Source organism: Cnephaeus nilssonii (assembly GCF_951640355.1).
Source record: "Cnephaeus nilssonii genome assembly, chromosome: 6".
Classification (NCBI taxonomy): domain Eukaryota; kingdom Metazoa; phylum Chordata; class Mammalia; order Chiroptera; family Vespertilionidae; genus Cnephaeus; species Cnephaeus nilssonii.
In genome coordinates this window covers 22363258-22434885 of record NC_137077.1, presented here as the reverse complement: position 1 = coordinate 22434885, position 71628 = coordinate 22363258, and the positions used below count along the sequence as shown (strand labels likewise).

The window sequence follows — 71628 nt, the reverse complement described above, 5'->3', positions numbered from 1 at the left end:
CTTCGCCAAAAAACTGAGCATAACTCGGGTAGTGTGTCACTTTGAGGAAAAAACATTATTTCGCAAATGTTTCATCCTCAGGAGCAGCAAATGTTTCATCCTCGGCATGCGGCCGCCTCAGCGGCCACGTGTCATCAGAAACGGCTACGTGTGTCAGTGCTGACACGCGTGTCATAGGTTCGCCATCACTGTAATCTATGCCCTCCTTGTTTCACTCTCCTGAGTATGTTTTTGCTGCAGTCAATAAATGCTTGCTTGCTTTTCTACACTTTGTCTCTTGATTGAAACCTTTCCCTCAAGAAGACAAGAACCGAGGTCTCATTGTCCCCCTGCTAACACTTTGACCACAGTGAAGGTCCAGGCATTTAGTTTGCAACTAGACCTGGGCTTGAATCTAATTATGTAGAGCTCAATATTGGCTGTTTCATCTCGAAAAAATTAACCGTTCTTTTCCCTACTTAGCAGCCAAATTGGATCAAAATATTCGCTATGGGTTTTATTGTCCAAGATTCGGTGAGACATTAAGAACCTAGCACAATGATTTATATACATAATGGGCCAATGAAGGTTTGTTGTCTGTCCTGCCCTTTGACACTGCTTTCATTCACTTTCTTGCTCCCTTGTGGGTAATTAAGAAGAGTGGGTCCTTGAGGGATCTGTCATTCGGGGATTAGAAAGTTGACTAAAAGAAGGCAAAGGGAGAAGAGGCCTAACTTGCCACCAGAACCAGTCGTCCCCAGCACTGGGCTGCCCACTTCCGGCCACAGAGCTGTTTGGGCTGCAGAGGCCTGAGCCCAGCGTGTCCTCTTTGGAAGGCAGTTGTACACACTTCATTCTCCTCCGGGGGGTACAAATGGAGGGGAGTTGTATTTGTTAATGTGTGGAGAGCACAGCTTTTGACACAGGGTCTCTAATGTGTGTTTTGTTGTTGTTGTTTTTTTCTTTTAAAACGTATATCAAAATAGCTGAGAAAAACAAGCTCTGCAGCCTGAGTCATTCACGTGATACTATGCCCCCAGCTGTGTTGACCAAATAGCCCTGTCACTGTGAAGCCAGGGAAACACAGTGGTGGGTGGGGAGTTGGGCTGCAGGCAAGCTCTCTCAGTGATAACACGGACTCAGGGCCACTCAAGGACGAAATGGGCCGGTTCCTGAAAATAATTGGTGGCTTCATGCAGCACAAACAAAACAAAACAAATAAGGATGAATGCTTGGAGCTCGTTCAAATCTCTGAGTAAAATTACATCCGAAGGAAAACACAGCTAGAAGTAGTGGATCACAAGTCTTCTTGGTTTCAGCCAGAGTCAAAACTGGCTGAAACTGATTTTGTCAACTAGTTTATTTTCCAGAAATGACTGCATTTATTTTAACAGTTAACTTGGTGCTATATCCATGGGCAAGTGGAGAGCATGCCTCAGCCCACACACAAAACCTCAAATGAATACCATTTGGTGGTTAATGACACAAATACCACAAATAATGATGTGCTTACCGACGGTAACATGTCCACAGCAACTGGTACACTGACAGTATTGTAACCAAAGGGGGACTGCGACAGCCAGAGGCCGGTGCACATGCCGGGAACACCTTCCACACTGCACAACCGTGTGCTGCCCCTGGAGCTCTGCCAGGCAGGGCACCTGTCTGCCTAGTCACCTTCTTCATGAGTTAACCACCATTTGCTTTGCTCTTTTGCAATCTTGACCTCTGATTTCACAACACAGTCTATGAACTTTTTTAAATGCAGAGCTTTATAGGAAATCACTTCTACATTGGGGAAAACACGGCAAGCAGTCTGCTATTCAAGAGTGGCTTTCTTTTTATCATTTCCACCCACAGCGCTAACAGTTGTGGGGCAGGATGTATCTAGATGGCAGACATTCTCTCTCTCTCTCTCACCCCCTCTCCATGGTGGTAATAAGCTTCCATTTTATACTAAACTAGAGGCCCGGTGCACGAATTTGTGCATGGGTGGGGGCCCATCGGACCAGGCTAGTGGGGGGAGGGGCCACTGATGGTTGGCCAGCTGGCCCCACCCCCAAACTGGGTGTTGGGGGATGATCGGGGGCCAGGCCAGCTGGTGGGGGTAGGGGGGTTGGCCAATTGGGGCCCAGATCAGGCTGGTTGGCTGCTGCAGTGTGCGTCATAGCCACAGGTCGTTCCAGTCGTTCTGCCATTCTGGTCATTGGGCTTTTATATATATAGATAGATATGAGAGTGAGCTTCTATGTTTGCCCATTGGAAAACTTGTGACAGTGAAATAAGCATAAATAAACCAATCAGGACAATAGGAATAAGTCAAGATGCTCCTTGCAAAACTAGATGTACGCTCACCCTTCAGAGATATGAGATCTATCAAAATATCTGATAAAAGCTAAAAACTCACTCATCTCAGATAGTGACTTCAGACTGTATTCTAAGGGGCAAATTGGACTATTTGACACATCATTCACTCTTGATTCCCCGGATAGTGAAGACATTCCTTAAGCTGCTTTTACTCTGAGACTTAAATTACACAATGGCCAGAGGGCACTGAGAGGCTTTAGAGCTGGACCAGCAGGAAGCATGGGAGTGGCTCTGAGATACTACTGTTTGGGAAGGAGCATCCGAATCGGAGCCCTCAAACACCCAGCCTGCCTTTGCCCCTGAACTAAGTTATTTAACTTTAGGGATTTATAATAGTAGAGGGCTGGTCTAAAGCAGTATGCAATATCCCATCCAAGTACCAATTCTCTCCAACAGAAAGACCCAGAGATAGGTCAGACTGAACTAAGCAAAGGTCTCCCAGGGAGACAGAGGTTCTCAATTCAAAGTACCTCTTGGATTTAGTGACGGGCCGCTGTCCCGTGCACTCCAGGGACTGCTCCCCATGTGTAGGGAACTGGGATCTGCCATGTATTTGTTTTTATTTTTACCTTTTTTGGCTAATCCTCACCCAAGGATACTTTTCTATTGATTTTTTAGAGAGTGGGAGGGAGGGACAGGAGTGGGGTAGAAACATCCATTGGTTGCCTCCTTCATGCACCCTGACCTCAGAACCCTGACCAGGGCCAAGGGATTCGAACCTGCAACTCAGCTACATGCCCTTGACTAGGAATCGAACCTGTGATCCTTAGTGCACAAGCCGACACTCTAACCACTGAGCAAAACCAGCCTGGGTTGTTTGTTTTAAACATTTATCCCATCTCATTCTTAGGCAGTGACTAAGTCCATTACCTTAAAAATGTAACTCATATCTTAATTCAAATATTAGCTTCCATTTGGCTTTATCAGAAACACCTAAATATTTTTCTGCCAATAGTGACAGGTGTCTATTCCCAGTGCTTTGATGTCAACATCAAAATTCCTTATCGCTTTTCTTAATTTTCTTCATGTGGTGCTTGCTGGGCTTGGGCTCCCTCCTTCCCTCAATCCGGGCTGAACTTTCTCAGTCAGTACACTGGGCGTGGTTTGGTGGTGGGTGGAGTCCTGCCATGGATCTTTCATAACCACCAAAACTGCAGAGGTAGACATTACTTGGGGATACAGATGCAAGATTAGAGTATCAGAGACAGGTTCTGAAGTTCTTTAAGGAAGCATGGTCTACTAATCTTTTTTTCATTGTCTCCTAACTCACACTCCAACTGCTCACTCATGTATCAGTCCAACAGAGTGGACTCAAATGGTCAGAAGACCAGGAGCCTTACCTATGTGCCTTTTCTGCTTTAGCCTCCAACCAAGATGTGGAGAGAATATGTTTAGTTGGGACTTAAGAGCAAAACCAGGTATATGGAGCAACACCTCTCCAACTTCCGTGCACAGCAGAATCATGGGATTAAAAATTCAGGTGCCTACGCAGAGATCCTGAGTGGGTAAAATCTGGAACAAGGCTTAGGCATTGCACATCCCCAATTCCACCCCCTATATTCTGATGTAGGCGGTCTTCCCCCTTCAGTTTAGAAAATCACATAAAACAGTGACAAAGCATTTACCAACGCACACACCACCACTGCACCACACTGCCCCACCTCCACTCACATTTAGACGGTAACTCCTGGTCAGCAAACTTGTACACGTCTGACTACATGTGAGCAAATACTGCCAACAGTCACCCACTCAGATGTTCTGCTCAGAGACTCCACCTGCCATCCACTGTAATGCATACTAAGCAAAGGCAACAGTTGTGAACTCACGGCGAGTTGAAGGGATACAATGACTTTATTTCCTTGGCCTGACAGCATAAACATTACACAAGAACCTGCAGCTGACAGAATCAACACCCAGATTCCCCCACACAGGAAGAACCCTTTTCATGAGCAGAGATGAGCTGAAATGTCATGTCTGAGTGCTCCCCACCCCCACCCAGAAGAACCCCTAAAGTGAAAATAATCAGAATCAACAGAAGGCCCACGAATTACTAAAAGTCACCCTCTCCAACTTTCCTAACTAGCAGCTGCAGTAAATGAAAACCCCGGGAGGGAAGCAGCTGGCCATCACTTAGCATTTCTGTGCCTGTGAGACAGAAGGGACAGCAGGGAGGGAGGACATCCGCTGAGTCTGTCATTGGAAATGGCGGAGGCTCATTAAAGTCCAAGGTAGGGGTGGGATGAGGGGCACCAGAGAGAGAGCAGGTTAGGCAGAGATGTTCAATACTTCAACAATTCCAGTTAATGCTATCAAAACTACCTTCATGGTCACGTCCTTCACGCCTGGCTCTTATTTTCCTAAAGTGAGCTCCATCTAAATTTCTGTCTGACATCTATCCCCATCACTGGGGTGGTGCTTGATGTCTGTGAGATTATGACTGGGATGGGGGAGATGTGGTGAGGAGGAGGAGGAAGAGGAGGGGGAGGGGGAGGAGGAGGAGGAGGAGGAGGAGGAGGAGGAGGAGGGGAGATAGGAGAGATGGGGCACAATGTTTGAATTACAATGTGTCTCTCTTGGTCCCCAGGAATGGTCCACTACCAGTAGTCCTAAAACATTCCCATCCCCTCCCTTCTCCCCTCTCTAGCTGTCTTGTGCAAATGTCAAAGAGAATCTCTGCTCGAAGAGAAGGGAGAGTTGAAAGGTGATGCTGGTCCACAATCATCTCTGGCCCCAACTTGCCCACCTCCTGACTCTTCTAAAAAAAAAAAAAAGAAAAAAAAGAAAAGAAATCACACAAAAATTAATTCGCAGTAATGCTATGAAATTATATCCTCTCCATTCCTCGAGCAAGGCTAATCCAACAGCTCTGTCCTGACATGCTTTCTCCCTGGGCCGAGGAAGCAGCAAAAAAATATCAATTGAGCAGGTGAAAATATGACGACGGTGTGTACGGTGTAGTGTTTCCAGATGTCTTCACCTTCTGTCTCCTCCGTGGTGGGAGCTAACGATCTCTTCCCCACATCCACACATATCCCTCCCCCTACCCCGAGTCCAGGTGCTCCCATCTGCTGGGCTGCCACCACTCACTTCCCATACACACTCTCATCACTGTAGGCCACATACAGGAAGTAGTCTTCCTCATGGTTGTCCTAGGGGAAGAGATGAGGACAGGTTAGAAAACATCATCCCATTCATTATCTCCCCGACAAGGAGGGCATAATCCTTATCTTTAAAAGCTCATTCTTTCTAGCAAGGAAAACACAGATACAACAAAACATGCACATTGAGATATCTACTAATAGGGAATATATGCTATGGGATAACAATTAGAAGTATTCGAAGTTTATTTAACTCACTAAAGGGGCACAGAAGGAGGCAACATCTTGTGTGAAATCCTTTCAGGAGTAACAGTTACACTCTTAGGTGATACAGCAAGACAAAGACCTACTGTTGGATTCTGACCGTTTACCAGGGAAACCAAATAAAATCACATACATTGGTCTGGCCAGCATGGCTCAGTGGCTGAGCAACGACCTATGAACCAGGAGGTCGTGGTTTGATTCCCAGTCGGGGCACATGCCCAGGTTGGGGTTTCGATCCCCACTGTGGGGTTTGCAGGAGGCAGCCGATCAATGATTCTCTCTCATCACTGATGTTTCTCTCTCTCTCTCCCTCTCCCTTCCTCCCTGAAATCAATAAAAATAGGTATTTTTAAAAAAATTACATTCATTATTCTCTCCAGCTGAGTTTACCTGTTAAAACAATTTAAAGATTTTGTCTTAATTATAAATTTGTTTATTTGAAATTTTCACAATCAAAAGCCATTTCCTACTGTTTCAATAATGATAATCCTATGTTAAAATACTCTAGGCAAGGCTAGCTGGCTCTGTAGTTGGGTGTCGACCTATGAACTGGGAGGTCACAGTTCAATTCACGGTCAGGGCACACGCTCAATGCTTCTCTCTCATCATTAATGTTTCTGTCTCTCTCTCCCTCTCTACAATCAATAAAAATGTATTTAAAAAAAATAATATGCCAGGCAAGGCAAGACTGAAAGAAGAATGAAAAGGGATTGAATTCAGTAGCTGCTCTATTCCTAAAGGACAGTGCTATCTAATCTCACAGAGCCTCACAGTGCCTGCCCTGAGTAAGAGGATCCTGATAGACAACACCTCCTGTTCCACTTCCCAGGTGTGTTATCAAAATGCACGAGAACAAAGGCTGGAGAACACCAGACCTGTCCGCACTGCTGTAACCAGGACCATTACCTCATACAGCTGGCCCATGGTAGCGCTAGTGGGAGGGATAGTGTTGTTGACAAAGAAGAATAAGGCGTCCTCAGGTCTCAGGTGGATCCTCTTCCGGATTAAGAAGTAGAACTGGCCAACTGGATGAAGGAAGAAGGTTTTATAAAAGAAAGGCAAGAGGAGAGAACACAAGGGACTAGGAGAATTCTGCTATACCTGCTCCCTTTAAAGTCCCACCTTTCATACCATCTGAACAGAGCCCATTACTGTCCCATAGCGATAGAAATGAAGTGAAACTCAAAGACTTGTACTCCCTTGTACTTGTAATATGCCACTGAGCAGTTTATTCCTCAGAAAATAGGAACTTACTTTCATTTATTCAAATTTAGACCCGATGCTAGCATATCCATGCTAAGCCCGAGGAAAGCTTGGAGGGAACACTCTATATCCAGATTATAATAAACCCCTCATTGTCTAAATCTGATTTGAAACACACTTCCATCCTAAGATAAAGTAGTCATGGGAAGAAGTCTTCTCGACTCCAGTAATCTCAGCACCACCCCTCATCCCAATGCTGGGACAATGAATGGAGTTCAACGCTTTCCCTTTTACTGAGCACACTGAAGACCTTCTAGAAGGCTGATATTTAAATCTAAGAACTCTAGAGCAAACATATCTAAAAATCTTCCCAGTGTCTCCTGGATGCAGTGATAATTCCACTAAGGACCAAGGTGAAGAATGAATATTATATCCTCTGCAATTCCAAACGTTAACCAAAGCATCTGTAAAATGTTAACCAAAAAAATGGAGTTTGGGGAGACAAAGATATCATTTGAGAATCTCTAAAATGTGATTCTCACAAGAAACTAGTCTGGTTTTCCTCTTGGAATAAAGTGACATCATAGTAACAAAGATGATGTTAAATGCTTTAACTAACAGACATCTGATCTCTTTCAATGTCTTATACTTTGCTGTGCCTGCATCAAACGAGGCACTAGGATGCGAAATGCTTAAGGGAGTGATGATGGGGAAGAATCATGTCACCATTTTTGAATAACCTAACTTTCTGAAGAATCCTACTTTCTTCAACCTACTTCCTCAGTCTCACAATCTCATGCATGCAGGAAGGACTGGGAACGCTTGGCTATGGGAGGAAAGGTCAGGGAAGGAAGAGCATTACCAGTGAGGTCAGAGGGCACTAGGTACTTCCTCTTGTCCAGATCAGGCACCCTGGCTTTAGGAGCCTTCTCCACGATCACCTGGCAGGAGAGGCAAAGAGTGGGGAATGAAAACTATGGAAACCAACCTAGTATTTTTCCTTCCACATCCTACAGTTTCCCCATTTGAAGTGAGTTGGACTAGTCCCAGTAACATTTTTCCGTTACTTAGTCTCTCTTACAAATATACGGGGAAATGGGCTTTCTGAGAAAGGTTGTAGTTTTATTACTGCAATAACAAGAGGACGGCCAGGCCATGTGATGAAAAGTAAAACGAATCTTGATTTTAAGTAATTACAAGTTACCCGTCAGGTATACTATAGGATAGATGCCTTCTGGTATTTAATTAGAGCATTAAGGTTGTCTGGGTCTTCTCAAATGGTCCAGAGCAGTGGTCGGCAAACTCATCAGTCAACAGAGCCAAATATCAACAGTACAACGATTGAAATTTCTTTTGAGAGCCAAATTTTTTAAACTTAAACTGCTTCTAACGCCACTTCTTCAAAATAGACTCGCCCAGGCCGTGGTATTTTGTGGAAGAGCCACACTCAAGGGGCCAAAGAGCCGCATGTGGCTCACGAGCCGCAGTTTGCTGACCACGGGTCCAGCGTACCTGTTAGTTTTCTTTCTTATAAATGCCATTTATTAAAGCTGTAGATGACATGGTTTAAATTTTATACTTTTTCAAATTTTTTGAGAATGACCACACAAAAAAAGTTTAAGACACTATTTTATTAAGCAAAAGAGTAAGTAGTAAAATAGTTCTTACAGTGTAATATTCTGTGCTATCTCAGTACAATAACCTATTTATCAATATTATGTTAGAATTTCAAGGGATTTTTCAATGTCTATAAGTATTTCTATAATATTTGAAAGTTTAGAAAAACCATAGATTTCTGTACAGGAAAGAAAAAAAATTAAGCTATGTAAAAATTAAAGACTTGCCCTGGCCAGTGTGGCTCAGTTGGTTGGGCATCATCCTGTGCACCAAAAGGTTGCTAGTTCCATTCCTGGTCAGAGCATATGCCCAGGTCTCGGGCTCGTGCAGAAGGCAGCCATTCGATAGATTGATGTTACATTCACTCTGACATGATGTTTCTCTCTCTCTCCCTCTCCCTTCCTCTCTCTCTAAAACAATCAATTAAAAATATATTTAAGAAAATTAGAGACTTTTTATTCATGTAAATTTATAAAATAGAAGACTTATAAATATTTAACATTTTAAATATTTAAATAATATATTTAAATTACATACTGCAAAAGTATATTTAGTATTTATAGATTTATAATTCATGCATATTATATTATATATTTAAATTTTAAATATTTGAAATCTATTATAAAGCCATGAGATTTAGACTTTTAACTTTTAGTTTAGAAAATATCATTACCTTAGATAGAGGATTTGGAAAGTATAGGAAAATTATAGAAGCAGAAATAAACACTGGTCAAGTATCCCTAGTAGCTGTTCGATCTTCAACAGGTCACTTAACCTCTCTGAGCTTCAGCATTCCAATGAGTAAAGGGAAGATAACTTTCCAACAGCTCCTTTACAAAGTTATGGTACTGATATGGTGGAATTGAGTTACCCCTAAAATTTTATGTGAAAATGCTTTGTAAATTATACAAAAGTATCTAAACACAAGGATTGGCTTAGAGGAAGGTGTCAAAGTTTTTAAATTTAAGGAGACCAATTAAAATAGTGAAAAACTGTCCTGAGCAGTGTGGCTCAAATGGTTGGGCATCATCTCATGCATCAAAAGGTTGCCGGTTCAAGTCCCCCACATGCCCAGGCTGGGGGTTCGATCTCCAGAAGGGGGTCTGCAGGAGGCAGCTGATGGATGGTTCTCTCTAATGTTTCTCTCTTTCCCCCTTCCTCTCTCTCTAAAATTAAAAAACAAAAAACAGTAGTGAAAAACTTATTTTATGTATACAGAGAAAAATAATCCTATACCATTAAGACCAAAAGAGTATAACACTTAAAAATAAAAACTGGAGTAGCCCAGCTGATGTGGCTTGGTGGTTGAATGTCAACCTATGAACCAGGAGGTGACAGGTTTTGGGCTCAATCCCCAGTGGTGGTGGTGTTGGGGGGGGGGCATGCAGGAGGCAGCTGACTGATGGTTCTCTCTCGTCATTGATGTTTCTATCTCTTTCTTCTTCTTTGAAATCAATTTTTTTAAAAAATAAAAGAAGAAAACCACAACAAGGGAGTAGAAAAAAAGCAACTGCGGGGGGGGGGGGGGTGGGGGGGGAGGGGGAAGGGGGAAGGACTTGGAGAGGAAAAGGAAGGGGAGCAGGAAAGCACTGCTTTACCAGAAATGTTTAGGTTTCCAAGAATCCCAACTCTGCTACTCTCTTACAGGGAGCTCTGGGCCAGAGGCTTTGCTCATCTGTTTTTCTCATCTGTGAAATGGAATGTGGCTAATACTCCTTGGGCTGTTCATGAATTTAAAAAATAGACAACCTGTGCCTAACAGTTCCCTGCAATGTCACAGGTTTTCAACACACTGTAGCTATTAAGATCATTTTAAGAACCCATGAAACCCTTCCCTCCCAAGGCACAGTCACACCTGTTCAGGTGTGGCAGCTCTAGAGATTGTGCTGGGGCTAAGCTAGAGTCATGTGAGCAGTCAGGGTACGTGGCTGCTTTAACACCACCCATCAAGGGTGCAGCTGAAAGGGGGTTTGGACATAATTTACTCTAACCCTCTATTTGGTAAACAGAACACTTTAACAAGATTCAGGGTTCGACCCAAAACGGGAATCAAACCTCAGAGCTCAGCAAAGCTCTTCTTCCTGCGTCACAGCCAGAAAGAAGGTCACAGGCTGAGTTCCTAAGGAGCAGTTGGGAGGCTTTTAACTGGTTAAAACTTTAACTGGAGGGACATGAGGTCTGAGTGCTGGTCCAAATAGTTCACAAATTGTACAATTTTGTAAAAATTTAATACCAAACTCAGCAGGAAGGGAATAGGGAGAATCAGCTGAAACATTCTGGGTGAATGCATGTACATGGAAATGGGATGGATCTCAATTTTAAGGAAACATAGGAAATTTAACTAGACTTAGGAACAGGTACAGTTCAGCGTTTGTAACTTACATAGAGCTACTGAGAACAGAGCTTCATGCTGCTCTGGACACTTGATGGAAGCAACAGTTTACTTCTCTATTTCCAATACCAAACAGTGTGAGGTACACAGTGCACACTTAATTCTCAATAGAATTGTATGAAGGATCCAAAGCAGGGCTGCAACCCAAGGTCTGCAACAGACCAGCTGTGTGAAACCTTTAGGCAGTTACTTCATTTATCTGTGCTTCAGAGTCCTCCTCTGTAGAATGGGGATTATAACGGTGGGCGGACCATTAAGACAGAGTGAATGACTATGGGCAGAATGTGCTCAGGTACAACTATCAATAAAGTTAACTGTCACTTCTAAATGTTATTATAGGACAGTGGAATATCACCAGATTTGGGAGAAACTTCTGAAGCAGTCATCCAAAAGCAATAAGTGAAGGATCCTTTTTGTGTGCAATGTCCAGAGAATGGTACAGCCCTCGCGTCTCCTCTTCCTTACAGGAAAAGGACTGTCCTGATAGGAAAAGGATTGTTCTGGGTTTCTACCAGATTGCTCTGGTCGCTGTGCGATCAGGACACTTAGACAAGGATTGGAGAGGAGGCCTAAGTGTACCTGCTGGGTCAGGAAAGCACATCAGATCACCGAAATTCCTTCAGCTGTAAATGGTGTGTAACATGTATCTTAATGTCCCTGCCTGAAGATAATAAAGGTTACAATCTAAAGTTTCTGCTCCTTCATCTCCAAAATAGAAAGGTTGTTGCTCTCTCTAGCACAAAGTCTTCTGCTTTCCAATCCGGCTGTGTAGCCCACAGGAGAGAAAAACCAGGCAAGGGACGGGGGTGGGGGGTGGTGATGGGAAAAGCGCCCGGATGCAGAAAGATACTCTCGCTGTTCCTCCTCAGTTACATGAACCAGGGTCCACAAACCGAGAGAACAACGCCCGGGCCTTCCTGCCTGTGTCTAATTACAATCTGATCGGAGTAAGTAGCGGAGGAAGGCGGCCTGCCCCCCCGCACCGCCCGGGGAGCCAAGAATGAGGCAGCCCCGCTGTTGCGCAGGGAACGTGACCTTGTTTTCCCGGCCAGGCCGGTCTTGTGGCACGTCCCCCGCCACCTGCCCGCCCCCCCCTCCCAACCCTAACAGAATGGAAAAAAAGAGAAAAAAAAAAAGACCCACTGGCTTCCGAACCTTTGCCTCCCAAACCCAAAGCTATGAGGACCAAAGCCAACTTGATTAAGGGAGCACCAGCTAAGGCAGAAATCGATGGGAGCAAAACCCAGAGATTTCCCCCCAATCAGTGTCCCTGCGACCTTAAAGGAAGCAAATATACGGCCCCGACCTAGCCGATCTCGCACAAAAGGGCCACATTTTGAGCGCCTCCCAACCTACATACACAGCCTCCCAATTCTGCTGAGTCATTCAAACGCAGACTCGGCTGGAAGGATGCGGTCAGCTCCGGAGACGGGCACGGGCCCCGGGAACACGGGTTTTTCAAAGACCCGCAGTCCGCGCACCCATCCCGCCAGCCCTCCTGGCAGGGAAGGGCGTTCAGGGTGAAGTAACGTTAGGGGCCAGCGCTCTGCTGTGCCTGAGGGCAGCCATCACGAACCACCCCCCCCCACCCCCGCCTTCCTTATCCCCCTTCCCCCTTCCCACTCCCCCGCAACTCACGGGGACCCTGTCCGGATATTTCTTCCGGATCTTTTCTCCTTCCTTTTTCCGATACTCGAAGGGATGGTCCTCCTTATACTGGAACTTCATGATGAACCGCAGGGTTTCTAAGATCCCCGGGCGGGGGCCTGCCTCCAGGGCTGGTGACTGCGTGGCCCTCGTCTGGCTTCCTTCGGCCAAATCTCAAGACGCAGCAGAATCGCTTCGGAAAAGGCAGCTCCGGGTCGCCGCGCAGCGAAGGCCGGGCTCTCGGGAGGGATCTCGGCTCCTCTGGTCCGCAGGTGGAGGAAGGCCAGGTGAAAAGAAGCGGCGCTGGCTTTCCCCGAAAGCTGGGAACACAAAAACAACACGGCGGCGCGGTGGCATTGTGACGTCGCGGCGCCCCGCCCCTCGGCCCGCCCCCCGGCGTCCCGGACCCCCGCGGGAGGGGGGTGGACAGACACGTGGTTGGCTTCAGGGTGCTCTCTTCCTACCTAACCTTCTCCTGAATATAATTCACTGCCAACGGAAACGGGTTTTGAACTTCTTATTCCATGGAGAGTGTGACATGAAAAGCGGTTTTAAAGCCAAAAACACATGTTCTATAGATGTCTTCTTCCCTCTTCCTCGCTGTTTTTTTTTTTTTGGTTGGGTCCAAACACACACACACTGGGAGAAAAACCAGCCTTTTCCAGCTGGCTGGAGCTGGAATCTGGGGAAACCGGGGACCAGGGGACACGGGGTTCCTTTGGCCGGTGCAGGAATGCCCTGCGCTTGCATGTTGCTGCCCTTTGCTTCTTCAGCTGCACCCGCCGGGCACCTTGGGAGCCAGGCTGGCTTCCTTAGCCGGTGACCCCTCCTTCGCCTCGTTGGCGTCATTTTGTTTGTGTTCCTGCCGCAGTTTGCTCCTGGAGCAGGAACATAAACAAATCGTGACTCAGGAATTCGGAGAGACATATTAGGTGAAGGGCATGAAGTGTAAGCAAGGTCCCGAGAGGGCTGTCAGTCAGGACTCCAAGGGCTGCATGCATGCTCAAATATAGAAATGATTCACTTTCTCCTGTTAACTCAGGAGATGCGAAAAGAAAATAGCAAGATTGGAGTGATTAACTCAGTAGTTCTTCTCAGTCTTTTTCCTTATACAAACATTTACCTGGAGGATAGATAGCACTACTGCTGAAGTGTCCCCAATGTGAATAGAAAGTGCCACCAGAAAGGGTGCTGGGCCCTCCCCTTACCTCACCAAGAATCAAAGGGACTGGGGCTTTTCCACCCTCTATCCATGGCAGGGACCTATTGGGGAAGAGCAGCAGAAATTATAAGAAGTGTGAGGAAGGGCTGCTGTACGCAGAACAAGCTCCAGAAGTTCTGGAAACTGTTTGAGACAGCCCAGCCAGTGTGGCTCAGTTGCTGAGCGTGGACCTATGAACCAGGAGGTCAGGGTTCCATTTCTGGTCAGGGCACATGCCTGGGTTGTGAGCTCAACCCCCAGTAGGGGGCGTGCAGGAGGCAGCTGATCAATGATTCTCTCTCATAGTTGATGTTTCGCTCTCCCTCTCCCTTCCTCTCTGAAATCAATAGAAATATATATTTTTAAAAACTGAATGAGACAAAGGGCAGTCCCTTTCACCTACATTGTATCAAGTTCCCAGGGTCTCTGATTTAAAAAAAATAAAGCCACAAAATAAAAGAAACTAAGCTGTACTGTTAAAACAGGAAAGTAAATTGTATAGCCCTGCTTCTTGATGTTAATTATTTTTCACCATGGCATCTTTCAATCATTTTTATGGGTGAAAATCCACCCCAGAGATGGGAGGCATGTTAAAGAATTTGTGAACATGTTTTAAAACTACCACTATTACGCAAATCCATTCCTAATTAGTCTTTAAGTTTTGTATTTATCATTTCTAGGGGCGAGAGAGAGAGAGCTCACTAAAGCCAGAATAAATATAATAAAGCCATATTGTTACAGAGTAGTAAGAAGCTAGAAAAAATTTCAGGACAAGCGGAATAGGGAAACTAAGTTAAACAGCAGTTTGCAGCCACCTAGTAAATATTATCTTCCATAAACCAAGGATACTTAAGAGTAAATGGTTTGTACTTCACCTCCCCAACCACAGGGTAAATAAACATACATCACTCTACTCAGGGAGACAGATATCAGAAACCCAATTATTGCCATTTGCCAACCACACCCAAGGACAGACAAATTAAGAGGATAAATCTCATTTTGGTACATCAGCATAAAGATGATGAATATTCTATTGATTCTCCCCTAAGACCTCCCCTAAGCACCAGCCATTTAAAACCCCTGAAAACGAAGGTCTCAGTTCTCTCTCCCTCTAGAGAGCATGCCTGTGCCGTTCTCTCCCCCCTCTCCTTCCCCCACAGGCACTTATCTCCTAAACTTCAAGAGACCTCAGGAGACTTGCAACCAGGGGAGCAATAGGCAGTGGCAGGTTGGTCGTCCAAGGCTAACCCCTTGAACCTGTCTCCGGTGAGCCTTTTCTCTGACTTCCCAGTGGGCCTGGGCTCTCCTGTTGCTTCTATGCCCTGCCTAGTTCCACTGTCCTAAGTGTTTTTGCTGTCCTCCATAAATTCTCGCTTGCTTTTCTACACTCTGTCTCTTGATTGAAATCTTTCCTTCAAGAAGACAAGAATCGAGGTCTCATCATCTCGTCTCTAACACTATTTCAATGTGTCATTTCTTTTTCTTAATATCGTTCCACGGTTATGGAGTCTCTTTAGTCCTTGGGGAAAAATTCAATAGAAACATTAGAATCAAGTTGAGGGAATTTCCTAGAAGGTAAAACAGTAAGACAAAGATGGAAAGAGGGCAAAGGGATGTAAATTCGAGTTTCCACGTTCAAATACTAGGGGTCTCAGAGAGAATTCAGAAAAATGGGGAAGGGGAGTTAGATTTTATTTATAACAGCTAGATATGCCTTAAAAATCCTAAGGGAATTTCGTGACAAGGTAAATTATCATTTAAAGTATAAGAGTAATACATGGCATTCCTTAAACATGGAAACCAGAATTTCATTGCTTGTGTATCTGTTTTCAGGAAGCACCTGCAAAACGAGTAAGTAAACCAAGAAAGGAAAAGATATGGGATACGGGAAACAGGATTTGACACGCGAGAGCGATGACGATAATCTCCAAGGTAGTAAAAGTGGTTAATAGTTACTAATGTTTTAAAGTACAAGCTTTATGTATAGTATGTGTATATTAACACATAGTCCTCACATAATAATGTAATATACTCATTTTATCCCAGTTTTACAGCAAGAAATTGAACTATAGAACTATTAAGCAACTACACCATGATCGATTGGACAAGGAGTAAGGGAAAGAACCAAAATTTTAACCCATAAAGCCTGCTTCCCATTAAACTCATATAATCAAAATCTCTACTATAAAAATCCGTGGCCATGACGCCGTCACTCCGTAACGACCCAACGCCAAAAGGCACCTGCTGAATATCATATGATTTCTTCATGCAAACAAGTAAGTGTTGCTCTGTTCAATTCTCATCTTCCAGCGAAGGTCAATTTAAGTGCTCCTGAGAAGGAAAGGTTAGGGCAGGAAACTACTCTTATCTCCGTCCACAACTGTCCTCAAGGTGGGCACGTGTGGGTGGGTGGGGACTTGATGCTGGGTCCCGCAGCACTCGTGGTCTGGGTCTCGCGCGATTTCGCGTGGTGGGCCTCTAGTTGTGATATAACTATATTTAGAAGATAGGAGGGCGCAAGAAATGTTCAGATGTGATATGGTAGTGTGGGGTTCCGGAACGAGCCACCCCAAGATGTGCTTCAGGAAGGCAGATTACTTTGAGATTTTAGATTAGTCTCAAGAGAAACTTCTACCCCTCTTCCCCTTGACTATCTGGAGGAGTTTGAATTAGAGACCTTGCCCATAAGAGATTATCAGAGATAACTGTTTTTGACCTATCAATGTATAGGTCAAGGCAAATTACCAATATTGAATGTCTGCTCTTCTTATCATCCTGCAATGACCTTTGGAAGCCCCAAGGCACTTTACCTCACCATTAGCTCAGAATGTCTTGTAGACCTCAATCCCTTTCTATCTCTGAACCTCTCATGTATGCAGGGTCTCGGACTCTCTCATGTGGGTGGGGTTCCTGAGCACAGATTAACTTTGATTTTCTCTTGTCAATCTGCCTCCTGTTATTTTGATTATTCCAGCCAGCCAAAAAGAACCAGAGGGGTGAGAGGAATTTTTCCCCTTCCCCATAGTAGCAAAGATAGGGATCATGGTAATAATAAAATGGCTAAATTTTCATCTTCTACAATGCAACATATGCATAGTATTTGGAGAAATGTAGAATTTGCAGAATCAGCTAAAAAGTAGGATGTTTTCGTATATGTATGTGTGTGATGGGAAGGTGCTACTTTCCTTCACAAGCATTGTCGAGCTCTTGGACGTTTAAATCTCTATTAATGTATACATTTGATGAAAGGAAATAAAAATTAAATTTAAAAATAAGAGCAAAAGGTTTCTCAGGTTGTTGTTTAAAGTCTTAGGAAGTTGAGTGTAAAACCAGCTCAGACACTCTGCTCCCTGCAAATTACATCACTGCTCTGCAATTTAGCCTCCAACACACGGAGTTTGGAGAGCCAAATGGTGCCCTGTGGGCATTCACATGGTAATGTGTACTTGCCAGTTATTCGACTTTTAATAACTGTTGTCCCCTTTGAATTGAATTTGCATTTATCTGCTTTGGTATTTACTGAGTTTGAATTTATAAACACGTTTAAGAGAGGGAAAGGGTAGTTAGTACTCAGCTTTACCACCTATGATAATTAGTATTAACACCGCAGGGGAGAGCAAATTCTAAATCTAGTGCAAGAGGGGAGTAAGAGAAATCCTGTACAGGCAAGTTAGATATGCAAACTGATTCTCAAGAGAGGTCTAGATACTTGGAATAACTACTGAAAGGAATGGAAAAATTACTAAAGAAAACCTAGCAGAAATGGTAAATGGTTCAGGTGTGTTGGAGATCATTAATATCACTTGTCCAACAAGGACTGTAATCACCAAAGGGTAACGTGAACAATTAAAGCATGAGTACAGTAAAGCTGAAATAAAGAGGTGTTAAATGTAGCCCTCCTTATTTTATAACTTTGCCTATTAAGCTTTTATGAAAAAAGTTGAAAAAGTAGTGTCTGTGAGGTAGATAGTTCAAGAGCCATAATAGTCTCCCTGTCTTCTACATCTCACATCTCTTCTCTCCTGACACCCAAAGCATCTTACAAGCCACATGATCTCTCTCCCCCTTCAAAAACTTAACAATGTTTTCCAGAGCATGCAGGATAAAGATCAAACTGCTTAAGCTCCTATGCAATGCCTTCCATAAAAATGCCAACCTATCTTTCCAGATTCATTCTTATTATATCTCTTAGCATTTTGAACACTCTCCATGATTCACATTCTCATTATTTCTATCTTTGCTCATCGGCAGAACATGCTCATATACTATATGTCTAGTGTTTAGAATTCTAATTTGTCAGGTTTCAGCTCAAACACGACCACTTTCATTTCAAACTCTTAAAATCATGAGGTGATTTTCCAAGGTGGGAAAGTATAATTCTGGCTTCACCAAGGTGAAGGTGCCACCAGCAGGACCTTGGCCAACATTACTCAGAGACAAACATGCACAATATTTCCCACAGTGGAACTCTCAGTATATCTTGGCCAATCCATAAATCACTCAAATTGTTTTCCCAGACAGCCTTCTCAAGGGCAGATTTCCCATTATGGCCTCTTGATTGCCTTCCAGACAATCTGCTTATCCAAGGAAAAGAAAACACAGCTTGCTGTTCCCAGACTTTGTAATTTTTCTCCCCGTCTCTTAAATTGGTTACATAAACCCCATTTTTGCTTTATTCCCATATACCCATATATAAGTAAACTCTTTTTTTTAAAAAAAAAGTTTTTTATTTATTTCAGAGAGAGGAAGGGAGAGGAAGAGAGAGATAAAAGCACCAATGATGAGAGAGAATCATTGATCAGCTGCCTCCTGCACGCCCCCTACTGGGGATTGAGCCCACAACCCCAGGCATGTGCCCTGACTAAAAATCGAACCCTGACCTCCTGGTTCATAGGTTGATGCTCAACCACTGAGCCATGCCAGCAGGGCAAGGGTCTCATCACTTTTAACTAGGACTTTTACAATAGGCTCCCAGGTGGAAATAAGACCGGACTTCTTCACACTTCAGCTAAGATCTCAGACTTTCACCAGAATATCTTTCTAAAACACTGATCACATTATGAAACTCTCCTGCTAAAAATACATTAAGTAGCTCATCATCTTCTAGTACAGTGCCTGAATTATTTAGTACAGGCTTAACAATGGGCACTTTTTTTTCTCAGCTCTATACTCTCTTTCCATTTTATAATACAAAATTCATATAAAACTTTTGTATTGTACTAGTAAAGGGAAGAAGCTAGTAGAAAATGAACAATTAAAGAATAAGCAAGAGGAAGAAGAAGGAAGATGGGAAGTTGATTATCTCGTTCGTAACCACATACAAGCTTTATCTTAAATTAAGTTGGCTTATATTTTACCAAGTTTATGAAATGCCTTTTCCCCATTTTAGAAATCACTGTCTCAAATTCACCCCTAAATCTGGTCTTCTCCAGTCTTTCCCATCATAATAAACACTAATACCTTCCATGTATTGGCTCAGCTCAGTGATCTAGGAGTCATTTTTTACTCATTTCCCTTTCCAACCTATCAGCAAATCCTGATGATGGTATCCCAATATATTTTTCAAATCCTTACAGTTATCACTACTTTCATCTCTAATATCACCATGGTAGTCCCATCCATAAGAATCTCTTATCTACTCTTCTTCAGTAGCCTCTCATCTGGTCTTCATGCTTTCATTCACTACTCCAGTCCCTTCTCCTGTAGCATTCACTCACTGTTAAAATTCAAATTGCATAAGTGACTTACTGTTTAAAATCATTCAAGGACTTCTTGATGCATGTAAAATATAGTCTATACTCCTTGCCCCCAAGGCCCCTTGCTTCTCTCAGACTCCATTTTTGCAGCTCCCTCCTAAGCTCACTAAATCAGCTACTCTAGTCTTTTTTCAGTTTCTCAAATTTACCAAACAGTATCACATCTTTGAAAATGCTCTTTCATCACTCTGCCTTTCCCAATGGTTCTTTGCACTCTTTATGATATATATATATATATCTCAAATACACACACACACACACACACACACACACACACACACACACACACTAGAGGCCCGGTGCATGAAATTTGTGCACAGGTAGGATCCCTAGGCCTGGTGGGTGATCAGGGTCGATCAGGGCCTTCCGGCTGCCAGCCAGGGTCTCTGTTCCCTGGCTGCTGGTGGGGCCTCCTTTCCCTGGCTGCTGGCTGCCAGCCAGGGCCTTCCTTCATTCCGCGCTGCCCCCTGGTGGTCAGTGCACATCATAGCAAGTGATTGGTCTCCAGTTGAACTCCCATGGGGACAATTTGCATATTAGGCTTTTATATTTAGAGATTTGCTTTTTCTTAAGCTCTGTGAGGACTAAGAGTCAGAGACACTGTGTTTCTTGCACACTTTTATACCTCCAGTTGCCTCAGCACTATTCTTGGCACATAATTTCCGTTGAATCAAATGTAATACAACACACAACTAGAAATATTATTATTGGGAAGCAGGAAGGACGTCTATTTCATTTAGACAGAAGGAAAGAGGAAAGGAGAGGTTCAGAGCCACAAGGGTTGTAGCTTTGGGCTAGGAAGTTACCTGAAAGCTTTGATTTCCTCTCTAAACTAAAAGGACAAATCCCCTGCCTAGAATTAATGAGTAGGTTATGGGGTGTGAGGTTTGAAGAGAGATATTGAAATTTGAATAACTACTGAAAGGAATGGGAAATTTACTAAAGAAAATCTAGAAGAAATGGTAAATGGTTCTGGTGTGTTGGAGATCATGACCTTGTAAATGACCTCAATCAGCAGAGTTGGGAGGTTTTCTGTAGCTCTTCTGTTCAGCAGTGTAGGCTTTGGGGAGAGATCAGTTAGCTTCAATGAACCAATGTTTAAAGTTTGAAGAATAGGTGTGAGGAAAGTTTAAAGGGGTTAAACTTTCTTGAGAAAGTGGTGAAAATGATTGAGCTGATTAACAGATATCTTAGGTAGAGTAGATAAAGAGGTGAAGCCACTTGGGTGCTACTAGCTTGTGACAAAATGGAATGGTGACAGGAGTGAACTCCATGTGGCTGCCAGAGGGGCAAAGGGGCAGGGAAAGATGGGGCAGAGAGATCTCTTTAGAATAAGATAGGATTTCTTCCAAGATCTTGTTATACCTGACAACATTTTAACTTAAGACTATGGTATCTTGAAGGACAGATGAGGCAAGAATATTTCACAGACTGTGTGATAATAAAGTGATTCATTTGGCAGCGGCAAAACAAGGCCACCTCAGGTGCTATTAACAATTCATGCATTTCAACAATTTCCAGGGGCAATTTGATAAATGACCCAGGAAAAACGCAGATCACCAGCAGGTTATACTCAGAATAGCTTCCCTCTGGCGGGGCTGAGTGAGCATTCCTCCAAGAATGTACTTAATGAGGCATCGACTGCACTAATCAGCCATTCCTGGCTCTGTAATGTCTCCCTGAGTACTGGAGCTAATTTCCTAATAAATGACTTTGTTCAAATGTTCCCTACCTCTACACAGAACATATTAACAGGAGTTGCATATCTTCAGTTGTTTACCTCAATTAACAAATATTATTGATGAAGTAAAGCGACTTCAGGTGTGACTTAGCAATAACATAGCAAAAGGAGAAACCAGAGGATCATGGCAGGCAGGTGAAAATCAGACATCTGTATCAAGAATAATAAAATTAAAAAAAACCACACACGTGCATAATACTTTACAAATCTGTCATATATACTTAGTTTATTTGACCCTAACATCAAACTTGTCAGGTGTTGTCAACTGTCTATCGTACAGATGAGAAAACTGTGCTTTAAAGATTCCATTGGGTTATCTAAGGTCACTGCTGAATATAATTCACCTCCTGCATTTTCCAATAGTATTATACTTTGGAGGTAGTATACTACATGGGCAGTTTAACATGACACAATGGGATGATGCCTTGGGGAGGACTTTCTTTAGGCTGGGTTCAGTTTGTGCTCCAGGAAATGGAGAGGTGTGCAGATAGGAGAATGCATTTCTATCATGGCGCCACAAGGTGGCAGTAAAGGCCACCACTAGAGACTAGTGCTTGTCACTAGACACTTGGTTTCAGGTGGTCAACACAAGCAGGAAGGAGAAAAGAAGCAAAGCAATGCTATTCTTTCCAAGTTAGAAAAGGGTGCGTGTGTGTGCTCAAGCACGTGCGTGCATGCCTGTGTTCACAGGGCAGAGGAACTGAAAATTGAATAGAACTGTTACTGCACTCTGTGCACTGTTCAATACCACTGCTAGGTAGGACCAGAGTGAAAGAAAGACCTTTATATCTGGCATTTCAATGAGACTGTGTTCTCCTAGCCCAGTGGTCGGCAAACTCATTAGTCAACAGAGCCAAATATCAACAGTACAACGATTGAAGTTTCTTTTGAGAGCCAAATTTTTTAAACTTAAACTATATAGGTAGGTACATTGTTATTAACTTAATTAGGGTACTCCTAAGCTGGCCTTTGCTAAAAACTCAAGGGGCCAAAGAGCCACATGTGGCTTGCGAGCCGCAGTTTGCCGACCACTGTCCTAGCCCATACTGCAATCCCACCCATGGATTATGGATGTCCAGTTAGGTATTGCATGGTGTCCAAGATTATCATTGTCATTCAGTGTAAAAGTGTGTGTTCCCTCAAGAGGAAAAGTGAATTTGGTACATTAATGCTTATGGCTCCTCAAGTGCATTCTACCCAGGAACTGGCAGAGAAGAGCAACTTGCAGTACCGTATGGGTAAAGGAACTCAATAGTTGAAGGAGTTCAAGAAATCTTTGAAACATTGCTAGAGGTTAGTTGCAAATTTTGGTATTGGATAAATAATGAGAGTTCTCGATTAGAGCATTTCATATCAGAAGATATATGTGGCTGGAAATGAAGAGTTGGAGTCCATGTTTTCCACTAGATGATGTTTAGATTCATCCTAAATCTTCTGAAAGGTAGCAAAAATGTTCCATGTGTCCATCTTTACTGACTCTGCGGATACCCCCACCCCATTTATAAAACCGAAGTTCCCATCAATTCGAAGCGTGTTCTCCTTGAGGAGACACCTTCTCCATTGGAGGCAGCTGCTTTTCTTCTGGCACTGAGGGTAGGTCAGGTGCTTTCGGCCCACACCTGGCAACCGTGAAGCGACTCATGTGAAGAGCTTCCTCATACCCGGGGAGGGTGTCCACGGAGGAGGGCAGCTGGCCCAGGGGGCTGTGGGAGTGGGCCACCGCCAGGATTCTCCGAGCCGCAGGGCCAAACACTGACTGCAGGGCTGGTGAGGGGGGGAGGAATAGAGCTAAAGTAAATGTGACATCCTCAGAAATCAGACTTACAACACTCTAAAATTTCCTTCTACCTCACAACTGACCAAACTCATTGTCAACTCTGTTGTTAGGAAATGTTATGAAAACCCTGTGAAGCTTGTTTAGAAACCAACTTCACTTTCTGCCAAAAGACCCTGTCTTCTCTGGTATCCTCGAATAATCTAAATTGGGTTCCCATATCCCACCATCGTTGGCAGATTTTGAACCCTTTAGACCAGTGGTCGGCAAACTCATTCGTCAACAGAGCCAAAGATCAACAGTACAACGATTGAAATTTCTTTTGAGAGCCAAATTTTTTAAACTTAAACTTCTTCTAACGCCACTTCCTCAAAGTAGACTCTCCCAGGCCGTGGTATTTTGTGGAAGAGCCACACTCAAGGGGCCAAAGAGCCGCATGTGGCTTCCGAGCCGCAGTTTGCCGACCACTGCTTTAGACTGACCCACTGATCTTGCAATCTCCTTAGAAATACTTATTTCTGCCTTATTTATCTTTTCTCAAAGTGATTGGGGGGCAGGAAAGGTGAGCAACAGCACACCATGTTGTTCTCTTTGCAAAATAAAAACCACAGTGTTTTGCCACTTGTCGTTCTGCCTGGTATTAGCACTCCAATTTTAGTAAATACTATACTATAAAGAAGAGAATGGAAGAAAATGAAGTGTCTTATGATCACCAAAAGAATGTTGAGGCTCATACTTTGTGTATCAAGATTTGGAGAATAGATCCCATCTGTGGTAGACAGTTAGATAGATATGAGCAAGGATGATGGGCCAGGTCGAGAAGGTCACCAGGGTGAAAAGCCAGGTGCCCAGCAAAACTGGGAAAACAAGAACCTCACCCCCAGGGTAGCATTTCCTCCCCTAGCATATCTCTGATCCTGCCCTTTAGACCCCTGCAGTTCAGACTGACCTTTCCTCTCTTGGCATGTTGCTAGTTATGAGGGTTAGACCCTCCTTAGAGGGGAACAAAGAAGGGAGCTGGAGAATAGCCCTGAAGCATTAAGCTCCATGACAGAGTTTCGATCAGCACAAAACACACCTAGGCCTCGGTTGTGTTTCAGCCCCAAGCCCAGAAATGCAGCAAAACCAGACACGAGGCGCCAGGGCTGACATCATCAGGACCAAGTGCATTGACTTATGACCCCTCTCCCCTCCACCACCACCTCTCCCCCCCCCCCCCCCCCCCGCCCCAGCCCATTTCTTCTACAGCTCACTTCCTCTACCTCTGACTTTTTTTTTTAATCCCCCCACCCTTTGTTTGTTTGTTTCTTTCTTTCTTTCTTTCTCCGACTTTCTAAATAAACTTTCTCTTATAAAATAAAAACACAAAAAGACTTGGAGAATAAATAACTAAAAGTACACATGACAAATTTCACTAAATATATAAAAATTCTAGATAGAACATGTGGATTTCTACAAAACCCAAGACGTTTTGTTGTTGTTAATCCTCACCTGAAGCTATTTTTCCATTGCCTTTTAGAGAGAGTGGAATGGAGAGGGAAGGACAGAGAGACAGAGAAACATAGCCAAACTAGCTAGGGCCCAAGACATTTTTGAAAAAGGGGTATGCTTAGAGCTTAAGCCAATTTTATTAATCTCAACTATTTATGAATCGGGTCATTCTTCTCACAAAACGTTTCCAACATCATCTCCAGCATTTCCTCTCTTCCTCCACTCTCTCATCCGACAAGAACCATGTTTGCGAATACAGTGTTGCTGACAGCACAGGTCACTGCATCACCAGGCTTCTGGCCATTAAACCTCCTCTGAGTTACAGCTTCTTTTACTGTCCAGCCAGGTGTTCTTCTACCCTTGCACCATCCTGATCGCGTGTTTAAACCCGGCTCCCTTCCCGTGTCAACAGTCCGGGTACTCACAGGTGATGGTGCTCTGCAGAGTGCTATCATGATCAAAAGCGATGACGGTCACTTCGTAAGGCGGCCGGCCCTCATCTTCCCCATTCTGCTGGCGACTCAGGCAGCAGCGGAAGCACACAGAAGTCAGGCCGCACAGGAGGAGCAGGGCGCCGATGACCACCAGCAACCTGCCAGGGGCCCACCAGCACCGAGAGCTCTGGGTTCTGCCTCCTTCCCTAACCTTGGCCTCATCAGCCTTCCCTGTCTGCCCTTGGATTCTGGTGTGAATCTTGTGTAATTACAAGATGTTAATTCCGGGGCTCTCACTTCACATATGATCCTTCCTTGCTTTGCCAGCAGGACAGTAAATTTGTTAGAAAATTAGCCAGAGGTTTAATGTGATTTGGAGGGGCTGCTTTTTACCTTACTGAAGTAACCTCTGTGAGCTCTTTTAGAGCTGATCTGAGAACGTGGACAATGATCGGTTGATGTTGGCCGGGGAGGTGGTATTGAAATAGGAAATCCTGGCGTATTGTCACACAGGGTGGTGATGAAGTAAGGAAACGACTCCATGCGATGCTGTGCAAGTAAGTAGGCTGGCGGTCTCATGTACATTGTTTGCCTACTGTCAAATATATTTAAACTAAGAAACAAACAAAAACAGTGGTTATTGTAGCTGAAACTTACCATATATACCAGAGATGTACCCAATCTGTGGTCAGGCAACTATGAAGAAAGGATAAAGTTTTTGCAATAAAAATATAGTCAATTCCTGTTACGATTCCAGAATCAAAACAATGAGTCACAATAATATGATCCCTTGTTATGACAAAAGCATCCCAGGCTATATTAATTTCAATGTAACCAGCTAAATCTATTGTGTAATGGGATGCTTGAAATGGTTTTATATGACGGATGGCAGTATGTAAATCATTTTGTAAACCATTATAAGACAGACGAAAGAAGTGCTCATGAATTAGTATTCATAGGAAAGGTAGCCATGACTATTGTAAATAGTTACGATGACAGTTACCAAGAAAGAACTTCCAATGCGAGTTTAAAAGAGTTGAGCCTAGACCTATGAACCAGGAGGTCACGGTTTGATTCCCAGTCAGGGCACATGCCCGAGTTGCAGGCTCGATCCCCAGTATGGGGCATGAAGGAGGCAGCCGATCAGTGATTCTCTCTCATCATTGATGTTTCTTTCTGTCCCTCTCCCTTCTTCACCTCAATCAATAAATATATTTTTAAAGAGTTTGAAAATTGGTATGAAAGTTAACATTGGTATATATTTGAGATTAATAAAATTTGAACATAAAGAAAATTTCGGTTATAAGCATGAAAGCAATACAACGAAATTTGTAATTTATGTATTGCAAGTTGTTGCAGGAAGAGCCACCATAAAAACTCCCACCATATAAAGGACCCTAAATTTTCACACCCAGAATCAAAACTGATATACATGGTGGCTGAGGCCAAACAAAAGGGGGAAAATGTAGAAACCAAATTCATCATGATGAAAGCTCATTAAATATTCTGAATTAACTAGGACAGCTATACATTTTCTCTATTGGGATAAAAATATAGATTGCATGAGAGAAGGAGTATGGGATAAGCTAAGGAGTGGGAAGGGGAAGTAAAGGAAAATGTTTGTTTATCTTTAAAGACAAGTAAATTTAATATTACTTTCTGATATGTTTATCTATTGAAATGCACACTCTATCCTCTCCGTGGTTTCGCAGTTGTGGAACATACCGTTGGCATTTCCACTGAACAATGTCCCCTCCAGGTTTTCTCACATCCCCTGACCCCCACCCCCTTTTCTCCTATGTTGTTCATCAGTTTATTTTGCTCTTTAGATTCCACATATAAGTGCGATCATGTGATATTTGTCTTTCTCTGACTGGCTTATTTCACTTAGCATAATAATCTCCATTTGAACATTCCCCTTTTGTTCAAAGCCCTTTATAGTTCTACGTTGCAATTCTGATTCTATTAAAATGACTCTTCCTATGGTGATGTCTAAAACCTCAGAGAGAGTGTGAAAGTAACCAAGGCCATCACCATTTCCCTTGGGTGTAACGTATTTGCTATTGAGAAACTCTTCCCATGGCTAAATATGTGTTTTCCTTCAGCCTGAGCAAATCTTTGGTTGAAACTGTCATTGATTTTTTTTTACTAGTTTACCTCTAAGTGGAATGAATCTTTTTCTTTTTTATCTTTATATCCTTTGTGTCTACATAAGACCTAATTGTGATAGGTTTAGATTAAGGGGTAATTATCTCAAAGTAATAGCTAAATAAAGACTGCAATAAATATTAACATGCCCTAAAACAGTGGTTCTCAACCTTCCTAATGCCGTGCCCCTCTAATACAGTTCCTCATGTTGTGATGACCCCCAACCATAAAATTATTTTTGTTGCTACTTCATAACTTGTAATTTTGCTACTGTTAAGAATTATAATATAAATATCTGTGTTTTCTGATGGTCTTAGGCGACCCCTGTGAAAAGGTCATTCGACCCCCAAAGGGGTCACGACCCACAGGTTGAGAACCGCTGCCCTAAAAAATAAAATACTCCAGATTTGAAGCGGTGATGTACCTTTGGAAATCACCCACATATATCTGCCTATGACTAAGATATTGAATCCAGTCTGTCTCCGTGAGTCACTAAAAATCATGAGTAAGAAACTCTACTGCAAATCTCTATGACTGCATAAATTGAGATGATTAAGTCGGCTGCTTTTAAGACTGGCTTTGGAAAAAATGCTGTCAGCAGTGTTATTCTGAGTATTTAGGATGACAAAAATGCATGTCTTTATTTTGGGATAACCCATCCGTGGGCTAAGTGCCCATTTAAGGAGAAATAAGGGAAGTCACAGATATCTGATGACATTTTGACCCTTTGTGTATTGATGTTTTTGTCTGTCTCTCCTTCCTCCCCAGTTGGATTTTCAGATACTTACTGTTCAGGACTGACACAGTTCTCCTCACATCTTGCCCAAGGAAGCTGCAGGAAGGGAAATAGTCTCAGACAGGGAAATTGTCTGGTCTTCTCTGCCCACCAACCTATGACTGCTATGTTAGATCAGTTGGTGAGAGCAGGGTAAACTCGAGGACAAGGTCATAGGGTCAACCATGTTTAGGGCTGTTTGTTTTCATCTCTCCTATACCCATTCAATTACTACACTTGAGGTGGGAGAACCTGGAAGAACAAATACCTAATCTGTTTGTTTTTTTCTTATGGTGGTGGTTGAGCATCACTGCCTTGTGAATGAGAGGCAGCCTTTATATAAATTCCTTTGTCCTAGAAATGTCCTGATCTGTCCCTCAGGATACTGTGACTGTCTTCCTAACTCATTCCCAGTACAAAATGAATTCTGCCTCACTGCTCTTTTTCATTCCCTCGGTACATTCATCACTTACCATGCAAGAGAAGGCGAAGGGAAGAAAACTTATTGAGTAGCTACTATATGACAGTCAGATGGCTAGTAATTTTTAATATTTCTTAACATTTCATCATGATAACCATGTAGGTGGATATATTTAACCTTATTTTAAGTGGTTAAGGAACTAAGGCATAGGGGTTTAAGTAACATGACCAACTGCACACACCTCTTGATGTGGCCATAACTCAAATGAAACCCAAATGAACCAGGGACAAATCTGCTCTAACAGCTCCTTGGCAGTGTTAGCCAGTCCCTTCAACTCCTTGTAAAGAAAGCAACTTCCACTTCTCCTACCTTACATTTTGGCTGACTTTCTCCTTCAAAAACCTTTCTAGGTAAACTTTTGTTCTAGAAACTTTTTCCCAATAACTTGAAAGACTTGGTATTTCAGGAAATCAACAACAAATACAAAAAGGTCCTCTTAAAAGGGACAGAGATTTACATTTACTTGGGGTTTTATGGGGCGGAGGGGAGGGGAGGGGTGGTGGGGGGAGCGCACACATACTCCTAATGTATCAGGAAAGGGCTTTGTAAAAGATCTAACAGCTGCCTTCTGCTGATAATATTTGTGAAACTACTGGTTTTGTTTTAATTTAAAATAGTTGACCACTAAGGATGACAAAGTGTGAGTTTCTTCAACCCAGTTTTGGTACTTTGTTTCATTTTCTTGACTAAAGGCTAGAAACACCTGAATTTCTCAGCAGATAAAATGCCTCTTTCAGGCCTGTTGCAAAAAAGAGAAGAAAAAGAGAAAAGAAGGGAAGGGAAGGTCAAGGGAGAGAAGAAGCAAAAAAGAATATACAAGAAAAAGAAAAAGAAATGGGTTTTCAGACATTAATTTAAATGTTATACAGGAAGCAAAACAGACAGCCCACGCCCTGCTAGAAGTGGTACAGGAACCTGATAGTAGGCAATTTCTTCATTTGCTCTCCTTAACGGATTTCATAGCTGTGTAAACTTCCCCTTGATAACTGTTCAGAATCCCTTAGTCCAGTGACCCCTCTCCCAGCTAAATGAGTTACTCAGAGGCTACTGAATTTTAGTGGGGAGAAAAAAGAAAGATCCAAAGTATTTTTAAAGAGTTTCCCCTCTTTTAACTTATTTCTGATATGGAGGCACCTTTAAATTCCAAGAAGAGCATTAGGGCTGATGTGGGAAAGTCCATTTAGGAGAATTACATACCTAGTTTTGATCATTTGCTTGGGAATTTGAGGGATGAGTGATAAGATATTAAAAGAGAGAAATATGCACACAGAAGTGGCATTTCTAAATTGCCATACATATCTGCCTTGTATCTACGGTCGCCCTAATTTCTGTCCCATTTCACTGATGTTGTCATTCGTCACACCTGCACTATGTCACCCTATAACACAAAGGAAATATTCTAGTTATTCATTTGCCACTGCCTTTTTGGTCTTCACCCCTCATTCATTTTCCCCCAGATTCTTCTGAGAGTTGGTTTATCCAAGAAACAAAAACAAAAGCCTTTTTCCTGCATTTTCACAACTTACCTGGATGAAATACACCAGGGTAGAGGCCAACACGGTGTGGACTCTCAGTCTCATGGGGCTGAACTCCTGAGTCTCCGGGATCACGCACTGGGTGTCCGTTACCTCCTTTCCATGTTCTGCTACTTCCTTTCCATGCTCTGCACCTTGTCTGACTTCTTGACCTAGAGGACTTAGGAGAGAAACTTTTCTTAGCAATAAATCACTGTTTTCTTTTCTCTCTTTCTCTCTTCTTGTTCCCTTGGGCTTTTTATTTTCTGTGGTCTTTCCTTTCCCGTTCATCCTGGCTTCTTTCTCTTTTCTATTCCTGTTTTTAGGGTTTCCACATTTGCTTCCCTTTGTCTTTTCTTTCCTTCTACTATTAATCCTTTTCTATATGTCTTTAGCTTTCTCTCAATGCCCCCAAGAGAAAGACGTTTGACGAGGACACATCAGTCCTTGGAATTAGGAATTTTTCTAGGCAGTGATGAGAAACTTGACTTGGAAGAGGATCAAAGAGAGATTATTCTTCTCCATCAGAAAAGAAGTGATACTCTTGGTTCTTCACCACAGCACACCAGGTGACTGTTGAAGGTTGAAAGTCACCCTGCCAAACTCCATTCACTCACCCTCCACGTGATTAGGCCTCCTCTCTTGCTCTTTGAAACCCTCCCCTTCACTATGTTGATAATCAACTCTCCTGGTTCTGGATCATTTATTCCTAACTATTGGAGGAGGACTGAGAGGTTGCCAAATGAACTGGAAAGCCATCCCATCTTTGGAGAAAGCAGATTTGGAGATTAGAATTTCTGGGTCATGTCCATTAAATTCCTGTCCACTCTGACTTCAATTCCCATTGAAATAAATAGTCAGACAGACTTAAAAAACAAACTGGGTTCCAAAATTTCTCTCTCTCTCTCTCTCTCTCTCATAAAATCTTAGGTAAGAGTAAAAAGAAACACATATGGAAAAAACATAGAATATTTGTAAAGAAACGTATCTATAGGAACAAATGAATGCTGTTTACATGAGTTATACTTAAGTTGGTAATCACTTACTTAATACAAAGTATTTCATAAGAAAATTAGACATTAGTTTATGGAAATGTATCTATTTCATAAGAACTGAGTAAAACCAACTTTCAGACCCTTTCTAACTCTGAAAGTCTACTTTTATTGAGTGATTGTTCAGGGGAACTGTTGAGAGGGATTGAGTGTCCAAGAGCCCTCATACCACATGACAATGTAATATAAGAACGGAGAATATAAACTTATTCTTTTTTTAGCTAAGGAAATCAGTGAGATAAAAGTCTCATATGACACTGATGATTCAAAACCAGTCAGTTCCAAAACTAAATGAGCAGTACCTTTTTTTTTTTAATGTAAGGAAATTGGTGTTAGGATGAACAGTATTTTCCAAATTTCAGCAAAAAGCTTGGCAAGGTAGGAGGTGTTTAACAGGAAAAGAAGAGCAGGACTCTAATCCAGACCCTCCACTGAGTTATTAAGTTGTTTCCCCAGTCTTTAATTTTCTCATTCATATAAGGTATCCCTCAAAAATGTATACACACACTTTGAATAATTATAAAGGCAGTGTTTATTAAAATACATTTCATTTTCAAAATTGAATTATCAGCTGATAAAGTGTATACAGTATACATTTTAGGGGGGGGGGGAAACCTATATAATAGGAGTGGAATGTCCACTTGCCTGACCCAGATCTTGTTTCATGGAGAAAATACAATCAGAGAGACGAAGGCATTTTGATTATAATATTTCTTTCTGTGAACATGGGTAACAACATTAACCATTTATTTCTCTTTGTTGTTGTTTTTTTTGAGAACACACTCTCTCTTTTTTTAAAAAAAATGTTTTTATTGATTTTAGAGAGAGGGGAAGGGAAAGGGAGAGAGAAACATTGATCGGCTGCCTCCTACACACCCCCTACTAGGGATCAAGCCTGCAAACTGTGCATGTGCCTTGACTGGAAACCTCTCAGGGTACAGGATGGCACCCAATCAACTGAGCCACAACAGCCAGGGCTCTTTCTCTTTTTCTTGTCAGAAAGACAGTATTGCATCATGGCTAAGAATCCAGGCAGATTTTCTGGGATTAAATACTTGCTTTGTCACTTACTAGCTGTGTTATATTGGGCAAGTTATTACATCTCTCTTTTGGTTAAGTTTCATTCCATATAAAATGAAGTGACAATAATAATGATGATTTATAGAGATTAAGTAAGCTAATGTGTGTGAAATGTATATAATTGTCCCAATATAAGAAGCATTACAAATGTTAACTATAATGACCTTGATTTCCACTTAGTTTTACCAATGACCTTCACCTTCATGGATAACTGATGTCCACCATGCTTCTCATTGTTACCATGACCAAGTTTTACGTATTCTGACATTTTAATTCATGAATAGTTTCCCTTGCTATCCTGGCCATCTCTTCTCTCAATCATTCCAGCCTTCACCCGCATGAACAGGTTTGCCAATTAACATGACCTTTTTTCCCTCCCAGAGCACTTTTCTGTCATGTGATTACCATCACCTTTTTGCCCTACAGCTACTTAACAGGTTTCAACCAAATGGGATTCTGTTAATGACCTCCTAGCTACTTGTCCTTTTTTAGAATTATTATTGCCACTTTATTTTCCCCCTTACTGGGTTATTCCCTGGAGAAATAGAGATTTGTGTTTATCCTTATCAAAGTGATTATTCCTTGTGAGGTCAGCCCCATCTGAGAGGAAAGAGGATTCAGGAGGAAAGATTGAAGAAGGTACCCAATGGCATGGCAGGTAGCTGAGATAAAGGGGACTGATCTCATTACAATGCTACACAATCTTGTAGTTCCAATAAGCTTGTGAATCATTAGCTTAGACATAAGTTGTTAAGGATGTGGAGTGGAACAAATAGAGGGCACATGTACACAAGCTTTTAATCTATGCTTCAGGGAATTGTTATACAATAGCTGTAACAAGTGGGGTTAAAGAACTACTTATTTCTGGTTCTTTTGATTATTCTCCTTTTGACCTTGTCTAAGTCAGGTGACCAGATTCTCTTCCTCGCTTTGCCTCAGTGAAATAGAGGCCAGGTCTATCATTACTCCAAAGCATCAAACATGAATTACAAAGAGCTAATCAATGAACAATAGCTATGGCTTAAAAAATGCATAACATGGAAGAAGAACCCAGTTTCATCTTGCAACCACTCCATTAGGAAGTGTCTCTATGGAATGAACCAAGATTATAGCTTGAGTATTCAGTGGCAATCTCAAAGGCATTGAAAGTCAGCGATAAGATTAAATTTAAGGAGGATAAAGTTTATCACAAGATCATTAGTTTTATATGCCATGTGACACATTACCACAAATTACATGAACAGCAATATAAAACAGCGTTTATTATCTCACATTGTCTATGGAAGTATGGGCATAGCTTAAGTGGGTCCTCTGCTTAGGGTCTCACAGGCTGCCATCAAGGTGTCTGCCGAACTGGGTACTCATATGAAAGCTCAACTGGGGAGGAATACACTTCCAAGCTCCCTCTGGCAAATTCATTTCTTTGTGGTAGTGGGATTCATGTAACTTTGTTTTTTTCCTTTAAATTCAGGCAGAGAAAGAGAAGAGGGAGAGAAACTTTAGGCTCTATACCTTTTGTGATCCCATACACATGGTCACATACATACTCCAAGCCACAAATCCCACCCACATTCAAGCGCAAGAACATTGGGAGGCAGAGATAATGAGACCCACTTAAAGTCTGTTAAGTCTGTCCAGCTATCTGCCCCACAAGGATTATAGAAATTATCCCCTTGGATTTTTACAAACAGGAGAGAAACAAATGTCCATCAACGGGTGAATGGATGAAAAAATGTGGTCTATACATACAATGAAATATTATTCAACCTTAAAAAGGAAGGAAATTCTGACACAGGCTACAACTTGGATGAACCGTGAAGACATTATGTTAAGTGAAATAAGTCAGATTCAAGACAACAAACATATGCTTCCACTTCTATGAGATACTTAGAGTAGCAAATTTATAGAGACAGAGAATAGAATGGTAGTTTCCAGGAACTGGGAGAAGGAAGGCATTAGTTAGGGTCTTCCAAAGAAACAGAACCAATAGGATGAGTATATCGAGAAAGAGATTGATTATAAGAAACTAGAAACCCGTTTCACGAAGTTTCATGCAATAGACTTTCACCTGGCTGCCGGCAGCAGTTTTCTGCCAGCAGCAGTTTTCCTCTGGCCACCCGCCGATCAGAGCGCCTCCCGCCAGCGGAACTCCGATCCAGGAGGCGCTCCGATCAGCGGGTGGCCAGAGGAAAACTGGTGCTGGCGGAAAACTGCTGCCAGCAGCCACGCAATCGGCCACCACCAGTGTCTTCTGCAGGCCCCATGGGTCTTTCCGCAGCGTTGGCCTAACGGCCGGTGGGAGGAGCGGGAGTCTGGGACTCGCGAGTCCCCGCCCCCCGCTCCTACCGCCAGCCAATTGGCCACCCTGAGTCCCGCCCCCCGCGCCTCCAGCCGGCCCAATCGTGGGCGTAGCGGAGTGATGCAATTTGCATATTGCCTTTTTATTATGTAGGATTGGCTCATGCAACTATAGAGGCTGGCAAATCTAAATGTGTAGTGCAGGCCAGCAGACTAGAGACCTGGGAAAATGATGTAGTTCCAATCCAAAGGCTGTCGGAGGAAAAATTTTTCTTATTTGGAGTAAGATCAGCGTTTTGTTCTATTTAGGCTTTCGACTGATTGGATGAGGCCCATTATGGAGGGAGATACGCTTTACTCTAGTGATTAAAATATTATTCTCACCCAAAACACCTCAAAGAAACACTCAGAAGAATGTTTGACCAAATATCTGGGCACCCTGTGACCCAGACAAGTTGACAGATAAAAATCACCATCAGAGGAGTTATTGTTTAATGAGTACTGAGCTTCAGTTGGAGAAGATGAAAAAGTTCTGGAGATGAAATGTGGTGATGGTTGCAAAACAATGTACTTAATGCCACTGAACTGTACACTAAAAATGGTTCAAATGGTTAAAGTTTTATGTACGTTTTACCACAAAGAAACAAAGAGAGGAACTGCTTGTTTCTATCAGGCTTGAATAGGCGAAAGCAAAAAAAGCTGTGCTAAGGAGCCAGCTAACCCAGAAGACTGTGACTGATCTAATGTTTAAACCCTCCATGTTGTGGCTCCTCAATGTGAGCTTTTAGTTTGAGGGAAGTCAAGAAAAAATTTGAGGATAACCTTCATGTGGGTGTTCTCTACCTCACACTGTACTTTTAAAGTCTTCTATGGAGTGGGTAGTCTCTGTTTTGGTGATTTGAAAAGTCTCTTACTGAATTATTTCAGGAGATGTTCATACTGAATCTATATCTCATCTGTCACCTTTGTTTTTTATTAACTGGCATAATTGAAAAACTTGTCTGGCGTCTGACAGAGAAGAGACATTCAGCAACTCTAAACTGTTTGGACTTCAGTTCCACTTCCTCAAAATAAAATAACTGAGACAGACATTTGCTAAATTAAAACCCGGCTTATGCTGTGTATGTGTTTATAGCTAAGAATCTCACCTATTGATTGTCTACTTTTTGCAGACTATTACACAGTTTATATGGTATGCCAGTGTAGTAGGAAAGAATGAATTTTATTAATAGAAAGGGATCTCTCCTTACTTTCAAAGGACTTGTCATTTTATTGGTGAGGTGGAATAACATTAACAGAATTGAAATCAATGCATACACTGTGAGACATATAAAATGAGGGAGAAAAGAAATTAATGATGGTAATTTTACCTGTAGATGTTTAGTAGAGGGGATTTTTTTTTTGGAGGGGATTTTTTTTAATAATAAAAAAAAGAACTGTGTTTGAAGGATTTGTAGGACTCATCACCAGATCCTGGACTGCTTAAGAGAGCTTCCCATGACTATTGACCCAAAAGAAAATGAATGATTATATTCTCCTGGGACTTGGTGAATTATGGAGAAGAATGTCTGAGAGATTTAGCTCAATCTTAGGCCTCTTCTCAAGAATACAGTTCTCTTAGCATAATATTTTTCTTTTATGGTTAAGAAGTGATAGAGGGATAATAGGTAAGAGTTCTATCAGTAAACACATATAGGCATCCCTTGACCTATAGGGAGTCAAGTCAATCATGTTTAAAACAATATTCTTTGACAGGCAATTCATCTGTGTTGAATATTACTATTATTTATATTAATAATTATTAATAACTAGAAGCCCGGTGCACGAAATTCATGCACGGAGGGGGGTTGTCCCTCAGCCCAGCCTGTACCCTCTCCAATCTGGGACTCCTGGAGGGATGTCTGACTGTCCGTTTAAGCCCGATCCTGGTGGGGCCTAAACGGGCAGTCGGACATCCCTCTCACAATCCAGGACTGCTGGCTCCCAACTGCTCGCTTGCCTGCCTGCCTGATTGCCCCTAACCGCTTCTACCTGCCAGCCTGATCACCCCCTAACCACTCTCCTGCCAGCCTGGTTGATGCTTAACTGCTTCCCTGCCAGCCTGTTTGCCCCCAACTTCCCTCCTCTGCCAGCCTGGTCACCCCTAACTGCCCTCTCCTGCAGGGTTGATCACCTCCAACTGCCCTCCCTTGCAAGCCTGGTCCCTCTCAACTGCCCTCCCTTGCAGGCCTGGTCCCTCACAACTGCCCTCCCTTGCAGGCCGGGTGCCTCCCAACTGCCCTCTCCTGCTGGCCATCTTGTAGTGGCCATCTTGTGTCCACATGGGGGCAGGATCTTTGACCACATGGGAGCAGCTATATTGTGTGTTGCAGTGATGATCAATCTGTATGTTACTCTTTTATTAGATAGGATAGAGGCCTGGTGCACGGGTGGGGGCCAGCTGGTTTGCCCTGAAGGGTGTCCCTGATCAGGGTGGGGGTTCCCTTGGGGTGTGGGGCGGCCTGAGCGAGGGGCCTGTGGTGTTTTGCAGGCCGGCCACGCCCCCTGGCAACCCAAGGGGAGGCCCTGGTATCTGGAATTTATTTTCCTTCTACAATTGAAACTTTGTAGCCTGGGGCGGCAGCCATTTCTGGGGCGGCAGCCATTTCTGTGGCAGTTAATTCACCTTCTACAATTGAAACTTTGTAGCCTTAAGCGGGTGAGCCCGGCCAGGGTGTGCGGAAAGCTTTGCTTCCCCTGTTGCCGCCTGCAACCCTGGCCTGCTCTCTCAAGCTCCATTCTGCCGCCATTTGTTTGAATTTGTTTACCTTCTATAATTGAAACTTTGTAGCTTGAGTGGAGGCTTAGGCCTGCAATGGCTATGGAAAGCTTGGCTTGCTCTGTTACCTGGGAAACCTTGCTCTCTGTGGCTGTAGCCATCTTGGATTGGGGTTAATTTGCATACTTGCCCTGATTGGCTGGTGGGCGTGGCTTGGCTGGTGGGCATGGCTTATGTAGCGGAGTGATGGTTAATTTGCATATTACCATTTTATTAGAGAGGATTGGATTCTCATCGTACTTGAAGTACAAAGCTTAGCATTTTCAGCCAAGATTCCATTTGAATCCCAATAACATGTCTCAATTTATAGACAAAGATAAAGGTTCAGACTGTTAAGTAATTCCCCAAGATTATAGGTCAAAGGATTAGCCAAGGAAATATTTGAAGCTAGCTCCATCTGACTTCAAAGTTTTCTCTGCTCCTATGCTATGCTGTGACTATCTGAATAGTACCCTTAATTAAATTCTAAAATCACGCAGGTTACCAGGTCATTATGGCTGATGGTAAGAGCCATACATGATAAATCCAAGAATTCCTGTCTTATTGCCAATTAAATGTCAAAATTAAAAAGGAAAATGTGAGACTTATAAAAGACACAGTGTAGAGATAATCTGCTACAATGAAATAAGCGAGCAAATATAGACATTGGAATCATACTGCTGGTCTAAATGCACACTTTCCCACAAATTTAATGTGTCTTACTAATTTGAGTTTCATTTTCCTTGTCTGAAGAGTGGGTACAAATTCCTCTCCTCTAATGCTCTTGGAAAATACAGTTTTTCCTTTCATAAATTACTTAGTGAAATATCCTGAAATACTCTCAGAATCACCACTTTCCCCTCCTGCAATAGAAATAACCCAAGAATTTGCGTCAGTAAATATGAAGCAAAGCCTCTCCTTCCTCCTACCAATGATTGAGTCATTCTATTAGATAGCAGTAGCTATTTAAACACTCCAGCAAAAGCTCAGACATTTTTACTTTGTAGAAGTCCTTGACTGCTTGACTTTCTCATTCTTGGAATGAATTTGGATATGACTTTTGATAACTTCAAGAGCAAGACTATGAAGGATCAACCTGATCAGAGGACAAATGGAGGGAAAGCTAAAGGTAAGGAGGGCGGGAATGAATCCCAGGATTAGCTTTAAAATGTAAATTAAGTGAATATAAGATTAAAGAGCTAAAACACTTAACTATAGAATTAAAAACATTTACTTAAAAGAAAAGCAGCCCTAACCGGTTTGGCTCAGTGGATAGAGCATTGGCCTGCTGACTGAAGGGTCCCAGGGTCAATTCCGGTCAAGGGCATATACCTTGGTTGTGGGCACATCCCCAGGAGAGGGGGTGCAGGAGGCAGATGATGTTTCACTCTCATCGATGTTTCTAACTCTCTATCCCTCTCCCTTCCTCTCTCTAAAAAAATAAAAATAAAAAATAAATCAATAAAATATATTTTTTTAAAAAGAAAGAAAAGCAACTTTGATATAATGGAGATGATGATGATAAAGATGAAGAATGAACTAACTTGGTTTGCATGACGATGTAGTAGATAATGATGATAACTAACTTTTATTGATCATTTACTATGTCCTATGATATTCACTTTAGATGCATTATTTCTCCAAATCTTCACTCCCTGAGATTAAGACTATTATTATTTTATCTTTGTTTTTTTTTACAGAGGACTAGCTAGGGATTGAGTTCCACTGAATTACCCATCTTTATGCAGCTGGTAAATGTTCAAGTTAGGATTGTATCACAATATTCCATTTATTCAGAACCCAATGCATCAGATGGTTCAAAAATGTTAATTCACCCAGAGTATTCAGTGATAATTTTTATAATAGCACTCAAGGCATTGCAAAAACTGGATACATTTCATAAATTATCCAAAGCAGATAAAATAATATTTGGTATGAGTATAAATTATGTTTTATTGTATATCACTGCCTTGAAAAATTATAATTTGTTTGATATACACAGTAGATTAAATTGCATAAGTAAAAACAAATTCACAATCCTAAATCCACAGACAATATACATAAATTGCCTTTTATTTTATATCCGTTCTTAGAGAAAGGAACAAAATATAAAGGAGGGAATTCATACAAATGAAGTCATACAAATTTAGATAAGAAATTCCAGGACATGTTTTCATAAACAAAACATAAATTTCTCTCAATAGCAAAAATAAGTGTGAACATGGAATAATTTAACATTTGTGCTGATGAACATAATTTGATATGAAAATAGTACTGGCATATATAGGTAAACCTGCAAATTAACAGTAGTCATTTGCTCATTCATTCATTTATTATTCATGTAGTAAATACTGAGTGCCAGACTGTTACTACAATTATGAAATAAATTCTTTTAGACCCCGTTTAGATTAGTCACTTACTGCACAAGATCTGATTGCTTTCTGATTAGAAAAATACTACTGTGAGTAGGGGTTGGATGAACGGTCTCTACCTACCAAGGAGACAAGACAAAGGGTGGAAAATAGAAAATGGGGACATGTGCCTTCCCTGCCCTGGAGTGTAACCTGTGACTTCTAAAAATTCAGGAGTTTCATCACCCAAGAATGTTGGACATACTTGATTACCTATACTGTGTACCTTTGTAGAATAGATACCGACCAAAGAAAATGTTGGTTGAAAGATTTACACAGATATTTGCCCCTGAGGGTAGGATTAGGCAATTATTTGCATAAGACACAATTATTTTCTACTTCTTCTCTGCTAACTTGCCACATACACTCTAGGAGCTTAACAAATTTGAATCAGTAAATGAACCATATTCCTTCCTGTCAAAATTGCTGTCTTGTTTGCATTATCTATAGAGCCTAACAGAAATGCTTTTTTATTACTTATATTTATTGTTGAAAGTATTACAGATGTCCACCATTTTTTTCCCATTGACCCTCTCTACCCTGCACCCACCCCTCCTGGGCCTTCATCATATTATTGTCCATAGGTTATGCATATCTATATATAAATAAAAACGACTGTTCAACTGTCACCATGCTGTGCTAGCATAGATGCATAGACACAGGTAAAGTCTATGAGTGAACTAAGAATGAACAAGACAAATGCTTGCCTTCACGGAGCTTGCACTGTAAGAAGGTTAGGTCAGGAATGAGAATTCAAAATTGCCACCAGCACAGACCTGAGGTGGTGCTTCTCAGAGTGGCCAGAGATACACCTGGTAGCAGATTGGGGGCGTGACTGAAGGGCTGGTGCCAACATGAAGGCAGGGCCATTCTGGATTTCCCAGAGGAGTCAATGGCTGCCTAAGAGGCAGAGATTTTGACACTGACTGGCATAGAAACCGACCAATCAGAACCAAATCTGGGTGAACTGTGAAGGCAGAACTTAAGGTTGGGGCTGAGGAGGGGTTTTAAGGGCAACAGCTGTTTGGTGTAAGGTGTAAGAAAGCAGTTCAATGTTTTAATAACCGGTTTGGCAGTATAGTACATATGGCTGGCTATCAGTCCAGATATAGGAGTTATGTATATTTGTCTGCCAAGAGCATCTCCTCCTGCTGAAAAAGGCTCCCCCCATTTAAGCAATCCTATCCTATATAATCTATCTATACTAATAAAAGGGTAATATTCTAATTATACTGGGTCAACCAGCCATCTTCCAGACGTCCAATTTCCTTCTGGACAAAGCCATGGTGGTGGGGGCTGAGGCAGAGGCAGTTAGGGATGATCAGGCCGGCAGGGGAGAGCAATTAGGGGCAGCCAGGCTGGCACAGGAGGGCAGTTGGGGGTGATCAGGTCTGCAGGGGAGGGCAGTTGGGGACATTAGGCAGGCAGGTAGGTGAGTGGTTAGGAGCCAGTGGTCCTGGATTACTAGAGGGATGTCCAACTGCCAGTTTAGGCCCAATCCCAGGATCGGGCCTAAACCTGCAGTCAGACATCCCCTGAGGGGTCCCAGATTGGAGACGGTGCAGGCTGGTCTGAAGGATACCCCCACATGCACGAATTTCATGCACCGGGCCTCTAGTATGCATATAAATTCCCTGGTTAAGTTCATCTATCCCCAACCCTTGACCCCTGCCTTCCCTCTGAGATTTAACAGTCTGTTCCAGGCTTCTATGTCTCTGGATCTATGTTACTCATCAGTTTATTTTTATTTTTTTCATTAGATTCCACATACTAGTATGAGTGAAGTCATGTGATACTTTCTCTGACTGGCTTATTTTGCTTAGCAAAATACTATCTAGGTCCCTCCATGCTGTCTAAAAGGGTCAGAGATTCTTCTCTTTTACAGCTGCATAGTATTCCATGGTGTAAATGTACCACAGCTTTTTTATCCACTGTCTACTGATGGGCATTTTGGGCTGTTTCCAGATCTTAGCTATGGTAAATTGTGCTGCTATAAACAGAGGGTTGCATATATTCTTTCTGATTGGTATTTCAGGTTTCTTAAGAAATATTCTTAGAAGTGGGATCACTGGGCCAAATGGCAGTTCCATTTTTAATTTTTTGAGGAAACTCCATACTGTTTTCCATAATGGCTGCACCAGTCTGCATTCCTACCATCAGTGTAATAGGGTTCCCTTTTTGTCACATCCTCACCAGTACTTGTCATTTGTTGATTTGTTGATGATAGCCATTCTGACAGGTGTGAGGTGATACCTTGTTGTTTTTTTAATTTGCATCTCTCAAATGATTAATGACCAAGCATTTTTTCATATGTCTTTTGGCCTTCTGTATGTCCACTTAGGAGAAGTGTCTATTTAGGTGCTTTGCCCATTTTTAAATTGGATTGCTTATCTTTTGTTAAGTTGTATGAGTTCCTTATATATTTTGGAAATTAACCCCTTATCAAATATATGATTGCCAAATATGTTCTCCCATACAGTGGGCTCCCTTTTCATTTTGTTGATGGTTTATTTCATTGTGCAGAAGCTTTTCATTTTGATGTAGCCCCATTTGTTTATTTTCTCTTTAGTTTCTCTTGCCCTAGGACAGTGGTCGGCAAACTCATTAGTCAACAGAGCCAAATATTAACAGTACAACGATTGAAATTTTTCTTAATTTTTTTAACTTAATCTATATAGGTAGGTACGTTGTTATTAACTTAATTAGGGTACTTCTAAGCTGGCCTTTGCTAAGAACTCAAGGGGCCAAAGAGCTGCATGTGGCTCGCAAGCCGCAGTTTGCTGACCACTGCCCTAAGAGATGTATGGGCAAACATACAGCTGTGAGAGATGTCTGAGATTTTGCTGCCTATGGTTTCTTCTAAGACTTTTATGGTTTCACAACTTACATTTAAGTCTTTTATCCATCTTGAGTTTATTCTTGTGTGTGGTGTAACTTGGTGGTCTAGTTTAATTTTTTTGCATGTATCTGTCCAATTTTCCCAACACCATTTATTGAAGAAACTCTTTTGACTCCATTGTATGCTCTTGTCTCCTGTGTCATATATTAATTAAGCATAATGGCTTGGGTCAATTTCTGGGGTTTTATTAGTTCTGTTCCACTGATATATGCCTACTTTTGTGCCAGTACCAGGCTATTTTGATTATAGTGGCTTTGTAGTATAACTGATATTGTGATCCCTGCAACTTTGTTCTTCTTTCTCAAGATTGCTGCTGTTATTCGGGGTGTTCCATGTAAATTTTTGGAGTGTTTGTTCTAGATCTGTGAAATATGATGTTAGTATTTTAATAGGTATTGCTTTGAATCTATAGATTGCTTTGGATAGTATGGACATTTATTTTAAATTTTTCTTTATTGTTGAAAATATTACAGATGTACCCTTTGTGTTTTTTTTCTCATTGACCCCATCTATCCTGCACCTGCCCCTCTGAGGCCTTCACCACACTATTGTCTGTGTCCATGGGCTATGCATATCTTAATTAATAATAGACAAACATGTAAATTGACCATACCTTCGCTACACCCATAGCCGATCAGAGTGAGTATGCAAATTAACCCAAAAAAGATGGCAGTTAATTTGCATACATAGGCACCCAGCGCCTGTGTCCCAGGAACATCCTGGCACTCAGGTCACTGTGAGGTAAGGCCGCGTGGGCCCAGAGCAGCCTGGGAAGGGCCTGAGCCAGGGGGCTCCTGGACAAGGCCAAGCCTGCAATCAGAATGAGGAGGCAGGAGCGGAGCCTGTGATCGATCACAGGGAGTTGGGGGCAGGAGCGGAGCCTGAGATGGATTGTAGGGAGCTGGTGGTCCCCTGCCCAAGGGGTGGAGTCTGTAATCACAGGGAGCCTGGGGTCCCCTGCCCAAGGCCGAAATCCTCCACCAGAGGCTTTCTGGCTGGGCTGGAGCGGAGCCTGCGATCGCAGGGAGTTGGGGGTCCCCTGCCCAAGGCAGAAAGCCTCGGCCAGAGGCTTTCGGTCTGGGCAGGCCTGGACAGGGGTAGAGCCTGCGATCACAGGGAGCTGGGGGTCCCCTGCCCAGCCCTCGATTGGTGTGAACTATAGAGGAAACACCTTTTCTGACTGCACATTGGCTAAGCTTCCTGTATGCCACTGGTAATATTCTTAGTAACTTGGGTAATAAGAATCCAAAAAGGTGATCTAGGGTTTTTCCACCACACTTCTGGAGAAAAAAATGAAGGTCCGCTGCTGGAGGGCTAAGAAATGTCATATCCTGCCCTAGCCAGTTTGACTCAGTGGATAATGCCTCAGCCTGCAGACAGCAGGGTCTGGGTTTGATTCTGATCAAGGGAATGTACCTAGGTTGCAGGCTCCTCCCTGGCCGGGGCCCAGATCAGGGCTCATGGAGAAGGCAACCAATCAAAGTGTTCCTCTCACTTTGATGTTTCTCTCTGTCTTTCCCTTTCTCTTCCACATTCTCTAAAAGTCAGTGGAAACATATCCTCAGGTGAGGATAAGAAAGAAAGAAAGAAAGAAAGAAAGAAAGAAAGAAAGAAAGAAAGAAAGAAAGAAAGAAGTGCATATCCTATGAAAGACACATCTTGAAAATGCCTAAAGAAAGTTGTCATTTTTTCTTGGTGAAGGGACTGGAGTCTGTGTCATTTTTTCTTGGTGAAGGGACTGGAGTCTGTGGCTGCGGTGACTGGCAGTGGCTGCAGCAGCGGGGTGATGGGGCTGGTGCCTTCCCCTGATCAGCCTGGTTGCCTCCCACAAAGGGAGGCCAGACTGCAGGGAGGGGGCCTAAGCCGTCAGTAGGACATCCCCTGAGGGCTCCCAGTATGTGAGAGGAGGCAGGTTGGGCTGAGGGACCCCCCCACCCCCAGTGCATGAATTTCTTGCACCGGGCCCCTAGTATGCATATAAATTCCCTGATTAATATCTCCCCATCCACTACCCCACCCCCACCTTCCCTCTGGAGTTCATCAGTCTGTTCCATGCTTCTATGTCTCGGTCCACCAATTCATCAACACGGTATATTCTTCCACTTGTTTATATCTTCCTCTACCTATTTTTTTCAATGTTCTATATTTTTCTGAATACAGGTCTTTTACCTCCTTGGTTAAGTTTATTTCTAAGTATCTTAATTTTTTTTGTTGCAATGGTAAATGGGATTGTTTTTTTAGTTTCTCTTTCTGAGAGTTCATTATTGGTATATAAAAATGCCATCAATTTCTGGGTGTTAATTTTGTATACTGCTTTGTTGTTGAATTCTTTTATTAAATCTCATAGTTTTTTGGTGAAGCCTTTAGGGTTTTCTGTGTACAATATCACGTCATCTGCAAATAATGACAGTTTTACTTCTTCCTTTCCAGTTCGGATGCCTTTTATTTTTTCTTCTTATCTAATCACAGTGGCTAGGACTTCCAGTACGATATTGAATAAGAGTGGTAAAAGCAGACATCCTGTCTTGTTTCTGTTCTTAGGGGAAATGGTTTGACTTTTTGCACATTGAGTATGATGCTGGCTGTAGGTTTGTCATATAAGGCCTTTATTATGTTGAGGTATGATCCCTCTATTCCCACTTTGTTGAGAGTTTTTATCAAAAAAGAATGTTGGATTTTATTAAATGCTTTTTCTGTATCAATTGATATAATCATGTTATTTTTGCCTTCCAATTTGTTTATGTGATGTATCACATGTATTGATTTGCAAATATTGTATCAGACTTGCATCTTCTAAATAAATCCCACTTGGTCACGGAGTATGATCTTTTCCATGTATTTCTGGATATGATTAGCTAATATTTTGTTGAGAATTTTAACATCTATGTTCATCAAGGATATTGGCCTATAATTCTCTTTCTTTGTAGTGTCTTTATCTGGGTTTGAAATTAGGCTAATGCTGGTTTCATAAAAAGAGGTTGGAAGTGTTACTTCCTCTTGGATTTTTTTTGGAATAGTTTAAGGAGTAGAGATGTTAGTTCTTCTTTGAATGTTTGGTAAAACTCCCTTGTGAAGCCATCCATCTGGTCCAGGGCTTTTGTTTGTTTGAAGTTTTTAAATTATTGCTTCAAATTCATCAATAGTTATCAGCCTATTTAGGTTTTCTCATTCATTTTTTTCTGTTTGAGTTTTAGAAGATTGTATTTTTCTAGGAATATGTCCATTTTGTCCAGGTTATCCACTTTGTTGGAATATAATTGTTCATAGCATTTAAAAATATTTTTATTGATTTCAGAAAGGGAGATAGAAACATGAGTGATGAGAGGGAATCATTGATTGGCTGCATCCTGCACACCCCACACTGGGAATCAAGCCAACAACCTGAAATCGAACCATGACCTCCTGGTTGATGCTCAACCACTGAGCCATGTTGGTCGGGCATATTCATAGTATTTTTTTATGATCATTTGTATTTCTGTAATGTCAGTTGTTACTTCACCTCTTCATTTCTGGTATTTTTATTTGGGTCCTTTCTCTTTATTTCATGAAGAGTCTCACTATAATTAATCTTGTTTATCTTTTCAAAGAACCAGCTTTTGGTTTCACTGATCTTTTGCATTGTTTTTATTTTAGTCTCCATGTCATTTATTTCCACTCTGATCTTTATTTCCTTCCTTCTCCTTACTCTGGGCTTTTCTTGTTGTTATCTTTCTAATTATTTAAGTTGTAGGGTTAAATCATTTATCAGAAGTTTTTCTTGTTTTTTTTTTTGAGGTAGACCTGTAATGCTATGAACGTCCCTGTCATGACTGCTTTCACTGTGTCCCATAGATTTTGGGTTGTTGTGTGTTCATTTTCATTTGTTTCCCAGAAGTTTTTTATTTCTTCCTTGATCTCTTTGGTAACACATTCATTGTTTAATAACATGCTATTTAGCCTCCATGTGTTTTAATGGGGGGAGGGGAAGGGAGGAGAAAGAAAAAAAGGTGAAATGCTATTCATCTCAGCAGAGTTTAGTGCCTTCTGGGATCTCCCTTTGGATCCTACTCTTCTAATGACTGACTGACTGTTCTGTCTGCCAATTCTGGGCTTCCTGGAAGATACTTAGGTACTCAGCACTGTCAGAAACTGTCCTCCTTTGGCTTTCACCAACCTGCTTGAAGTTCCAAGTGACCCACAGTTTACGTCTGTCTCCATAGGACTTGGCTGCATGCAGAAGGGGTCAAGCTGTCCTATAAAGTAGGGTTGTTAGCAGCATGGGGTGCAGGTCTGGGCCAGTAAGCTTCCCCAGGTTCTCCAGGCTCTGCCTCTGCCTGCCTTTGCTTGACAGCCGTCATTCTTAATCACTGAAAAATCTGTTTCTGAAAGGGCTTTAGGCAGAATCAGGAATCTAGACCTCTGGGTCTCCCACAAGGGGGAGGTGCTGTTTGTATTTCAGGGCAAGTGGTAAATATGTGTCACTGTCCCAGAGCTATTCCTCTGGGAGTGGCTCAGAATATTACTCTGCCCCTTGGCTGGGCAGAGACCCTTGTATGCAATCCAGTGAGATCAGCTGGAAATCTGGAGTTTCTATCAGCTCTCCCGCTTGGGGAAGGCACCAGCAAGGTTCTGGGGATAATGGGGCAGATGGCCCCACCCCCAACCCAGTCACAGACACTCCCTGAGACTGTTCAGACCCGGAGGCTTGGCCTCTGCCGCGTTCTTTGCAAACGTCAAGCTGCAGGGTGTGGCAGTCAGGGCTCCTGAGGGTGGGGCAGGCTGTGTCACCTAGGGAAGAGTTTTTCCTTTTCCTGAGCTCCAGCTATTGGGAGCAGCTAGCTTCTCCCAGGAAAAAATGGCCCTCTCGGGTTGGGAGCCTGTAACCGAAGGCAGCGCTCCCGACTGTTGCTTTTCCATGTCTCCCCCCAGTGCTTCCCACTCCACCCTCTCCTTAGTCACCTCGAGTCCACGCCGCGGTCCCTGCACCAAAGCCTTGGGTGAGTAGCTACAAATGAAAACTCCTATGCTCTGGGGGGAGATTCGGGGGTGGGTGGGTGGGAGACAGAAACTGAGGTTTTCTCTAGGACTGGCTCTGGCCTATGGACTCTGGTCTCCACTGCAGCTGACAGCCCTGCCGCCTTTCACAGCTGGATGTTACATGGGCCGCTGGTCTTGGGAGTGGTGCTCCAAGCTGTGGAGCCCAGACTGGGTTCTGGGCCTCTGTCATCTGAGGGAAAAGACCCTCCAGTAGTGATCCTTCCTCACTCTTGGCCTGCCGCAGGGCAGCTGGGTCAGCCCCTCTCAAGACTTCGCCTTCCTACTGGTCTCCAGATGTTTTCTGTCCTTCCTCATACAAGTCTCTTCCTCAGCTGGGCCTCAGTTTGTAATTCCAGGTGTATGTTCCTCACTTTAGCTTTATTTCCAGTCTGGCCCTTGGAGGAGGTACAAGAAAGGTCTGCCTATCCATGATTCTCTTCTCTCTCATTGATGTTTCTATCTCTCTCCCTCTCCCTTCCTCTCTCTGAAATCAATTTAAAAAACATACTAAAAAAAAAAAAGGTCTGCCTATTTGGCTGCCATTTTCTCTCCTCTCTCACATTATCCAGAAATGCTTTTGACACATGAGAGAACTCTGTGAATATATTTGATCATTAATTGATTGATTTATATCATTACATGTTTATACTGGATAAAGACCTAAGTTGGGATCTTAATGTCTGTGTGATCTTAGTAAGTCACTAAATTTTTCAGTTTCCTTACTTGCATATACAAGGTAACGTCAGTGCCTTATTTATTTATTTCTCACATGATGAGAAATCCAAATACATTATATGAGATGTTTTCCTGCTAAACCAAAATATCTGTGCTTTTTTAGTGGTAGAATGCATAATTAGTCGTACACAACTATGTGAGTTACATAATTTTGCTTCTATGTTAATAGTGAATATTTTTCTTATAACAACAGGGCCACAGCTGGTGTAAATATAGAACATGGCATTAATATGAGTCAAATGAATATTGAGGTTTCATTTCTAGTTTTCTTTGCTCAGTAATCTCAGTTCCAAGATGTACTTTTAATGAAGAGTTGAATAGCACAAAATTATGTTGTAATTCTTTGAGATGATACCAGTTAATTGACTAAAGCTTATTTGCTTAACATCAGATATTCATATATATATATATTATGTTATTATAAAACACACACTGTGTGTGTGTGTGTGTGCATGTGCATGCACACACTGATTTGGTCTACATTGAAAACAAGTTGATCCAACCAAGCTGGACTGAGAATTTCATTGTCAGGGGGAGTAGACAAAGTATAAGCTTTAGAATCAGATACTTAGAGTCAAGTATCTGGTATTGAATCCTGGGTCTTCAATTGTGTCAGTTGTGTGGCAATGAATAAATTATTTAAGCTCTTTAATTGTCCAGATTTTCCATCTGTAAATATGGATAATGCATTATTTGCAGAGTCTTTGGGAGGACTAAAAGAAAGTAATGCAAAGTACCAGGTATACCAGTAGACAAGACCCAAAGAATGGTTTGATTACTTGTCTCCATCTTTTTTCGCTTTTCTGATTCTATTCTCTGTCATTCTAGGTCTTCGCTGTCTTTCTTCTCAATGGTGGTGCCCTGTGGCTGTGACGCTCGGGATCCTTTGTCTGGGTTTACTGGTGTCCATCATAATGCTGACAGTGCAATGTAAGTGCGGACACAAGGAAGTGATGGAGGGAAAAGATGAGAGTTACTAAACATGGTTTGTAAATTGGTTTCAGAATACCTATAAACAACCTTGACTTAGATATATTTTAAGCAAACTGTTTTTAGAATGAGTGGGAAGATGAATGGGTATATTGTGCTAGTCTCTCAAATTGTGGCACGGAATGAAGATTATGAATTGTAGGTTTTTGTTTTGATTAATTTTCATAACTTCATGGATAGAGCCTACATAAATCCTAATGCAATGAGAATGAACATAATTTGAAGTCAATTATCCACAAGATCATCTGAGAGACCCAAAAGTAAACGAAACCTCATTTAGCTCATGTTGAGTTTTAATAGAGATGATTAAATACCAATTTAAAGTTAAGAACTGGAAACAAAATTGTAATAAGTACAACATTTTAATAAAATACTTCAAATTTATTGTATGGATATTTTGGAAAGAGGTTATTTCGGGGGAAAAGAAATGAAAGAAGAATGAAAGTGGCCAAGAAGGAAAGAAAATCATGTCAAGTACCCACCTCTTCTGCCTGTGTATTGAGATTGTAGATCTGAGTTATTTTGTCTGTCTAGACCCAGGTATTAAGGCTTTTACAAGTGCTATTTGTTTTTCAATTGTTGTTTATGGTCACAACCATTTATTTTTCAATTGATGTAACACGAAGGCCTTTCCTGATGATGGGAGAAGTGTCTTTGACCAGTGGTGGTGATTGGCAGAGTCTTACTCTGAGGCTCTGACTACTTTACAACAAGCTCAAACTTGGCCTGCAAGGCAAGGAAACTGCTTTGTACTGAATCATCCAGCTTCTAGAACTGAGCTATTTGGCCCTTAACATATTTTTGCCTGCTTGATTTCACAACTTTTATTGCATCTCCACCCTTCCTAAAATATGCTATGGCAAAAAAATAAAAATAAAAAAAATGTTTGAGACTCTTGTGACATAGCCACTTAAAATAGTCCTGCAGGAAGGTTTCTCAAAAAAGGGTATCATAGTTCTTGAATAAAATCAGGAAGTCTGAAAATGTAGAAAGATGACAGAGGAATGAAGACACAAACATAGTAAATGATTAATGACTTTACTGCTAATAGTCATTAATTCTGGTTGGTGATTATTTGTAGATTGTCTACATTTTATTAGTTGGGATTGCTATTAACTTGTGTGTAACTCTCAGTAACAAGTAAAACCTTGATAATTTTTTTAATCACAAGTGTCTGTGACAGTTCCTGATATAAAAAAATATTCTAGGAATATCAAAGAACTTTCAAATCCATAATGTTTGAGTAAATTTTGGTCATTCTCCAGCAATTTATCTGTTTTCAAAATAAATTATTTGATTTAGTTCTTTGATTTCTTAAATATCCAGTGGAGGGACTTTTATTGAAGTCTTTCTTAACCCAGCTATAATTTAGTATCCCAGGTGACTGATCTTCTAAAGCAACAGCAAGAAAACCTTACTCACCAAGAAAATATACTGGAAGGACAGAGTTTAGCCCAGAAACAGGAGGAAAAAGCTTCCCTTGAATTACAGAGGAAACTCAAGGAAATGATTGCAAACCTTACCCAGGAGTTGGATGAGAAATCCAAAAAACAAATGGAACTTCTTCACCAGAACCTGAATCTCCAAGAAGCTCTGACAAAAGCAGCAAATTTTTCAGGTATGAGGTTGGAAGCTCCTCTAATTAATCTTAACTCTCTTTTGGAAAAGCCTCTAGGCACAAAATTGGCATATTGATATGTGTATTATCTATATATATAAAAGCTCAAGTGACTGGCCAACCATTTGACCATCTGCCTGGTAGCTAGGATGTGCACTGACCAACAGGGCAAACGATCAACATAGGAGCGGAAACCACAGGCATGGAAACATGGAACAGACTGATGAATGTCAGAGGGATGGGGGGAAGAGGGAGGGCAGGAAGAGATTAACCAAAGATCTTATATGCATACTAGATGCCTGGTGCCTGGCCTGCAACTTCTCGAAATCCAGGACCCCTCAGGAGAGCCAGTTTTGGCCCAATACCCACAGGCCAGGCCAAGGTGCACCAGGCCTCTAGTTATTTACATAATGTTACAACTTCATTTCATAATGTTCTACACCAGAAGTTCTCTAATTCTGTCTTCCCCACCCTATCCTCCCTCAAATTCTTGAGATATCTGATTCCATTAAGCACACTTTTGGTGAATTTAAGTTTGTTTTCCTCATAAGAGTCTTCTCCCATTTTAAAATTCTAGTTTTGAGATTTTTCTGGAAGAATCCTTCTTCCCTTACCCCTTGCCACAGATTCTTATCTGCTTTCATTCCAAAGTATCTCAGTCATTTTTTTTTTTCCTAAACAATGTCCTTTGTCCCTGGAACTCCTACCTCTGCATTAGCTTTGTTCTATGGAAAAGTTTCTTAAAGTATACTACATCAATCTAAATTGAATCAATGAAGATAGACTGGCTTGGAAGTGTTGGGTAGATACTTCAAATTAGACAAAAATATAATGGGCCCAGGAAGTTAGTTTATATGAGAAGAATTGAATTGATCTCAGCTATATAATGGACTCAGACTCTAGGAGGCAGGTAGAAATAGTAGCATCTATAAGAAGGAGACAAACAATGTGAACTCAGGTTGTTACAGAAATTATCTGATTTATTTCGCCTTCCTATAATATGTAATTAAGTCAGGCATATGCTTTTAGTCATAAGGAGAGTTAGAGGGTGTGAAATGAAGTATGTTGCTTCCTTGGAGGCATTGAATGAGTCCTACTCTAAGCATTAATTAACTACCACTAGTAAAAAGAGATATCTCCAGTTCTTGCTTGTATAGCTCAGTTAATCTTAACCATGTGATTTCTTTGGATATTAAGTAATAAGAGTCCACAGATAACCACAGATTTCTTTATGTTATAGATGAAAACTTGAAATCCAGATAAGTTAAATAATAATAACTTGTTTTGTATAAAGTTTTGCAGTTTATTAATCCCTTTAACATTTATAAGGCTTTTTAATTTTTTAAAATATATTTTTATTGATTTCAGAGAGGAAGGGAGAGGGAGAGAGAGATAGAACATCAATGATGAGAGAGAATCATTGAGCGGTTGCCTCCTGCACCCCCCTACCCCCCTACTGGGGATCAGGTCCACAACCCAGGCATGTGCCCTGACTGGGAAAGAAACCGTGACTTCCTGGTTCATAGACTGATGCTCAACCACTGAGCAACACTGGCCAGGCTATAAGGTTATTTAAACTTCCAAAATCAGCAGAAATTTTTAGACAAAATTAGCTTTTGTCAAACATATTTAATCTCTTTAATAAGGGACTTATCGAGGAAATAAAAGAATACCCCATGTCAAAGAAGGCTTAAAGGAAGAAGGCTAGTATATTAAGGATATGAATGTTTATATAAGCAGACATAGCTACATTCCAGCCAAAGATTTATTTCACAGGTGGATCTGTAAAAAACAGTTTGTTTTCATCAGTTGCATGGGATTAAATTTACATCAGGGCCATGCAGAGCCATTTCCCAGAGATGCCAGTCATGGATAACTAATTTTCTATCCCTCTTTCTCTCTCATTCCCTCTCTCTGAAATCAATTTTAAAAAACCTTATTTAAAAAATATATCCAGCCCTCACTGGTTTGGCTCAGTGGATAGAGTGTAGGCCTGCGGACTCAAGGGTCCCAGGTTTGATTCTGGTCAAGGGCATGTACCTTGGTTGCGGGCACATCCCCAGTAGGGAGTGTGCAGGAGGCAGCTGATCGATCGATATTTTTCTCTCATCAATGTTTCTAACTCTCTATCCCTCTCTCTTCCTCTCTGTAAAAAAATCAATAAAATATATTTAAAAAATAAAAAATATATCCATAAACATATAGACATTGGCAAACACTGCCGATTGCCTAAGTCCTCAGTTGAGGTGTTTGCACTCTGAGGGTTTTGCAACTGAAACCTGTGTTTTCTGAAATCTTACTGAAATTAAGATGCTCACTTTATGTGAATATATTGTTCTCCCTGCCTAGAACATCTTTTATTTTTTACTTTTATTTAAAGTGTAATTTTATTTTATTTTTAAATATATTTTTATTGATTTCAGAGAGGAAGGGAGAGGGAGAGAGAAATAGAAACATCAATGATGAGAGAGAATCATTGATCGGCTGCCTCCTGCACGCTCTCTACTGGGTATTGAGTGCGCAAACGGGCATGTGCCCTTGACCTGAATGGAACCGGGGACCCTTCCGTCCACATGCTGACACTCCATCCACTGAACCAAACCAGCTAGGGCTGAAATAGTTTTTGAACACTAGTCAGTATAAAAATTATTAATGGGATATTTCATCTGATTTTTTCATACTAAATTTTTAAAATCATGCCTGTGTTTTACACTAATAGCACATCTTAAAGCAGACTAGCCACAATTCAAATACTCAGGAGCCACCTATAGGCTACTACATATACAGCATGTGTCTTAAATAAGGAGGCATGGTATTTAAGCCTAAACCCACTATTCAAAGACATGAAGTTTTAAAATACATAAGCATAACTTTTAATAGCAGAATGGCTATTAAGTATTCATTTCCCTAATGTTCACTTCCATTATTCCAAACTTAACTTTAAAAAAGTAGAGCAGATTCTAAAATTACATCCCAGCCCAAGCTTTGCTTTTTAGCTGCCTTACTTCTAATTTAGTTTACTAAAATCAGAATGCTTTTTCTTTTACTTCAAAAAAGGGAGGTATTTGCAGAGTCTGGGTATAATCTATGAAGAGATGGTTTGAATTCTGTGGGGAGACTTGATTTAAGAGTTATAGGAAAAAAATGCTTTTAAAGAATTATGGAAATATTTTTCTCAGGCATAACTCTACTGATTAGATATTCTACACTTCCTAGGTCCTTGTCCCCAAGACTGGCTCTGGCATGAAAAAAACTGTTACCAATTTTCCTCTAGTTCATTTAATTGGGAAACAAGCCGGGGGAACTGCTTGTCTTTGGATGCCCAGATGCTGATAATTAATAGCACATATGATCTGGTGAGTTTTTATGGATGTGTATTAAGGTGGTGTATTGGTTCAGAGGGAAATAAATCAGCTTTAGGCTCTGGGTGGAGGAGCCCTTGTTTGAGAATGAGAATACCTATGTACTATCCTAGCCATGAATTCCATACATGACCTTTGATGGACGGGTTATGGAGTATCTATGGCTTCAGTAAACCTTTCTGTAAAACCATCGAGAAGATTTCAAAGATCTCCTTTGGTTCTTTCGTTTTGTGAATCTGTAAAACAACCGCACTGAACGCCAACATCAACTCAGAAATGTTGCTCCCCACAGGAATTCATCAAACAACTAACTGCTCATTCCAATGCCCCATTCTGGACGGGGTTAACTAAGAGGAAACCAAGCTCCTCATGGCTCTGGGAGGATGGCTCTCCTTTGATGCCCAACGTGTAAGTTTTCCCTTCTTTGCTGAACCCACTAGTGAAGTTACTGCAGCATTCCACACAATGTGCTCTTCTTGCCAGAGAGAAGCTTATTGTTCTCCCTGCCTAGAACATCTTTATTTTTAATTTTTAATTTAAAGTGTAATTTTATTTTATTTTTTAAATATATTTTTATTGACTTCAGAGAGGAAGGAAGAGGGAGAGAGAAATAGAAACATCAATGATGAGAGAGAATCATTGATTGGCTGCCTCCTGCACGCCCTCTACTGGGTATTGAGTGCGCAGGGATTTCTGAGAGTCTCCTCTCACAGGGGGACCTACCCTTCTCTGGAGTTTTCCTTCCCACCTTCATTATAGATTTGAAAGTTTGAGACCAGACTACATTCCTGCCACAAGGTGGCAGTAATCTACTTTTCTTTTGTGTCCATACCTACAGGTTTAGATTGAGGGGAGCTGTTTCCCAGAAGAATCCTTCAGACACCTGTGTATATATACAACGTGGAACCATTTTTGCTGAGGACTGCATTTTAACTGCATACAGTATATGTCAGAAGAAGGCGACTTTGTTGAGAGCACAGTGAATTTGAAGGCTTGGGAAGAAAGGGAGGAGCCCATCTTTGAATTCTCTTCTGGAATTTAAGCTATTCTTCCTCACTTGGTTGCAAACTGTGAGAGGCCCGAGAACAGGTACTAGCTGACTGTAGAGCTCTTTACAGAAAGTGGGCTCCAGCTGCCTGATACCTTTGTAACAAAAGTTTTGACTCTGTCTCTGTCTACATTTTTTGACCTAGCTTGTTGGAAGCCTCCCAACCAGCCTTTGGTCCCTCATTTTTTATTTTAAAGTTTTGTTCCTCTCCAAACCTTGGGAACCCTCTCTACCTCAGTGCCATCATCCCCTCGCCCTCCTGAAACTGCATAGATGATAGAACAGAGAAGAGTTGCCCAACTGCAGATAGAGGGCAATAAAGGGGAAGCATGCATGGGAAACAGCGCATGAAGAAACAGAAAATGGGAAAGGTCATATTGGAATCCAGAAATGCATGTTCTCAATGTTAAAAGCGACCATTTGTTGGTTTTTGAAATCATGGTCTCTCTCCAGACTCTCTTGCTTACACACACACACACACACACACACACACACACACACACTATATCTTCACGTTAGAAAGTAATTAGAAATTGGGTGGTCTTTTCTGTGACCTCATCTACAATTAAGTATCAGTTCCTGAATTAGTTATTTCTTCATCTTTTCTATACCAAAGGATAGCTTAATACCTTTAATATGTATTTGTTAGATTCACTAGTAGGATGGCCCAGAGGGAAAAACAGTTGATTTTTTTTCACTAAAGTACATACCTTTTATTGATAAATGCTTCTTAATTTGGTTATATTGTGTTATAATGCAGAAACGTACAGAACCAAAAACGAATGACAATCAATTCTAAAACAAACTGAGCCAGGTATGGAAATATCACTGAACAGAAACAAATAGAATTAGAAATATTTCTTCAATTTTCAGTGTTTTTACTACTTTCTCCCACAGTTTAGCCTTTTCATCCTCTGACACATAATCTAGCACCAATCTTATTTTTTTTTAATCTCTATCATTCCTAGGAAAACAAGAGACAGTTTCTTTTATTAACAGATTTATAATAAACTGAACATATATAATGTGCACAATTGCCGGAGTCTTTCTCAGCATCTACTAGGGTTCAGGAATCTGGAAAAGGTGCTGTGCATAAATGAATGAAGAGACTAGAGAAGAAATATGAGTTTGGAAGGCATGGGGGAAAGCCAGACAGAAACTTAGTTCTAGTGACTAAGCTCCCTGAATGTCCAGACCCCTAGCTTTTTATTAACACATTTTGCCCTAAAGCAAAGCAGATACACATATCAAAGGTAAGGTTTGGTAAACAGTAAAAGATTATCAGGTTGGGGAACTGCCCTCAGCTGTCTGGCAGCAGGCAATAATATATGCAGATCTTCAGCCCTGCTGAAGCCCCAAGTTCCATCAACCTTTCTTGCATTTATGACCTGCTGGAATTAGCCTCCAGCACACAATAAGTTTTCTTTATTTATATGCTACTATCATTTCTGTAAGGATATACTGAAACGTTAGATAATATTAGCTAATGACAAAATGTAGAAATGAGGCATCAGCTTCTCTAACCGTAGCTACAAGAATGTTAATATGTATTGTCATTACATGTTCACTTTCGTATTATCTCATTCTATTATATAATATAACAATTAGATAGAAAACAGTAAGTAGGTGAATCACATCTCAGGTAAGCACTACATGGAAATCTGCCTTTGAGGACGGTGACCTCCCCACTCCCCCAGAAATCGAGCTAAGCTCTCGAGGAACAGTCCGAAGAATCACAAGAGACATTGGTGAGCCTCTTTCACAAATCAACAAAAGAGCAGCAACTACTATGTTACAAGGGATTCAACTTGCCACTGTTTGGAAATGTCACATCCATGTCAATGGCAGTCGTGATGCCTACTCAGCTACCCTCTAGAGATGTATGGCTACTTCTATAGGATGATTTCAAACTGCAGGAACGTTTGAGGGGGCTAAAATATTTTCATGCAAGTCTCCAAACCCATAATCTTGTTGCTATTAATTAAAATAAAATATTATTAATTAAAAACACACACCGGACAGCTGGGTTAGTTTTGTTAAGCTTCCAGAAGTATTCACTGTGACGGTGTTCCTCTGAAACAGGCTCGTTCTCTCAGATCTGCCTACACGTTCCACATCACCTGCATGTTCCATGCTTGAAAGGAGGAACGTTCAGAAAACACGGCACACGGGGAACTCAAATGTTAGTACGGGGGAAAGGTCAGTTCAGAATCACAGCTAAGTTCAAATGTTAATGTTCTAGAAATATTACTCCGTCAAAAGCACAAAAGAACAGAAGGAAGGTTTTGATGAGGAAGTTAAACCATGCATTTTGGTAAATTCCCTTTCTGCTCACAGAACACAGGGTGAGCAGCGAGTTGAAGCAGGTGCTACAACTCTTATGTGTCGTGTGATGGCACAGTGGGTCCCAGCTGAGTCACGAAGGGCATCTCAGTGGGGGTTTTATTCCTTAGGCTTGTTGCTTACGTCCCTAAGCGGCTAAATGGTTAGCACTTTTCTGCCCTATGATAAACATGCAGAAGAGTCCATCTACGTGTTCATTTTTTTTTAATGCAGCCATTGCAAAATTAACTTCGCTGCCGAGTTGGTTTTGCTAAATTCTAGAATGACCACTGTGCCCTTATTTGAGTAATACTGTAAAATGGGAGAAAAGACAGGAACAACCTTGAAGAGGTGAAAGGCCGCTCCTTCCCGATGGGTGGTATAGGGCAGAGGGTGAGGACACACATAACAAGACTCAACTCCATTTTACAGGGCAGGAGCCCCTGTCACTTCACAGCTTTGTGGCACAGTCAGGACAATACACATGCTCCTGGTGGAAAACAAAGCGCTTGTGGGCCAGATGCACGGAGCATTTTTTTTTTTTTTTTTCTGCAGTGGAAGCAGTAGTCGTGCCAGGATTGTCCTTGATAGGCCACCACACTGGAGCCTTTACCCAACCCAGTGATGGGGTTCTTGCATCCAGCACACTTCTTGGCCACGAAGTTCTTGTAGCAATCCACGCAGTCATGCTGGTCCTCCACAGCGGGGAGACGCTGCCCGGCCAGCTTCTTAGAGCAGGTAGCGCACAGAGCACTCGGCATGCCAGGGCTGATCCTGGTAAGTGAGCCTCCAGATGTGCCGGCCTTGTTGCACTTTACGCAATGCTTGGCAAGTCTGGACTCATGGCAAGCCACGCAGTAGAAGTCCTTCCCTTTCCGGAAGAAGCTTCCAGAGCCGATGACTTGCTTGCAGTGGCTGCAGGTGAAGCCCTCTTTGTGCCAGATGGTCCCCTTGTGCTCCACATTCTGATCTCCTGCCCAAATTGGCTTGAAGCAGCCCTGGCATTTGGGGGAGGCCTCCCGAGGGGTGCACTGGTTGCACAGGACCTTGTTGTCCTTGCACCTAAAAGTTTCGTTGGCCCAGGGGCGCAGGCACTGGGCACAGTGGAAGCAGGTGTCGCGCCAGCAGCGGTTCTATAGTGCACCTCCTTGGAGTCCGCACCCATGGGCTCGCGGCATTCCACACAGGTGTTGGCGCACAACTTGTCAAAGCACTTCAGGCAGCGTGGTGGCCATCCTTCTCCACGCCCTTCCTCCCCTGCAGGGCGTCCCTGCGGCAGTGGCAGTCACACTTCTCAGCCCTGGTGCCCACCTTGTACCTGGAGGGACCTCACGCAGGGTGTGTGGACAAAGGGATGTATTTGACAAGGACTGGATATGGTTGTCAAGTTCCAATGTGCCTACTATGGAGGAACTACAACTTCCAACTGGAACTCCAACATTAACACATTATATCAGCTTGGGACAGGTGCTTGACCTCTTCGACCCTCTTTTTCCTCACTGTCTGGGATGCTTGGCAGCGGCGGATTGAGCCCCCTCGGCCAGACCCAATCTATAAGCTTTTACACATGTAAACATGTTCCCTTGAAATCATCACCACAATCAGGATAGTGAACATATCCATCTTCCCTAAAGTTCACCATGCTCCTCCCCAATATTTCCTCCCCAGACAACTACCAATCCATTTCAGTTTGCATTTGGTAGTATTTTATATGAATGAAATAATACAGCATGCTTTTTTTTCTTTTATCTTTTTTTGCCTAGCTTCTTTCACTTAGCTTAATTATTTTGAGATTCATCTAACTGGTGGTTTATATCAATTTTTCATTCCTTTTTAAGTACTGAGTATTATTCTCTTGTGTGGCTAGACCACAAACTGTTTATCCTTTTACATGTTGACACCACTGAGTTCTTGAAACGAACTATTACAAATAAAGTGGCTGTGAACATGTGTGTACAAGTCTTTGTATGAACATAAGATTTCTCTTCTCTTGAGTAATGTCTGGATCACTTATTCGATCTATGTTTAGCTACTTAAGAAACTGCCACACTGTTTTCCAAAGTTGTACCATTTTGCATTCCTACCAGCTGTGTATGGATTTTCCAATTCCACCTCATCATTGGGTACACTTGGAATGTTAGTCTTGTAATTTTAACCATTCTTATAGGTATGTAGTAGTATATTATTGTAGTTTTCATTTGCATTTTCTAAAAGAAGAATGATTTTGAGCATCTTATATGCTTATTTATTATGTTTTCTTGGATAAAGTCAACTATACATTTTTTGAGAATTTTTATTTGTTATTTGTTTTCTTATAATTGAGTTTTGAAAGCTCTTTGTACTCTGAATAAAAGTCCTTTATCAGAAATTGTCTTGATAATTTTTTTTCAGTTTATGACTTGTTTTTTTGTTCTCTGAGTAGTATACTCAGAAAATCAGAAGTTTTTGATTTTAATAAAGCCCATGTTCATGTTTCTATTGTTGTTTCTAAAAGTTTGTTATGTAACTTAAACTCATAGAAATATTCTCCTGCCTGCCAGCATGGCTCAGTGGTTGAGCATTGACCTATGAACCAGTAGTTCACGGTTCAATTCCCAGTGAGAGCACATGCCTGAGTTGCAGGCTCCATCCCCAGTGTAGGGTGTGCAGGATTCTCTCTCAGATGTTCAGTGATTCTCTCTCATTATTGATGTTTCTATCTCTCTCCCTCTCCCTTCCTCTCTGATATCAAGAAAAATATATTTTTAAAAAGAAATATTCTCCTATGCTTTCTTCTAGAAAGTTTATAGTTTCAGATTATGCACAGAAATCTATGACTTATTTTGGGTTAATTTGAGAATTATGTATCAATGTTTGTTTTTTGCTTAAATACATTCAATTATTTTAGCAACATTTGCTGAAAAGATTAATTGTTCTTCACTATATTGCCTTTGCACTTTGTCAACAGTTATCCATATATATATATATATATATATATATATATATATATATATATATATATATATATTTCTGGACTCTGTTCTGTTCCATTGATCTCCTTGTATATTTTTACACTACCATGCTATCTTGAACACTGTAGTTTTATAGTATATCTTGAAATAACATAGTGGTAGTCCTTCAATTTTTTTTCAAATTTGTTCTGAATTATCTATGTCTTTGCATTTCCATGTTAAAAATTTTAAGTCTTTATTGTTTAAAGTATTACATATGTCTCCTTTTCCCCCCATTGACCTCTCCTCAGCCACTCCCACCCCCCAGCACATGCTCTCACCCCCCTAGTGTCTGTGTCCATTGGTTATGCTTTTATGCATTCATACACGTCCTTTGGTTGATCTCTTATCCTTTCCCCTCATCTTTCCCTGCCTTCCCTCTGAGGTTTGATGGTCTGTTAGATGCTGCTCTGTCTTTAGGTTTATTTCTGTTCACTAGTTTATGTTGTTCATTATATTCCACAAATGAGTGAGATCATGTGATATTTATCTTTCCCCAACTGGCTTATATCACTTAGAATAATGCTCACCAGGTATATCCATGCTGATGCAAATGGTAAGAGTTTTTTCTTTTTTACAGCAGCTTAGTATTCCACTGTGTAGATGTACCGCAGTTTTTTAATCCACTCACCTGCTGATGGGCACTTTGGCTGTTTCCAAATCTTAGATATTATAAATTGTGACGCTATGAACATAGGGGTTCCTATATTATTTCTGATTGGTGTTTCTGATTTCTTGGGATTTATTCCTAGAAGTGGGGTTACTGGGTCAAATGGAAGTTCCATTTTTAATTTTTTGAGGAAACTCCATACTGTTTTCCACAGTGGCTGCACCAGTCTGCATTCCCACCAGCAGAGAAGGAGGGTTCCTTTTTCTTCAGATTCTCTCCAGCACTTGTTGTTTGTTGAATGGTTGATGATAGCCATTCTGACAGGTGTGAGATGGTACATCATTGTCATTTTGATTTGCATCTCCCAGATGATTAGTGACTTTGAGCATGTTTTCATATGTCTCTTGACCTTCTGTATGTCCTCTTTCAAGAAGTGTCTATTTAGGTCCTTTGCCCATTTTTTGATTGCATTGTTTATCTTCCTTTTCTTTAGATGTATGAGTTCCCTATAAATTTTGGAGATTAGACCCTTATTGGATATAACATTGGCAAATGTGTTCTCCCATGAAGTTGGCTTTCTTGTTGTTTTGTTGATGGTTTATTTTGCTGTTCAGAAACTTTTTATTTTGACATAGTTGCATTGGTTTATTTTCCCCTTGGTTTCCATTGTCCTAGGAATTGTGTCAGTAAAGATATTGCTATGACATATGTCTGATATTTTGCTGACTATGGATTCTCTTAAGATTTTTATGGTTTCCTATCTTATGTTTAAGTCCTTTATCCATTTTGAGTTTATTTTTGTGTATGGTGTAAGTTGGTGGTCTAGTTTCACTTTTTTGTATGTATCTGTCCAATTTTCCTAACACCACTTATTGAAGAGACTGTCTTGACTCCATTGTATGCTCTTACCTCCTTTGTCATATATAAATTGACTAGAGGCCCAGTGCACAAATTCATGCATGGGTGGGGTCCAGCCAGCCTGGCCCCAATCAGGACAGATCAGTGCTGGGCCTGATAGGAGGAGGAGATGGTGGGAGATTGGCCAGCCAGCCCACCCCAATCGGGGCTGGCTGGGGAGAGGGGCCACAGGCAATTGGCAGGTGGGCCCCCCCTGATTGGGGTTGGGGGACTGATTGGGGGCAGGGCCAGCCATGGGGAGAGTCTGTGGGCGAATCAGGGTAGTGGGGGCCCATCGGGGGTGGGGCTGGCCAGGGAGAGGGGCTGCGGGCTGATTAGAGTGTTGGGGGCCCATTGGGGGTGGGGCTGGCTGGGAGGAGGGGCCACAGGAGGTTGGCTGACCGGCCCCACCCGCTGATCAGGCCAGTTCGCTGGTCACAGTGGGCATCATAGCGACTGGTCATTGGTTGTTCCAGTCGTTTTGGATGTCGGCTTTTTATATAGAGAGATCATAATGGCTTGGGTCAATTCCTGGGTTTTCTGTTCTATTCCATTGGTCTATATGTCTGGTCTTGTGCCAGTACCAGGCAGTTTTGAGGACAGTGGCTTTGTAATATAACTTGATGTCTGGTATTGTGATCCCTCCAACTTTGTTCTTTCTCAGGATTGCTGTGGCTATTTGGGGTCTTTTTTTATTCTAAATGAATTTTTGTTCTTGGTCTGTGAAATATGCTGTTGGTATTTTAATGGGGATTGCATTGAATCTATAGATTGCTTTAGGTAGTATGCACATTTTAATGCTGTTGAGTCTACCAATCCATTAACATGGTATGTTCTTCCATTTATTTGTCTTCCTCTATCTCTTTTTTTAATGTTCTGTAGTTTTCTGAGTACAGATAGATCTTTTACCTCCTTAGTTAAGTTTATTCCTAGGTATCTTAATTTTTTTGTTGCAGTGGTAAATGGGATTGTTTTTTTTAGTTTCTCTTTCTGTGAGTTCATTATTGGTGTATAAAAAAGTCATAGATTTCTGGGTGTTACTGTTGTATTCTGCTATGTTGAGCTGAAAGGATCCCTGGAAAAAATTATAGTCCAACACTGGAAGATGATTTTTTGCCTCTGTGTCTGGTATAGTTTCTATTTCTAAGTTGATGACAAAGGTTTTTTATTTTATTTTTAATTTTTAATATATATATGTGTGTGTATATATATATATATATATATATATATATATATATATATATATTGATTTCAGAGAGAAAATGAGAGGGAGAGAGAGAGATAGAAACACAATGATGAGGATTGAGCCCACAACCCAGGCAAAACTCAGGCACATGCCCTGACTGGGAATTTAACTGTGACCTCCTATTTTATAGGTCAATGCTCAACCACTGAGCCACACCAGCTGGGAAATTCCATTAAAATATCTGATCTTTACATCATAACATTCCCAAAAATATCTTCTTTGCACCTACATTTACTTCCAAAATCCTCTCAACCTTCACCCCTCCATGATCATTTATCCTCATTCTATGGTGTACAGGTCTTAACATGTGAAGAATGCTATGAACCAAAAATTGATGGACTACTACTTTCCTGGAAACAATTCTTTTAATTGAGAGAGGAGTAAGATTTTATAAGCATTTGTACAGCTTGGAAACTCAGAAATCTAAGTAGGAGTACTAGCCACCTGACTTGTACCTGGACCATAAGAAAATCGAAGTGGCTTTGAAATTATTAAAGTGGTTTTTTTTAGGACACATTTAACCAAATTGGTTCATGTTATATTCCAGTGAATGGTCACATGTTTCACCTATTTCCTAGTTCTTTTATTATGTTAAGAGAACAACTGACAGATCATTTACAATTCTACTCTTAGAGAGTGAAAAAACAATAATAATATAATTTAAATTCAATAAAGCATCCTGTAAAACTAACAGCAGGCATCTACCTCATTGGATTCATAAACATCAAATCATCTGCCTTTGCTAAGCTCTTTTCTGAGATATGTTTAGATAGCACTACATTTTTAAAAAATAGATTTTTATTGATTTCAGAGAGGAAGGGAGAGGGAAAGAGAGATAGAAACATCAATGATGAGAGAGAATCATTGATCAGCTGCTTCCTGCATGCTCCACACGGGAGATTGAGCCCACAACTGGGCTTGTGCCCTTCCAGGGAATTGAGCCCTGACCTCCTGGTTCATAGGTTGATGCTCAACCACTGAGCCACACTCGCCAGATGATAGCATTACATTTTTTATTTATTTACAGCAAATCCCAAATATTTTAAAAACACTAAATAAGAAACTTTTTCTAAATATTAAGCATGTGTGTTGTATTTTGAAAATGATGTAGGATTCTTAATCCCAAATATTTTAAAAACACTAAATAAGAAACTTTTTCTAAATATTAAGCATGTGTGTTGTATTTTGAAAATGATGTAGGATTCTTAATATAAAATTTTTAAATACCTGATTATAGTAATGAGTGGCATAACAATGTTTCAGTCAACCATGAACCATGGTGAGTTCATAAAATTATAATAAACTAAAAAATTCCTATCACTTAGTAACATCATGGCCATCATAATGTTGTGCAATGCATTACTCACATGTTTGTGGTGGTGCTGGTATAAATAAACCTACCAGGCTGCCAGTTTTATAAAATCACATACAATTGTGTATAATATGTAATATTTGATAATGACAACTAGGATACTGTTTATGAATTTACTATACAATACTTTTTATTGTTATTTTAGAGTAAATTTTTTCTACTTATTGTAAAACATTAGGCCATGTTATACTGCTAGCAAGAGCATACATCTTGTGTTTACTGTGTCTCCTGATTGTATAATTTCATCTTGTGCTTGATTTAATCTCATGTTGTTTTGTTTATTGTGGCTCCTAAGCATACAAAATCCACTGCTGATCTTTCCAGTAAGAAGCCACATCAAGTTATTTTTCCAAAAATAAAACTAGGACTACAAAAGTGGAAAATCTGTGATGGTTTTTGCTCACCAGTTAGGCTATGATCTTGAAGAACTAGAACAAAGTGACAGACACTGTTAGAACATCAGCTTCATTGAAAGTAATCAGCTAATAAAAAAATTTGAGAAAGGCCTATATAAGCTATGGAGAACTTCTAATGATCTGATTGAAGATCAGGCACAGAGTATATCTCTCTCAGTACTATGACAATCACAGCCAAAGCAAAGAGTTTGTGATGATGAAAGCAAGGTTTGACCCACCTACAATGTTGAATTTCCTGCTATCTCTGTGTGATTTAAACAATTCAAGAATCATTATTTATTACTCTAGAGGCCTGGTGCATGAATTCATGCACCAGTGGGGTCCCTCGGCCTGGCCTGCAGGATCAGGCTGAAACCAGCTCTCTGACATCCCCTGAGGGTTCCCAGATTGTGAGAGGGCGCAGGCCAGGCTGAGGGACTCCACTGGTGCATGATCGGGGTAGGGGAAGGACGTGGGAGGTTGGCCAGCCAGGGAGGGAGCGCAGGAGGGCTCAAGGGTGTGTCTGGCCCCTCTCGCTCAGTCCCAATCAGCTGGACCCCAGCAGCAAGATAACCTACCAATCGGAGTCTCTGCCTTGTGGTGGTCAGTGCACATCATAGTGACTGGTCAACTGGTTGACTGTCTGCTTCCTGGTGGTCAGTGCACATAATAGTAGCGGTTGAGCGGCCTTAGCATATCATTAGCATATTATGCTTTGATTGGTTGAACAGCTGACCAGACAACCAGATACTTACCATATTAAGCTTTTATTATATAGGACTAGAGGCCTGGTGCACGAAATTCGTGCACGAGGGACTGGGGGTGTTCCTCAGCCCAGCCTGCACCCTCTCCAATCTGGGACCCCTCGAGGGATGTCCGACTGCCTGTTTAGGCCCGATCCCAGTAGGATCGGGCCTAATCAGGCAGTCGGACATCCCTCTCACAATCCAGGACTGCTGGCTCCCAACTGCTCGCTTGCCTGCCTGCCTGATTGCCCCTAACTGCTTCTACCTGCCAGCCTGATCACCCCCTAACCACTCTCCTGCCAGCCTGATTGATGCCTAACTGCTCCCCTGCCAGGCTGGTCACCCCTAACTGCCCTCCCCTGCAGGCCTGGTCCCCCCCCAACTGCTCTCCCCTGCAGGCCTGGGTCCCCCCCCCAACTGCCCTTTCCTGCAGGCCCGGTCGCTCCCAACTTCCCTCCTCTGCCAGCCTGGTCACCCCAACTGCCCTCCCCTGCAGGCTTGATCACCCCCAACTGCCCTCCCTTGCAGGCCTGGTCCCTCCCAACTGCTCTCCCCTGCTGGCCATCTTGTGGTGGCTAACTTGTGTCCACATGGGGGTAGCCATCTTGTGTGTTGGAGTGATGATCAATTTGCATATTATTCTTTTATTAGATAGGATTAGATAGGATAGAGGCCTGGTGCATGGGTGGGGCCGGCTGGTTTGCCCTGAAGGGTGTCCCGGATCAGGGTGGGGGTTCCCTTGGGGCATGGGGTGGCCTGGGCTAGGAGTCTGTGGTCGTTTGCAGGCTGGCCATGCCCCCCAGTGACCCAAGTGGAGGCCCTGGTATCTGGGATTTATTTATCTTCTATAATTGAAACTTTGTGGAGCCTTGAGTGGAGGCCTGGGCAGGCAAGGGAAGGCAGAAAGCTTGGTTTCCTCCATTACTGGGGAAACCCAAGCCTCACTCCTGCTGTCCATGGCTGCAGCCATCTTGGTTGGGTTTATTTGCATATTTGCTCCTGATTGACTGGTGGATGTGGCTTGTGGGTGTAGCAGAGGTATGGTCAATTTGCATATTACTCTTTTATTAGATAGGATAATGTGAAAGTAAGTGGTGAATCTCCAGTTCTGATGTGAAGGCAGCTGAAGAAATTTTAGAAACTCTAGATCAACTGATGGTGGAAGAAAAGAACTAGCCAGATTAAATATTCAATAAGGATAAAATGTCCCTATTCTGGAAACAGACACTTAAAAGGAGTTTCATCCATAAAGAGACCAAATAAATGCTAGGTTTTAAGGCTCTTAAGGTCAGAATACCAGTCTTGCTTGGAGATAATGTTGCAAGCTACAAATTAAAACCCTTTGTGATCTGGCACAGTGAGAACCCCAGGGCCTTGGAACATATTAATAAGCACACACTGCCAGTGCACTATAGGAGCAGTAAGTCATGGATGATCCAGCTCCTATTCTAAGATATCCTCTTAAATTGCTATGCCAGTGAAATGAAGTACTGTTTGGAGAAAAACATAACTTTCAAGATTCAGCTTATTGTTGATGATATTCCTTAAATCCTCCTTTTATTGGTAGTCTTCATCCCAATATCAAAGTGGTGTTTCTCCCTTCAAATACCATTTATTTGATTCAACCAATGAATCAAGGAGGTATAGCAATTTTTAAGGCCTATTACCTGAAGAGGACCTTTGTTCAGGCTATTGTTGCTACTGAGAAAGATACTGATGCAATTCTGGAAAGATTACAACATCTATGATGGCATCAAGAACCTTGTTTGGACTTGGGGTAATGTCACCAAGGAGTGTATGAATGACATATGGAAAAAGACACTCAAGAGGTTCTACCACAACTTCAAAGAATTTGCCAAAGATGGGGAAGTTGCAAAAATCAACAAGGCTGCAATTGAGATGCCAAACAATTTTAACCTGGGTGTGGATGAGAATGTCATTGAGGAACCCCTAAAGATAGTGCCTGAGAAAATATCTAATGAGAAGTTGTTGGAACTGGAGCAGGAATGCATAGCTCAAGAGGCAATAGAACATGGACTCAACACCAAAAGGTTTCTATTATTGGAGAGAAATGTTCATGGTGAATTACCTACTTAAATCTATGACTAAAAAACCCACACATACAAGTAAACCACCATGGACATATTTCTAAAGAGTAACGAAACCTCTTCAAGAAGAGCCTTAGGCAGGTCCTTCAGAAGGTATTTCAGAAAAAGGCATTGTTATCATAGGAGATGGCAGCTGAAGACCTTCCAGTGGGGCAGGATGTGGAGGTGGCAGACAGTGATACCGATGATCCTGACCCTGTGGAGGCCTAAGCTGATTTGTATGTGTTTTGCTTTTAACAAAAAAGTTAAAAAGGCTCTAGCAGGTTTGGCTCAGTGGATAGAGCATTGGCTTGTGGACTGAAGCGTCCCGGGTTTGATTCCAGTCAAGGGCACATGCCCAGGTTGCAGGCTTGATCCCCAGTAGGGGGTGTGCAGAAGGCAGCCGATCAATGATTCTCTCTCATCACTGATGTTTCTATTTCTCTCTCCCTCTCCCTTCCTCTCTGAAATAAATAAAAATATATATTTTTAAAAGTTTAAAAAGTAAAAAAAAATTTTTTAATTAACAACAGGAAAAAGCTTATAGAATGAAGATACAAAGAAAGAAAATAATTTTGTACAACTGTACAATGTATTTGTATTTTATGTTTTATCACAAAAGTAAAAAAAGTTAAAAAAATTCTATAGTAAAAATTTATAGTAAGCAAAGGTGAACTTATTCCTGAGTGATAAAAATGATTTTAATAAATGTAGTGTAGCCTACATGTACAATATTTACATAAGGTCTACAGGCATGTGCACTAATGTCCTAGACCTTCACACTCACTCATCACTCACTCACTAATACATCCAGAGCAATGTCCACTCTTGTGAGCTTCATTCACGGTAAGTGCCCTATACAAGTGTACCTTTTTATTTTCATTTTTTTATACCATACTTTTACCATAACTTTTCTAAGTTTAGGTATGTTTAGATACACAAGTACTTAACATCCTATACAATAAAAGGCTAATATGCAAATCGATCAAATGGCAGAACAATGGGTTGCTATGATGCGCACTGACCACCAGGGAGCACACCACTTAACCAGAAGCCAAGCTTATGGCTGGTGAGCACAGCAGCAGTGGCGGGAGCCTCTGTCGCCTCTGCAGTAGTGCTAAGGATGTCAGACTGGGCCTAAGCCGTCAGTCGGACATCCCCCAAGGGCTCCCGGACTGTGAGAGGGTGCAGGCTGGGTTGAAGGACCCCCTGAGTGCATGAATTTTGTGCACCAGGCCTCAAGTTGTGTTATAATTGCCTATAGTATTTACTACAGTAACATGCTATAGAGGCTTATAGCCTAGGAGCAATAGGCTATACCAGTGGTCAGCAAACTGCGGCTCACGAGCCACATGCAGCTCTTTGGCCCCTTAAGTGTGGCTCTTCCACAAAATACCATGTGCGGGCGCACATGTACAGTGCGATTGAAACTTCGTGGCCCATGCGCAGAAGTCGGTTTTCAGCTCTCAAAAGAAATTTCAGTCGTTGTACTGTTGATATTTGGCTCTGTTGACTAATGAGTTTGCCGACCACTAGGCTATACCATATAGCCTTAAGTATGTAGTAGGCTATACCATCTAGGCTTGTGTAAGTGCATTCAGTGATGTTCACACAACAACAAAATCAACTAACGAAACATTTCTCAGAACATATCTCCATCATTAATCAACATTACTTGTATATACTTCAGTAACTTAAATATCAAAACAATGATATACGATATTATGGTTTCTACAAGTTATTCTAGTTTACTTTGGCAAACAGATGTGCATTAGAAATTTTTCTTACTTTTTAAAAATTCATTTAGCAACTCTCTATCAAATGCCTTCTTTCTTTAGTGCTAACAAGGTACTTACAATCTAGTGTGGAGGAAGAAAATGAACAATTAAATTATTAGTTACATATACACTATTTTATTCATTCATTTAATACATGCAAGTGGTATTCTAAATGCTGGGAATCAGTGAACAAAGACAAGTTCCCTGTTCTCTGGAACTTATGATATGGTGGCAGAAATTAAAAATAAAATAAAGAGCTTTTCCGCCTGCTCTCCCCTCCCCCCCTCCCCCCAAGCGCCGCAGCAAGTCCTAGCCATAGCAATCAGACAAGAAGAGACAAAAGGCATCCAAATTGGAAAGGAGGCAGCAAAACTGTCATTATGATCATTTTTGGGACCTCATCCGCCATGATGAGATGTTCTCCGATAGCTACAAGATCCGGGAAATCCTGGACAGGCTGTGCCTGGAGGAAGAGGGGAAGAAGGTCAGTAGGACAGAGGGTAACATTGATGACTCGTTTATTGGTGGAAATGCCTCCTCTGAAGGCCCTGAGGGTGAAGATACTGAAAGCACAGTAATCACCTGTGTTGATACTATCATGAGCCATCATTTGCAGGAAACCAGCTTCACAAAAGAAGCCTCCAAGAAGTACATCAAAGGGAAACTTGAAGGACAGAAAGAATAAAGCCTTTTATGACAGGGGCTGCAGAACAAGTCAAGCACATCCTTGCTAATTTCAAAAACTAGCAGTTCTTTATTGGTGAAAACATGAATCCAGATGGCATGGTTGCTCTTCTGGACTAACGTGAGGATGGTGTGACCCTCATGTATGATTTTCTTTAAGGATGGCTTAGAAATGGAAAAATGTTTACAAATTTGGCAATTTGGATCTATCACCTGTCATCATAACTGGCTGCTGCTCTTCATCCCCACACCAAGACGAGGACAAATAGGACTGATGTTATCTTGAGCTCTTCATTTATTTTGACCTTGATTTATTCAGAATGGAGGTATTGTTTTTAAGAAAAAAACATGTCATGGAGGTTGTCTAAAAATAAAATGCATTTAAACTCAAAAGAAATAAAATAAAGAGATATGGTAATTATTAAAGGACTCCAATGGCTTCTTATAATCAAAGGTAACTCTTAACAGCCACAATTCCTTAGAGATGAAGATATAGAGATGCCTTTAAGCAGAGTGAACGTCACATTTTTACTATGAATCAGGTCCAGCCTGCAGAGATTCCTCAATTTTACTCACAAGTGTTATTAAAACAGTTCAACTTCCTCCAACTTGCCTTGACATTTCTAATACAAAGCAGCAGATGGCACCACCATATCATTCACTCCGGCCTGATTTTGATAAATCTTTTTGATAAATTCATACTGACTTAGATCACACACCACAGAAAATATATTTTCATCTTTTAGTTAGCCTGATCCTCTCTTATTCACTGTACAAATGTCCCAACAGATATTTAAGACCCATCATTATTTTACTGGTGAAGAAACAAGTAGAGAAAATTAAATAACACATCTAAAATCACTCAGTGACAGAATTAAGAACAAGGCAACATGATGCATTTATTAGATAGAACATGGACTCTGAATTTAAAAATTCTGCCAATAACAGATATTTTTTCCCTTATGCAATTAAATGGTCCTATCTTGTGCCCCCCCCGCCCCCTCCCATTTAAAAATGAATGGAGTATACCAGGTGAATTCCTTCCAGATATTTTGTAGGTTCAAATGCTTTTTTTTTCTAAATAAAATTATTTATGAAATTTCCAAATATAAAACAAGCAAAATCAGATATGCTCTAGCCGTATCAATACTGGGAAGTCTAGAGACTTTTCTGTTTGGCCTATCTTGCATCACATTTTGCTACATTTTCCTTCCTATTAGAGATGATTTTGAGTTAAAGGGCACAGGACAAAAAGAAATATAGCAAATATATTCAATTAACCAAAACATGGATGGCTATAGAGTGACAAAAGC

The 71628-nt window shown here is 41.5% G+C and overlaps 3 protein-coding genes and 2 pseudogenes across 5 annotated transcripts; 2 read left to right on the top strand and 3 right to left on the bottom strand.

Annotated features, from left to right (window-relative positions):
• Nucleotides 1-4776: 4776 nt before the first annotated feature.
• Nucleotides 4777-12920, bottom strand: GABARAPL1 (GABA type A receptor associated protein like 1). Its single transcript, XM_079774627.1, has 4 exons — nucleotides 12559-12920; nucleotides 7774-7852; nucleotides 6615-6733; nucleotides 4777-5495 (listed from the first exon to the last, which is right to left on the bottom strand). The coding sequence occupies exons 1-4, from the start codon at nucleotides 12646-12648 to the stop codon at nucleotides 5430-5432; spliced, it is 354 nt and encodes a 117-aa protein (XP_079630753.1). The 5' UTR covers nucleotides 12649-12920; the 3' UTR covers nucleotides 4777-5429.
• An 8577-nt stretch (nucleotides 12921-21497) lies between these two features.
• On the bottom strand, nucleotides 21498-30470 carry TMEM52B (transmembrane protein 52B). The gene is made up of 5 exons (XM_079774532.1): nucleotides 29895-30470; nucleotides 27901-27944; nucleotides 25622-25660; nucleotides 24956-25122; nucleotides 21498-23029 (listed from the first exon to the last, which is right to left on the bottom strand). The coding sequence occupies exons 1-5, from the start codon at nucleotides 30171-30173 to the stop codon at nucleotides 22785-22787; spliced, it is 774 nt and encodes a 257-aa protein (XP_079630658.1). The 5' UTR covers nucleotides 30174-30470; the 3' UTR covers nucleotides 21498-22784.
• A 16696-nt stretch (nucleotides 30471-47166) lies between these two features.
• Nucleotides 47167-57136, top strand: OLR1 (oxidized low density lipoprotein receptor 1). Its single transcript, XM_079774626.1, is given in 7 exon segments — nucleotides 47167-47395; nucleotides 48999-49100; nucleotides 50533-50778; nucleotides 53995-54134; nucleotides 54433-54548; nucleotides 54979-55117; nucleotides 55119-57136. Coding segments are annotated over 7 exon segments (930 nt in total). The 5' UTR covers nucleotides 47167-47253; the 3' UTR covers nucleotides 55164-57136.
• On the bottom strand, nucleotides 55592-59133 carry LOC307102059 (four and a half LIM domains protein 1-like; annotated as a pseudogene). The gene is made up of 2 exons: nucleotides 59076-59133; nucleotides 55592-58838 (listed from the first exon to the last, which is right to left on the bottom strand). The product of its transcript is annotated as a four and a half LIM domains protein 1-like (transcript).
• An 8349-nt stretch (nucleotides 59134-67482) lies between these two features.
• LOC307102058 (translationally-controlled tumor protein-like) lies at nucleotides 67483-70435 on the top strand (annotated as a pseudogene). The gene is made up of 2 exons: nucleotides 67483-67817; nucleotides 69995-70435. The product of its transcript is annotated as a translationally-controlled tumor protein-like (transcript).
• The last annotated feature ends 1193 nt before the right edge of the window (nucleotides 70436-71628 follow it).

Excerpts from the sequence above, each read along its gene's own strand:
- GABARAPL1 (XM_079774627.1), bottom strand. The coding sequence starts at position 12,648 with ATGAAGTTCCAGTATAAGGAGGACCATCCCTTCGAGTATCGGAAAAAG. Across the intron at positions 7,853-12,558 it reads AATATCCGGACAGGGTCCCC|GTGATCGTGGAGAAGGCTCC; the intron begins GTGAGTTGCGGG and ends CTCTCCTGCCAG. Across the intron at positions 6,734-7,773 it reads AGTGCCCTCTGACCTCACTG|TTGGCCAGTTCTACTTCTTA; the intron begins GTAATGCTCTTC and ends TCCTTCATCCAG.
- TMEM52B (XM_079774532.1), bottom strand. The coding sequence starts at position 30,173 with ATGAACGGGAAAGGAAAGACCACAGAAAATAAAAAGCCCAAGGGAACA. Across the intron at positions 27,945-29,894 it reads CCCTGGTGTATTTCATCCAG|CTTCCTTGGGCAAGATGTGA; the intron begins GTAAGTTGTGAA and ends CCCTTCCTGCAG. Across the intron at positions 23,030-24,955 it reads TCTGCAGAGCACCATCACCT|CCCTGCAGTCAGTGTTTGGC; the intron begins GTGAGTACCCGG and ends CCCCCTCACCAG.